At 40.8% G+C, this 72,089-nt stretch overlaps 1 protein-coding gene across 1 annotated transcript; it reads right to left on the bottom strand.

Annotated features, from left to right (window-relative positions):
• Positions 1-15,254: 15,254 nt before the first annotated feature.
• Positions 15,255-71,240, bottom strand: LOC139923490 (apoptosis-stimulating of p53 protein 1). Its single transcript, XM_071914267.2, has 24 exons — positions 71,124-71,240; positions 65,633-65,780; positions 62,218-62,325; positions 60,119-60,180; positions 43,523-43,618; positions 42,200-42,256; positions 40,078-40,198; positions 39,882-39,961; positions 39,299-39,487; positions 38,765-38,905; positions 38,190-38,385; positions 36,880-37,008; positions 30,890-30,957; positions 30,260-30,476; positions 29,924-30,157; positions 29,176-29,406; positions 28,020-28,170; positions 27,879-27,916; positions 24,805-25,148; positions 23,806-23,943; positions 21,100-21,233; positions 20,122-20,288; positions 19,297-19,496; positions 15,255-17,358 (listed from the first exon to the last, which is right to left on the bottom strand). The coding sequence occupies exons 1-24, from the start codon at positions 71,238-71,240 to the stop codon at positions 17,317-17,319; spliced, it is 3,408 nt and encodes a 1,135-aa protein (XP_071770368.1). The 3' UTR covers positions 15,255-17,316.
• Between the last annotated feature and the right edge of the window lie 849 nt (positions 71,241-72,089).

Below are 72,089 nucleotides of genomic sequence, written 5' to 3'. Positions count from 1 at the left end.
CTTGTGCAACCATTTGAAAAACTTAGTTGCACCAGTGCCACAAGTAGGAGATGTTAGGTACCTTGCTATGTATGTATTATTGTGTTCAATCCATATTGTGTTCCAATTAAATACGGTACAGATTTTACATACATTTATATACCTCTGATACTTTTGCTTTCTGTGCATCTTACACCATTATGAATAAAATTGCCCTTTTGATGTGATTGATGTTCATATTACCAGAAATCTTATAGATTCTTCCCTCCTGTATTTCAGGTTCTTGGGGTACAAGGCAGGGCAAGAGACAGATGTCACACAGCCAACTATAGCATCCTTTACCCAGAATGTGCAGGTCTACAGTCTATATTCGCCGAGGCAACAAGCCATCAATGAAGCCATTATCCAGGATTTGATAATTGGGTGTTGTCTGCCTCTGTCAATTGTGGACAATGGACATTTTAGACACTTTCTTGAGATTATGGACAGTAAGTACACACCAATCTCTATATTAACAACCTGGGTCAAAATATTCCTAATGCACAGTTTCATTTTTATGCCGACGATACTGTCATTTACTGCTGTGGTGCCACCCTTTCTCAATCACTTGAGTATTTGCAGTCTGCTTTTGGTATTGTAGAGTCACGGTTGTTTGATCTGAAACTTGTGTTGAATGCTGCAAAAACTAAACTGATGTTGTTTTCTAATGCCAGGAAGACATTAGCTTCTCTTCCTAACATTGTAACCTTACAGGGCCGTCAGATTGAATTAGTGTCTCAATACAAGTATCTAGGTATTTTAATTGATGATCGTTTAACTTTTAAACTTCACATTGAAAACTTAGTAAAGAAACTAAAGCTTAAGCTAGGTTTTTATTTTAGAAAAAAATCCTGCTTTTCTTATGCTGCCAGGAAAAAATTGGTTGAGGCTACGTTCCTTCCCTTGCTTGACTATGGTGATCTGTTGTACATGCACGCCTCTGCCCAATGCTTGCATTGGCTGGATACTGTGTACCACAGCGCTCTGAGGTTTGTCACAGGCTGCAAAGCTCTCACTCACCATTGCACTCTATATGCCAGAGTTCAGTGGCCTTCATTGGCCTTGCACAGACTTACTCATTGGTACATATTTATTTATAAGTCCATCCTTGGTCTGCTCCCCTCTTACCTCTGTGGGTATATCTCACTCAAAACTAGTAATTATTGTTTGCGCTCAAATGACACCCTCTTACTGTCCGTCCCTAAGGTTCGCACTGAACTTGGCAAACGGGCCTTTATGTTCTCCGCCCCTGCAGCCTGGAACCACTTGCAGACAGATTTGCAGCTAGATGAGCTGATCCCGATTAGGGCATTCAAAAATGTAGTGAAGGGTTTGGAGGCAAATTCAATTGGAATTTGTAATTGCTTCCTTAGCTAGACCCGTTTCCTCCTGTCTGTCTTTCAGGCACATGACTCTGTGAGTTACTACTGTATGTTTTGTTTTATGTGCTTTTAATCCTTGCTTGTATGTTGTTTGAAAATCTGTATTGCTGCTATCTTGGCCAGGGCTCCCTCGAAAAAGAGATCTTGTAATCTCAATGGGACTCACCTGGTTAAATAAAGGTTAAATAAAAAAATAAATAAAAAAAAGAAGAACAATTTCTGAGAAACGGATACCTGTGCTGGTGAGCAAGGTCAAGCAAACTATTCTGGAGGAGTTAGAGACCCAGTCGTCTGTGTCATTAACAACTGACTTCTGGTCCGATCGCAGGCTATGCTCCTTCCTTGGAGTAACTGCCCATGTGTGCTGCAAATCAAAGGGTTCCTATGCACTTGAGTCCTACCTGCTAGACTTCAGGCGTTTTACAGGAAGACACACTGGAGAGCGAATTGCTTGTGCCTTTGAAGAGATCATGGAAGAATATGGTATCCGTCAGAAGATAAGCTATATCATAACAGACAATGCTGCCAATATGAAATGCGCTTTCAAGGTTCAAATGCCACAGCAGCATTCTGATGACAGTGAGAGTGAGGAAGAGAATCTAGATGATGAACACTTGTGGGAGGACACGAATTCAGAGGAAGACACAGAATAACCCTGGTTAACAGGTGAACGTCTTTCCTGTTTTGCCCACTCTTTGCAGTCAGTTGTGAACGATGGCATGAAGAAGGTTAGGACCATCTCCCTCGCTATCGCCAAAACATCACGGTTCACAACACTGTTACATAGCAGCTCACAATTCAAAGACAAGTTTGAGGCCATGTTTGGCACTGATAAGACTGTTCCAGCAGCAAACACCACTCGCTGGAACAGCACCTATAAAAACGTACAGGCCCTAACAGCTCTGGACCACAAAGCCCTCACCGAAATCTGCAGCAAGGACTATGAGAATGTGGTTTTTAGTGCTTGTGAGTGGAACCAGCCGAAGGAACTGAGTGCAATTCTTGCACCATTCTCTGAGGCAACAGACCTGACAGAAGGAGAGAAATCAGTTACCATTAGTATGGTGGTTCCAACTGTCCTGGACCTGAATACACACCTCCTCAAGATGGAAGAGACCCGCATGCAGTGTCGGCCATTAGTCAGGGCCCTCCGATAGTCTCTAGTGAAAAGATTCTCTGGAATCTTTGTGACAACAAACATGGCCAAGGAGAGTGGAAGAGAGGAACTTTTTAACCACAATGTGTACTTTTTGGCTACCATGCTGGATCCACAGTTTGGCCTCAGCTTGGTGGATCTAGACGTTACCAATGGGGGAAGTGCAACATCACAACATCAGTTCAGAGATTAACTGAAGAAGACACTCACAGGTTAGTATACATTTTTATCCAGTTATCTTTTCCATTTAAAAAAAAATATACACTCACTGGCCAAAATAATTGGAACACCAGTTTTCCATAAAACATAAGAGCTGTCACATGTTTGTTAAGCAAAACCTGCACCCCTGTTCTTAATCTGATTATCTACACTGTTGTTTGACTTCCAATTCATGTTCAACTTTTAGATTGTGACTCTGGAGAGTATACTCACTTAGTACTGGCAAAGGCAGCATTTGATTCAGAAATTATTTGATAATTATACGATTACCAGTCAATTGTCATGCTCATCAAAAGAGCATGACAATTGATGCAACTGTTGCTCACTCCACTTACCCACTCTTCAACAACCAAAGACTTTCTGTATTAGCTGTATTAACAATCTAACCCTTTAAATCTAACCTAACCATTTTTTGTTTGTTTTTGTGTTTTTCAGATTGATCTCGGAGGTGGAGAACATCATGGAGAGTCGAGGAGATACAACTGACTCAGGGGCCACTGATGTGGATCCAGCCAATGACTCGCCACCAGTCAAATTCCCACGCCTTCTGTCCCACTACAAGGCCCACAATAAGCGCAGCTCAGGCAAGGATTCAAGTATTGTAACACAGATTAGCAAATACTTTGATGCCATCCAGGACTCTGACATTGACAATGCACTTGTCTTCTGGGCCAAATACCACGACAGATTCCCACAACTCCACATATTGGCACTGAAGGTGCTGTCAGTCCCTGCCTCCTCGGCACCAGTGGAGAGGGTTTTCAGTCAAGGAGGCATTATAATGAGACCCCACCGAGCACGTTTAGGTCACAGAATGTTGCAATCTCTCATGTTTCTAAAATGCAACCAAACTCTAATTTAAACTCATTTCCCATTTTGCCATGTTTGTTGTGAAGAATAATTTCCAGCTGTAGAGTAATATTACCAAGGTTAGAGTTATACTGCCTCGCCAGTTTTGGCATGCATCATATTGAAAAATGACAAAAAAAATTCAAATCTAGTAAATCTGTATTTTGGTACACCTTTCAAGTGTACATATGTTCTTCATACATTGATTGTGACAGCAGTTATTGGTTGCTACTTTTGAAGGCACCATATGTCAACTTATTTTCCATTGTGAAATTATTTTCTACTGCAGGCCAACAGGCTTTACATTTCAAATACATATTTTTTTCAATATAACCACTATACACTAATGCTTCTGTTGATTAACAGCATACTCCCGCATACAGATCATACACTGTATCATCATACAGGTTATTACATACTGTATAATTTACCAATCAGTGGCTGATGTGACAATTTGGGGGAGTCATAATTTAGCAGCAGTAAGGTGTTTTAACACTTCTGTTTCATTCTGCCCACTGTGTTGAGCCTTTCCGAAGGTCAGCGAAATGGAATTGCAGTGTTTCAGATCAAAGGATTGCCTTCTGTCACTGAGTATATACTGTACATCCATTTGTATTTTACTAAAATTCCTAAATAATGCTTTCTTTCATTGGGAATTTTAGCAGAGGAATGGTGTAAATGTCGAGCCATCACTATGATTACAGTCATGGTCTTGAAAAGGGTCTTGCATTGGTCTGGGTCTTGACTCGGTCTCGCCCCCCCTCGGTCTTGGTCTTGACTCGGTCTCGCCCCCCTCAAAGTCTTGGTCTTGACTCGGACTTGCCCCCCCTCGGTCTTGGTCTTGACTCGGTCTCGCCCCCCTCAAAGTCTTTGTCTTGACTCGGATTTGATACGCTCTGGTCTTGGTCTTGACTCGGTCTCGGTTTAGGTGGTCTTGACTACAACACTACGTACGAATACTATAACGGTAAACGATATTTGCAGTTACATGTTAGGTTGTGTTAACTCACATACATGTGTTCTTTGTTTGGTAGTGCTCGAAGTGGGCCGGTACACACAGGTACACAGTACCGGCACTTTTACATTTTACTCTTTGGCGTACCCTGACTTTTTCTTGCACACCGGCACTTCTCAAACGCTGCCGGTACTCTTTTCTGCCCTCTACCAATCAGGATCTCTGGCCGATCTCTGGATTCGTGGCCCTAAATAAACTACATTACCCAGGGGGCACAGCATGACGGAAACTGGATCACCTGTTCCGCTCTCCTGCTCTCCTACCTGCTTTTCCCTGTTGGCAGCTAGTAGAGCGTCAGTAACGTCTCAAGAATGAGGGAATAAGAACCGAACCACTCCTAAAAGTTAAACATTTATTGAAACAAATGTTTCTTGTTGTATTGGATGGGTTCCGAATTGAAGAGGAGATCCTAGCGATTCTTAATGGGCCTTAAAGTGATGGTCCAGGTATGTAGCCTATGTTTACCTTGCCTGATATCAGACAGAATTGTCAACTCGTTACACTCCATTTCCATCTTCAGTCTGACATTGCCTCCACTCTAACCGATTTCCGTGGGGGAGGGGGATTCGATTTTCCCTAACCAATCACTAGAGACCAACGTCATTTTAAGTCGACACTGATGCGTAGCCATGACAACACCAGAGACGGTTCAGAAAGTATAAAGCATCTTTGACAACACGGAGCGAAGTAAAAACAAAGTATTAGTATAGTATTAGTATCGATTTAGAGCAGCCTCGATAGCAGCGTTTATCTTGTCTATAGCGGTCGCCATTGTTGTTATTACTCCTCCTTGATTCTGGCGCACAGCTTGACAACGCTTGACAACAGCTTGACAACGGCGTTAGTCCCGCCCGTGGCGCTGATTGGCTAATCGTTAGTCCCCCCCCCCGGTGCTCATTGGGCCGATCATTTTTCAACCGAGAAAGCGCTGTTTCATGTCACGATGCCAGACCAGAAGCAGTCAACTCGGTGGAGTCTGGACCCAGGCAAACGTTTGCCAGTTAGTAGCCTACAAACCTGCCAGAGTTTTAAATGCACTTTGGCGCAATGTCCTCTCTCTAAGAGAGAGAGAATGGAACGGCTAATCAACGGTTCAGTACTTTATGAAACTGTCACCATCAAGTGAACTCTCTGGGCGGTGGACAAACTTTCCTAACATGTAAATGAGAGAGATGCTGATGAAACAGCAGTCAAAGGACCTGACAATAAATTAATAAAGTGTTCGTCCTCCCAAAAATGTCTAGTGCTTGCTGAATTTATGCTACCATCAAATATTCAATCAGATAATATAACCTAACTGTCTACTGTTTCTTTAGAATAGCCTATTTGGTTAATCTAAGACAGCAGTATATCTCTTGACTGAATTCATTGCCCCCTGCATACTCTTTTATTTTTTTTCTGTCTAACTCCCTCTTCTATCCGTGTCTGTTTGTTGTGTGAGTCCATAGGCAACATGGAGTGTCAGTTTAATAGCAAGAGACCACGTCTCCTCTGATAGATGTGGAGTCTCCTTGTCTTCATCGCCCCCAGCTACTTAGAGTTCTCCATTGCAGGCCTGAAGACTTCATTGCATCACACACCAAAGCTATAGATGGTCAATTATTTTTGACTCTAATAATTGAAATGGTTGTCCCCTTGATGAAATAAATGTATGTTTTGAACATCAGCAATATCTCCTAGCATCTTTAATTCACTGTAGAAATTCAAAATGTAATACTTAATGATTTGCTGATACCGGCCGATACCCACGCCAACATGTGAATAAGGGGAGTACCGGCACTTATTTTTTTCCACGTAAAAGCACTGTTGTTTGGGAGTGTGTATGTTATGTTCTCAGATGCTTTTACCTTGAAGGGGAGCTGGGTTGTTTGTTTTGACTTGCGATGGCTAACGGTAACATCAGCTGCAGTAGTAGCATTTACAGTCGCCATGGCAACGGCGCACCAAGGCAGATGCCAGTTGTAAATATAGGTTAATCAGTTTTATGAATGAAAGTGCAGAAATACATGACTTATTATTTGTAAAAAGGTTAGTACATTACAGAATGATAATTTTTGAATATTTTATGCTTGGAATAAATAGGCTAGTGTGATTAAGAACTGTTATATGAATCTAATGTAGCTTAATTATAATTTTCTATTGATGTTGATTATTTTGATTATTATTTTGAATCACAGTGTTTTGTAAATAATTGATTAATCAGTCGGCGATTACCAGTAGAGGCAACTGTATCTACCAGCCGACTCACTTTTGTATTTCTTATAATTTTTCAGAATAAATATCTTCTTTTAAAATATGCCACTGAATCCAGTCCACGATTCATGAGTGCAACACAAACAATAAAGTCTGTCACTGTTTTTTCCCTCAAGTGATTGCAAATATTGTGTCCTAGTGCTAGGGAAAAATGGGCCTACTATATTTATTGTCATTTTCTTTTTCTTTATTTTATTTGGGCTACGTGCAATATTCAAAGGATAAAAGGGCTGTGTGCAATACTTGGTTCACTGTAGGCACTGAGAAAAGGACCTTAACCGTTGTGTGAAACTTGGTTTGCCGCGTTAATGCCACCAATCATTCTTGTGTGTGTGTAGTGATATCCTATGGTGTCCTGCTTTAGGCCTTCCTCATTGAGTAGGGTTGCTGTGCTTCACATATCTTATAGCCCTCCTAGACCTTGGTGTTATTGTAGGCTATCAGTGCCTGATTGGCCCAGGTCTCCTTGACCCTCAGCCCTTAACTGTTGCACAGTCCCATTTTCCTAGCCCTAACTATTAGTGCTCATACCTTTTTGTCTATATTGCCCTTTGTTTTGTGAATTTAAATATGTTGTGAATAAAATGTGATTTATTTTATCATGCGTCAGCCTCAGGTCCCGTTCATTCTGGACAGTCACCTGTTTGGGAAACCTGGTATTTTGGATAGACTGGTGGTCGATTAGGTTAACCTTAGGACCAGCCTGTCACATTTTTTTAACTCTGTCACACTTATTTGGCCTTTTCCCAATCCGCTTTTAAATACCGCCCAATGTCTTTAATAAGTGAAGACAATGAAACTGTGTGAGAGAGCTCCATCTAACAGCACAAACACTCGGTGTCCCGACAAAAAAAACATCAACCGCAGTGCGGTACTCACTTTAAGTAGGTAGATAAGCCCTGCGTGGCATCACAGACGCTGCAGTGTAGCGCTGAGTATGAGGTGTGATAGGTGACATAGAACTGGATTACTTAGCTAACTGAGAGGAGAACAGACTTGTCTACGTTCGCCAGCGCCTGGTGAAAAAATCCTTAAATTTTGATTGTGTTGATGGAGAATACAGGCGATGTCACGGCGACGTCAGACGTCACGGCAACGTATCAGAGGTGCGCTCAATGTGCATGGTGGTGTGGCGGCGACGGAGCTGAGAAATTGATATTTTTTACTTTGCGCCCGGATAACGTACGTGTGGATTAGAACATGGATAATGTGCACGTCTGGATAAGCACATGGATAAGGTATGTGTGGATAAGCACATGGATAAGGTACGTTTGGATAAGCAGATGGATAACGTCCGTCTCGCCTCCATTAGCATAGCATAGCATTAGCATAGCATAGCATTATATTAGCCTATTAACTAACAGCTAACATTGTATGCGGACTCCCATTCTGCCCCAAGTAAGGGTTTAAGATGGTAATGAGCATAACGAAGCCTGGAGGAAGCATTACAAATCCGTCTCCCTAGGTCTAGGACTATGATCATGGAAGGCTTTAGTATAACACCCCTGCATGTCGGCAAACACAGCTAATTAGATTTTTATTGCAAAGTTATTATTTCCAGTATTTTTCTTGATGAACTAGATATGTACAGTAGAAAGTGAGCAGAGACATTTGGGAGTGGGGGATTCACTTCATTTATGGTCAAATTGCTTGTAGTTGCTGTTGTGGTTAATATTTTCTAGTAACCTAGTTTAGGTTATGTAGTGTTAACATTATTTCATTTATGGTATTTTGTAGATGGCCTTGAGTGTCCTACAATGGGGCATTAGTGTTGTTCGTTGACATATATTTGTTACCTCTATTAATGCCATGGACATTTTGTGGGTCTAGAAACTTCATCACTCAGCCTGGCCTGGATGTGCACACTTAAGTTATCTCATGGCAATGCCATCACAATCATAGAGGGCAGGATTGTGTTATGAATATCTGTCGGTCTGTACTGGACTAGTTCCATTGCCAGTTTTCGTCCAGCCTATGAATGCATAAGCAATATTTAATCCTCCTGCCATATTATTTACCTTTGTTATTTGGTTTTATTACTCTCTTTTTCCAATAAACAGAACTCTGACTGATTTTAACCGATCACCTGCAGCGGGCTACTTGTCCGACCCAGCAAATTCTGAATAGAAGAGAATTTCCTAAAATCAACCATCTCAACATTTCCCGACTATCAAAAGCACAACTCCCACACTGACTAGCAAGAAGGTGCTCACCCCCTTAACTCAGACTTTTAAGGTGTTACCATCTGGTCTACGTTTTAGCCCCCCTATGGCCATGAATACAAATACAAGATAGAAGAACTCCTTAATCCCAGCCATCAGGGCCCTAAATGCTACTGGTTGAGGAGATAAATGCTGCTAGTAGTTAGTAGTAGTGATGATGATGATTAGGGCCAGGGAAAAATATAGAAAAAAATCCATATCAAATCATTTCATTTGAATCAAATCGAATCTTAAAATCCCAAGATCGATCTTTCAATCTATTCCGTTTTTCAGTGGATGTGTGAAGATTTTCACTTAACATCATTTCTAGCACACCTACCGTCCTGCAGATGTCTCTAGTTTGCCTTGCGCTGAGTTTCTGCTGAACTACTACGGAAACTCAGTTCACCAAATTTAACCTTTTGACATGATGATGATGATGATGCAGTGACAATCATGTTTTGGTGTAGGACAAATAGAATCTGACTTGACTGACTACATATCCGAGTGCACCGTTCACAGCCTACACTCTAATGTTGCATCTTCTTCTCCCTTGCTCATTATCTCTCCTGCTGTGGTGTGGCTGGGATATGTAGTCATTTTTGATTGTTTTTGATTAAGTAGGGAAATGTTTGAACCAGGGGCTTAAAATGAGCAAGCCCAGAGCATCAGCTATTTTTGTTTTGTTTTTTAATAATCAACCCCCCTACCATTCACGCTGTCTGTCTGTCATGGCAGGTGATTCAACATGAGATGAGTCATGAGTCTAATGAGTTTAGGCCCAAATAGAAATACAATATGCATAAAACTCATACGTCTTTGGTGTGTTTGTGTGTCTTTCTCTGCATGTGGATGGAGGAGAGTGTAAGTGAGAGAAAGAGGCAAGGGAGCAGTTGCTGCCATGATGAACTGTATAAAAGTAAGGTGTGTGTGTGTGTATGCTGAACTCTATTCCAAAAAAGGCAGTGAAGATTTAAGGTTACTGGTATTGTCTCTTGGCTCAAGGCCAAGCCATAGTAGTAATTATGCATAATGCATGCTGTATTTCTAAGTCTGAAAAAATGTCTTTTTGGAGGTCCACAGTGAAATCTATCTGCTTACTGTTACCTAAGGTGACTGTTCTGTTTCCTTAGATGACTGTTCCAATCCCTCAGAGTGCATCCACGCCAAATAGCCAGTTCCTGGCATGTCTTTATTCCCACTCTCCTATTCGATTCCATTCAACAAATATTCTAAATTATCTGACGTGTTGTCATTGGTGTAAGCCTGAAATAGTGAATCTATGTAATACATTTTTTTGGTTTGACTAATGTCATCTACATTAAGAATTAAACCTTCTTCTCAGGATTCACATCCATAGAAAAGGACCGCACACTCCTCCAAAAACTTTGCCTTCAATCTCTGGACCTAAAGGTTTCTCTATGGAGTTATTCCCGAGTGTAGCTAGGTGCTGGCCATACACAGGAGGATATACCTGGAGCCAAACGAACTGCAGTCTGTCATCAGTGATCCAGGACACAGTGAGGACATCCACCTTCATTTCTCAGCTTATCCCCCAGCAGGAGAAGCTGGATGGTGCTGAAAGTGCTTGAGAAATCAAAGAACAGGATTCTCACATGTTCCCAGCTTTCTCCAGATGGGCGTAGGCCCTGTGGAGCAGGAAGATGATGGCATCATCCACCCCCACATGCGCCTGGGAGCAAACTGCAGCGGGTCCTTATATATACTGAACAAAAATATAAACGCAACACTTTTGTTTTTGCTCCCATTTTTCATGAGTTGAAATAAAAGATCTAAGACTTTTTCTATGCACACAAAAGGCTCAGTTCAGTGTATATATATTGTCCTCCATCTACAAGTCAAACTCTGCAGCATTCAAAATTCATAAGGGGCAAATAAATCACAGATGATTGGGGCTTCTGATCTGTTCAGTCTGTCTTAATGTTGTTCCAATAGACCTATATTGGGGATTTATTCTTTACCCTTTTACTGTTGTGGATTAGTCATGGGATTTGACTTGCATAATGTCTAGGATCCACTTTGTGTGTTCTGCCTGTTTTTCTTTTCATTTTTATGTTCGGATTTAGTTTTGTCACATCAATTAAAAGAAGATATTGGTTCAAATTGTGTTGTATTATTGCACTTACTGAAATGCAAAAGCCAATTGAATTTTAGATAGCCTGCTGTATAACAGGCTTAGAGCATTGATTACTGACTTCTTGAAGACGTTTAATGACTGGTTGGATGTTATGAGATATTATGATGTAGGCCCAGGCCACAATAATGCAGCAATTTTCTGACCATTTAAACCAGATTAGAAGATGGACAAATATTTTGTGATTGGGAGATGCTGAAAATATTTTACAACATACTGTGTCTTTTCAATATCTTCAGCACTACTAGAAATGTTTGTGCTTGATGGCCTAATCCTTTCAAAGGTGTAGTTTAGCTGTGATAAAGACTAATTACAGCCTTTGATAGCTTGTTACTACCTCCAACCAATACCTGGTAGCAACCTATGCTACAATATCATCCATTTTCTAACAATTTTGAGCACTCAAATATATGGCTGTGTCAAATAACAGCTCAGAAAATCCCCTTCAATGTGCCTAGACAAACTATACACTCTGAATGTCCCAAGTTAGTTTCTGGGTGTAAAGTTTGTGAGGCTGTTGTGCCATGACTACTCACATTACACATGAAAGACTCACTGTTGGCAAGCCGTAGAGGTGTAACATTATTTCTATTAGTCTAACAAAACTATATTTACATGGAGGCTAGCTTGCTATAACCAAAGCAACCATGTAGCTATAACATTGCTGGGTTATTTGGTGATAACTGGCAAAATAAAGTTACTGCAGACGACACGTTGCAGACGTCACGTAGCTTCTCCCGTGGCTTCTCCCGTTAGCCTGGTAAGACCATCCTGATCACGTGACCTCACATTCTGTTTCACTCCACGGATCAGTCTGGACTTCCAGCCGCCCACATCGATTTCAGTGGGCGGGAGTACTTGCCTTGACAGACAAACTCCTTCAGCCAATCAGCGAATCCAAATTCAAATCCAGTCGGAAGAACGGCGAAAACGTCTTTTCCGCTGAGAAACTCCGCTAGTGCATACTCTTGTTCTTGTTTAATTGTTGTTATTGAGTCTATTTCTGCAATAACTGCACTTGTTTACTCTACAAACGTTAACGTTACCGCTCGTTGCTTCGGGAGACGCCATTACTGTTTTGCCAGCGGCGGCCTGTATTTCACGTCATCAACTACGACGCAGTCCCTGATTGGCCCGGTTACATTGTAATTTCAAGAAATCAATGTGGGTGGCTGGAAGTCCAGACTGATCCATGGAGCGAAACAGAATGTGAGGTCACGTGATCAGGATGGTCTTACCAGGCTATTCTCCCGTAGCTTCTCACGCCCATTCTCTGACGAGAGGGGTGACGATGAGAGTGTCACGCTTCTTCTCTAACGTCATTGGTCACGGCGTCAGTTCACGGTAAGGTAAGCGACGATCGACACGATTGGCTGCTTAGTTAGCAAAGTGTTGTCAGCTATCACACCCCAAGACTGGATTACAGACCCCGATGCACTACCTCCACTCACATACCCGGACAAACTATCTCGTTTTTGGACTTAGTGCATACACTTTGCGTGAGTTTAAAAGTTACAAATCCCTAGAAGCTCATGAACAGTTTTGCAGGGGCTGGGTGCAAGATTTGCTAATTCACAAGCCGGCAAACTGCGAGAGCAAAAAAACGTGGGTTTTTCTACTTTCAGTGGGCAGATATGTTTAGTATTTGGTTATGTCGAGTAGATATGGATGGAGACATGATTTTACAGGTTAGTCCTACAGTGTGTGCATAAAAAGAAGAGTGTTTTCGTGTTTTTTCCATGTAGGAAAGGCGAAAAAACGTATTCCATTGTCCAGTTTTCTCCCTGAATGATGGTGTGACCTACTATGGCAGTTCTTGATGCAGCAGCTCTGACCTACCATGGCGACGTTTTTCAGAATCACAACAGAAAATCAAAACATAGCCTCCAACTCACCAACAGAAAGGCAGCGGGATCTTCACAACATGGCGTGTAAACAAAATGATGATGTCAGTTACCCAAAATTCAACACGGCGTGACGTCAGCTTCACATTCCCTATTGGCATAGCCTCCAAAACGTTATTTTGAATTACATTCAACTTTCTGTTTCTCAGGGAACGATCTATAGGCCTGGTTATCTCAGTCATCCATAATCTGATGTCATTTTCATTCTATAACTCTCCCAATGTTATACTGCTTGTTGACATTTTCCCTTGCCCTCTTATCTAGACTGTGTTGTGTTTTTCCCTTTTGTGTTGTTTCCTGTGGTACTGTTTAGTTGTAGATGCAACGGTAGAAATAAATGTGTTTGACACTAATGTAACTTGTTCTGTGTTTGTTTGCTCACAATATCAATCCCTAAACTGGAAAAGATCTGTGCTGCCCTTTTATACATAATTTTTCTGTAGTATTAATAATCATAAAATCATAACAATAATAGTTATAACTATAATAACAACTTGACCTCTTGTGTTTGGCCAACTGAGAGGGCTTTTCCCTTGTGTTATTATCCGTCCCTTCATAGAAATTGGTTCGCTGGAGGAATAATTGTCTATTTGGGATATGTCTAATAACTCATAATTTCCCTTATAAAATAATATAATCTTTGAGCTATGATTTTCCTACAACAGCATTAAATCAATAAATCAATAAAAATTATTGTGTATTAACAATGTTTGTGGTATTTGTTTTCAATGTGATGTGTGCTATCAAAACAACACATTGTTATTAGTATTGTTAGGAATTTACATTAAATGAAAGTACAATTTCCAAAATATTATTTTCACAGTATACTATATTCATAAACATTTAGACTTTAGCAAGACGCCATATAGGCTATAGGCCGAAAATAGAAAAAAAGAAAGATCTAACCACAAAGTCTATACCAGACAGCTTTGAAAGAAAAATGTCTACTACCTTGAAAAAGTCAATTTTAACCTTAAATTGTGCATGCCATAATTGTTCCTAAATGCTCATCAAATCCTGATACTTAGCATTAAATGTTCCTGCCATAAAGCAATCTTTATCAGGAAACAACATGCAGCACAATACAATACAGGGTATCTGAAAAGGCTGGCATCACAGGGAAACCACAAACTACATAAGAGTCAAAACGGTATAACTGAAGTGAGACTTGAACTCACGCCTCTATTCAGAGACCAGACACCCTGGCTTAGACCACTCTGCCAGGGTGCCACAATCCCCATGATTCCAGACTTTTCGATTTTCAGTCCATATTTCATCTATTGTATTTTGATACGATTTGTTGGTCCATATGTAATACCAATTTTTAGACAATTATTAAGCTTTTATTTTGAAAGCAAATACGCCTATCTTCCGTTATTACCATTACTCTGGTTAACTGTGGTGGCTTGACACATGCAGCGTATTTTATCTAAAAGCTATTAGACCACTGTCAGCCTGTTTTAGCTCAAGTTCTCTTTTTCAAAGTCTTTCAAACATTTAAGCCTCACTGTACAGCATGCTAATAGTGTGAATTTAATCCAAAAGCAATTTACGTATCAAATTAACTTGCCTGCTGTCAATGTGGAGACTTGAATGACCTGTGAACTCCTGTTCCCCCTCTTAAAGTCCACAGTTATTACCATCTGTGAAGGAGTGTGTGTGCGTGCGTGCGTGTGTGTGTGTGTGTGTCCGCTGACTGCATTGTCTTCTGTTTCCTTGCTTTATCATGATATATTCGGCTTCATTCTGTTCTATTTTCATGTGTTTTATGTGTTTTCTATATTCTGTCCTATTCTATTTTTGTCTTTTTCTTTTCTATTCTATTCTATTCTACCCATTTCAGTTCAATCCAGCTTTCATCCGTTCTCTTCTGCTTTATTCTTTCATCCTTTTTCTGTTATATTTATCTCTAAACTTATAGGCTTTTTAACCCTACTTAAAAAGGCAGAATCTCTCTTCTGCCTTTTTCTATTCTATTCTATTCTATTCTAACCTAATTGTCTTTATGCTCGTCTATTCTGCTTTACTCTGCTCTTCTCCCATCAACACATACAACAGGATGAATACCTTCAACAAACAGTCACAGGTTTGATTTCCTACAGTTCCACAGACTACAGTGTCTTTATTATTATTATTGTACATTTTCAGCTGTATAGTTACAGGTTGCATATACACAAAATAATGGTTAAGCGCTCCTCAGAACCATGTGTCATTCTCACATGGGACACAACACTTATTGCTTCATATTTTACACAGCATGTGTTAAAAGAAATGACGCTTTGTTCCGAGTGCAGCAGTGGTGTCAACCATCCTGTACACTAGGTGGCAGCAGTGAGTCTCACCAGCATCAACACAACCCAGATAAACAAGAGCATCGTGCCCTTTTCAATAATAATAATAATAATAATAATGATAATAATAAATAGAAAGACAATGTTTTTAATGAAACAAAAGTGGGGGGAATAATACTTTTTTTACACTACTACTTAAAAGTAAAATATGAACCAAAAAAACAAAGAATCACCAGAGATTCATTAGACGACTCGACTGGATAGAAGAGAAACAATGGAGTTCTTTACACACTGGACATTCTTAGCCCAGGTTTAGCATTCACTTTAGGCTTATTTAACCCCTTTTCACACTAAACCAATTAGGGTTAGGGTTAGACCATTTGTACCCACTTAGGATATGACATATGGAGAGTACCACACCTTGTCATACCCAATTGATGCCCATGAAAAGACTGAAGGTAGATGGAAAACACACCATGTATATCTTATCCAGTCAGATGATTCAGAGCAGTGGATTATTGGTCTCATTAGTCCAGGAATCAACTAGTCAACAGTTCAGTACAACTCTGTATGTGACGCTTCACTCAGCCAAAGGCAAATGTTCTTGAACTCCCTGGGCTAGGTGTTGTGTGAAAAGGGGTAAAGAGGAGTCAAGGTTTCATGCAGAGATCACATTCTCCATTCCTCCTCTTGTCTCTAAACCCAGTTACTTTGGTACTTTGGTTTCACAAATAAATACACCAGTCACATTCTGCTTTTCCTTCCTCTCCCCTCCTTTCTCCTCTCTTCCCAGCAAACATTATGACGTTGAACAGATGTTGATATGACGGCCTGCACCAACATTGAAAACCTGTGTGAATCTAGCGCCAAAATGAAGGTTGCAACAATGTCTATAGTTGCCCATAGTGGCTTCCTGCATCGTTTTGAGAAATCAGGACTTAAATACCTTTCATGTATCAGTTCAGTTTCCAAAACAGTTTCCAAAGCTGTTTTAATAGGATTTTTAACATGCCATAACATCATATTGTGAAAATTTTGAGTTTGTGAACTTCATTTGACGTTGAACTTTGAAGTTCAACGTCAAATGCTTGCTGGGTTCCTTTCCTAAGGCTCTCATCAGCACTTCCAGCATCCTTCTTTCCTGTCTAACATAACTAATACATTCTCCATCAACAACCACAGTATCAACAAAATCTGACTTGGTTAAACACACATTCAACATTGCCCTGTCTAAACTTCTCTCTCTCCAACTTCACTTTCACATTGCCTCTGATTGATACTTTTACCCGATCTGGCCAGTAAATTCGCTCCATTTCAGATCAGCTCATTACAAAGTGGATCTCCCCTGGGTGGAAAAGTGTTTTCTGTCAACATGTTCTGTTAATGATCACTGAGAAAGAGCGTGTCTTTTTGTTATACAGTAATCTGTTTTCGGGTTCCGAGCTGGGTGAACTGAAGTGGAACTTGAAGCTGCATACAAATGGTAAGTCTTCTTCGTTTTTTTTAGTTAGTTTATGTCATGCATCTGAACTCCTGTTGTCAAGCAGCCGTTGCTCAAAATAGGATTCAGGCAATTTCCCCCAACTATCTCCGATGTAGTTCAGTGGAAATATATAATGATTTCATCATCAGATGGCCATGTGGTTCCAGCATTACATACAAACCAACCCAAAAAAGATGTTGCTCCCTCAGAAAACAATGCAAGTTCCATCTTCGTTTCCCTCTCTTTGTCTCCTGACTTGCCCTCCTCCTTCTCTTGCCTCGATCTCTTTCTCCTCTGACTTTCTCAGCTAACGTGTCCGCCCACATGCTGCTCTTCTTCTCTCCGTGCACGTGCACCCTGCGAGTGTGCACATGGCTACCGGCCTGGGCTCTACGCCAGCGAGCGTTGTCTGGGTTTGATCCTTGGATACAGCTAGAGAGAGAGAGAGAGAGAGAGAGAGAGAGAGAGAGAGAGTGAGAGAAAGAGAGGGCAGGGTCACTACATCATGTTAACATTGTTCTCAAGGTGCCCGAACAAGGCAGGCCGTGAAGGCAGATTGTAAGACACTCTATAAGAATAAATCTGCCAGATAGGATGTTGCCTCCGATGTGAGATTCAGAATCACAAGCACAATCACTTTATTCACCAAGTACAATGAATGTGCAGGAATCTGCCTTGGTGGCATTGGTGCAAGAAGATATCAAGAATTCATATAGCAACAAAGTACATACTGACACCCTTGGTAACGGGACAACTGGACCTCATATTTAGGGTACAGTGCGGGACATACATTACATAGCAGACATATCACCCGGCAAATCTAGATCCAGCATTCAATCACTATTTATATTGAGGCAGCATGGTATGCAGTATGGTTGCAGCTGTAGAGGGGCATCATTAGTGTCTAGCATTGGAGCAATTTATCAGGAGATACCAGTTGTGTGACCAAGTCAACTTTGCTCAAGTCCCAAGTCAGTCTCAAGTCTTGAGGCACAAGTCCCAAGTCTAAATGTAGATTAGCAAGTCAAGTGCAAGTCAAGTCCTTGTCATTAATGTCAATTCTCAAGTCTAAATGTAGAACAGCAAGTCAAGTCAGAACAAATCAAGAGTCCAGTATCAATTTAATATCTTAAAGAAAACATAATATCGAGGACTTTTCAATGCAATATGTTTTTAATAGTATAAAACGTTGGTAAGTGCATCATGAGTTTGATTTCTATAATAAGTTTCAATAAATTCAATCATTCCATACAAATTCAGAAAACACAATTTAAATTCAGTCGTCTGGTGGAACAAATCTCATCTCTTTCAATCTATGTCATTTACACAAACACAAGATCTTTTGTCAAGACTTTAGAAACCTTTTCAAGTCATCAAAGTACAAGTCAAAGTCAAGTCCCAAGTCACCAGAACCCAAGTCAAGTCTCAAGCAATTAAAATTGTGACTCGAGTCCCCACTTCTGGGAGATACACTAGTAGTAGTAGTAGTAGTAGTAGTATACAGTTATACTGAGTAAGATGAAAAGTAAGAAATAAGGTCTGGGCAGTAAGAAGCATGGAGATGCTGTTTCCTGAGGCTTAAGTGGCAAAGTGGACAAGAAACTTAACTGCTGTTAATGTGATAAATGTGTCGCTGATCGCCTCTGGAGGTGGTTTGGGTGATTGAAGCTTCTATGCATTTCGGGTGCATTTACATTTGGATTTGATGAGTTTTTTTCTCTGTCAGATTACAATCCGATCACGCAGAGTGCGTGTTAATGCCAGGTGCAAAAGAAACCTATGCGGAATGATCAAATCCAAGAACTCCAAGTCGATACTTGTGTTGTGAACGTTCTTCTCAAGTTGTCTTGGAAAGAAAGAATTTCTCAAGAACACAAGAACAGAGAACATCATCACAGTTTGAGATGAACTGCTTGATGTCACGCCATCAATATGAACTTCTCACGAACATGAAAACAGAGAAGCATGTTTCTAGTTTGAGCTGTCTGAGCTGTTCATTTTCCCGGCTGATTCAACTGACTGTACTACAGACTCTAGACAAAACTATAGATAATATAGATAGATTGTTGCGCTATTTGATGTGATGCGTCGTTGTAGCAATGAATCTTGGGGCTTTCCTTTCTTTCTCATGGGCCAAGTCACCATTCAATGCATCCTCAGGGATCTTCATCCGTCCTCTGTACTTGAGATTCTTTCGTTTTGGAATCGTAATTGGGCCATAGATATTAACATCAAACACCAAATGGACGCCACCAGAACGTAAAAGAGTGTACATTGAGAAAAACTCCATGTGTCTTCCTCTTTCCTTCTTATTTATAAGGATGCGTTCATGACAAGGTGTGTGTGTTTTGTTGTTGTGTGTTTTCTCACCCCCAGCAGGTTTCGGGGTACGTATCCCTCGCGGTCGTTAAGCCGCGCCCACCACCACTCCGTCTCGGTGTCATCGCGGCGACGCAGCACGGTGAGGGCGTCGCCCTCGCTGAAGGACAGCTCATCGGCTTGCTGGGAAGTGTAGTCCCACAGAGCATAGACCGAGCCTTTATTCATCACACCCAACTTCTCCTGTACACCTGGGAGCGAGAGAGAAGGGTTTTAATATCAGTTTATCTATCAGAATCAATATAATGTTTTAAATCACTTAAATCTCTTCTTCTTTTTTTTATAGACTTGCTTTTATGTGATATCATGTAACTTGTGTCATGTAACTTTCATGTGATGTCATGTATTACTATTGTATTGTTTTTACCTTATATTCTTATCCCTTTTATTTTGTGGTGCCTTCTTGTTTTTGTTCATTGAAATTTATTTTGAGTTTGCTTTAATTTAAATCACTACGTAAACTCTAAAAAAAAATGTAAAAAGTGCTACACAAATTAAGTTTATATTATTATTAGTAGTAGTACTACTAGTAGTCTAAATGATGTTTCAGAGGCTTTTCCACCCTGACAAAACTCTGGGAAAATAGTTATTTTCCGTATTTTTTTAGGCATGAATATGATTAAATTTACAAATACTGAAAACTGGCACAAACTATCGTCTATCAGCAAGTTTAGACCAAAAATACCAATATCAGCCTCCCAAAGCCCATACTGGTTGAACACTAGTTGAGAGGACTCATCCCTTCCCGTAGGCCTGGATTTGGTTTGTGGCTGGTTTTAATTTGCTGTCTGTCTGTATAACCATCCATCCACACACCATAGAGGAACTGAGAACACTGTGTGTAGCCCTCCTCCATTTCTTCACATTTGTCTGCCGCTGTTTCAACGTCGCTAATGGTGGTGGCGAAGATGGCCGCCCCCGACTCCACCAACATCTTACAGAGGTGGACACTGTTACATGAGGCCGCGCAGTGGAGAGGAGTCCTGGACGAGGGGGACAGTAAAAGAAACAAAGATAAAGAGTAAAGAATTATTCCTCTGGTAGCTCAGGTTATTCACCATTGATAAACAGAAAGAATAGAGACTTTGCAGTTGTGTCACAAATCTCCTAGAAACCACGTCTGGCTCCGTCATAGAGGTCCAGTGGAGAATTGGCTATATGCAAATAATGACTAAATATGTAGGTCTAACAACCAGGCTAGAAAAAGAGAGATATCTGAAAAAGAGTTATAAGTGAATAGTCTGATCAGTTGACACAGCAAACTGTCATGTCTTTAGCTCTAGTCTCTACTCCAAGACAGTCTGAGTTGTAGCTGGGTCAGTTCAGTAACCTTAACAAACAGTTTGTTTTTGGCTTTCTTAGCTAGCGCACTAGCCCGCGGGCTAATTTAGCAAAGCAATTAATCTTAATGTTAACACAACTACTAGTCACTACTAGCTACGAGCCAAATATGTTAGCTGTTGTGCAAATCATATGTGTTAGCAAGACACTGATAGTTGAGTATGGTTAGCTATCTAACAAGATGACATTAACTAAATACAAAATGTATCAATGATTAAATCAATTCCCAGTCAAACACAGCACAGGTTACTTTTGATTATGGGTCTTCACTGGCCTCATTAATTTGTAATCATTTTTTAATAATTTCTTCATTCATTTAATCATTCAGCTCTAGACCTCAAATGTTTACTTGCAGATAGATAGATAGATAGATAGATAGTAGTTAGATAGATAGATAGATTGATAGATAGATAGATAGATAGATAGATAGATAGATAGGTTGAAGGTACTGACCATCCGTCACTGTCTGCTGCATTGACGTTCACTCCAAAGTCCAGCAGGAACTTCACAATGTGATGATGGCCGGCACAGACGGCATTATGAAGAGGTGTTATGCCTTCATCATTAGGAGTACTGGGATTTTCAACCTGAGAGGAGACGATGAGAAAAGTAGAGATAGACTCAATATGGTGATCCTATATCAAGTTGATTTTACTATTGGCGGCAGCCAATAGTGAAATTATGCAGGACACGGACCTCTTCGTTCTTGAGAAGGAGAAGCAATGTGATGCCCATGGTATAATTTGCTGCCTTATTAACCAAAGTTGCCAGGAATTTGTCTTAGTTTGGTCAAGATACAAACATGACAAGACATTCAATAATTGTCAATGAACAATATAACATTAGGTAAAACACAGTATATCAATGCCATCTGTATCTGTATCTTTCTAGGTGATAAAGAAAATCTTTTTTTTTTTTTAAAGATTATTTTTTTGGCATTTTCACCTTTATTAGACAGGACAGGTAGGGAGAGAGAGGGGATGACATGCGGCAAGGGGCCACGGGTCGGATTTGAACCCGGGCCGGCCGCAGGAAGGACTGAGCCTTTGTGGTATGCACTCTACCAGGTGAGCTACCAGGGAGCCCCATAAATAAAATCTTTGAATCTTTTTATAGTGCAACATCTGATACTATAACTACGAGATGTTAATGAAATGTTACTCCATATACTCCATATACTTTTCCAATCTATTATCTGTCTTCCCATATAACTTTGAGTATTTTGTTGCATCTTTTTGTACACATATGACACAAAACCTACACCTGAATGGAGAGTTCTCATCATTTCTACCATTGGGTGTATTTGAGAGGTTCATTCCATGGCACGCCGTATGTGCATATAGCAGTGCGTATTTGCAGATATATAAAAAAAAAAAGATGACCCAAGCAAATTAAAATCATGTTTCAAATCTTGGAAGGACCTTAAACCTTCATCATTCATCATGTCTGATAGGGTATGAATCCCTTGATTTTTCCACTGTGGGAAGTAAATTGGTTTCCCTCCAATATTCAAAAGGTTGTTCTTATATATCAGAATGTCAAAGTGGCAGTCGATTCCCCCCCCCCCCGACTTTCTGTCATGCTGTAAAATATAGCTGTTGTTCTAATTCTAGGGAACTGTCCTCTCCAGATAATTTTGGAAACACAACCTTGAAGCTTGTCCCAAAATCCAGGTGGAGGTGTTAGAGGGAGCATACTAATAAGAAAATGTACTCTTGGCAGGGTATTCATTTTCATGGATTGGATTATAATTCTGGATAAATATCTATTCCCAGATATCCCAACAGGGACTTCTGTGTTCCTATCCAGATCTGTCATCGCTCTATTCAGAGGTAATAATGATGATTTGGTCAAGTTTTATAACCAGATATTGAACTAAATTTCGTAAATATGTCAAAAACAGAGGCAACCCTGGCGTTCTCCAAAAACAGTCATACAAAGCTACTTTATAGTTTATAGGGTTCATGAATGATGAATGGGGTAGATATTGGCGTTATAAAAAAATTGAAATGGTTCAGTGTTGTCTACCACCAACGCAGTTTGTCTGATTGCATGCATATTGTAGAATTGATCAATACTACACTGTGTATTGGAAGCACTTAACCCGGCCCTTTTCCTAGGTTTTGATGAAAGGTTTAAGTATGTGTTTCAGAGGGTTTTCCACCCCCTAAAAAAGAAAATTCAGGGTATAAGCCTGAATTTTTTGGTATGAAAATAGTCAAATATAAAGACATTGAATATTGACACTAAATATTGGCTATCGACAGCTACAATCCAATCCAAAAATATCAGTATCAGCCTTCAAAAACCCCAAAAAACACTATGGAAATGCAAAGTGTCAAATGCCTGATTTCACCGCAATACTTAGGATAGTGCAATGTTTCTGCACAGCCTGAGCAGCTGGGAAGTTATTCAGGCTCTTATTGCCTCAGGGTGAGTGCTACTGTCAAACCCGGCTTGTTCTGAACTTGACGCATCTGAATGTTTTCCCTGAGGGCATCAAATAGAGAGTTAGCTTGTTATGGGAGTCAGTAGCCACATCGTCAGGGATGGATGGGAGTTCACGTGCACCGGTTGTAGATGCTGAACGTGTAACTCTATCAAACTCTCTGTTCCCATGAGCTGCAGCATTGCTGTGCCACACAGTGATAGAGAGTGTGTGAGTATGTCCTCAATCAAGGCTCTGCAAAACCAATACCTCCTCTCCCCTGAGAGTAGGGCTAAGGATCAAAAAACGATACCAGCCAGTACCGTCCTGAAAGCTTCATAAAATGAAAACTCTAATTTTCTTCTAGTTTATGAGCATTTTGACTGAGGAAATTGAGACTGTGGTCTGATCCTATAAAAACCTAGGAGGCACGTATGAATGTTGCACAGGAAATAATTTACAGAGAAAAGTATCAAAAAAGCACCATTTTAGAACCAGTATCAAGTTTGTAGTATCAAAATGAAATAGTTTCCAGCAACACAGTCAAGACTTGATAGACAGCCAAAACTTTGAGATCTATTTTTACAGAAGAGTCTCTTTCCTTCAGAATATTGTTGGAATCCCCAAGGTCAGTGAGGAGGAAATTATTGTTCAGGAGAATTTTAAATGGTCCAGAAATGATTTAGAATGTCATTATGCCAACAATGTACCACAATAATGTAGTGGTTTACCTCGTATATGATTCTCTGCACCAGGTCAAACTCTCCTTCTAGTGATGCGTCCAGTAGCAGAGCTAGAGGGTTAAACTTGACTCTCAGACCGTGGCCTGTACGCTCCGACAACGGCTTCTTCAGGTTGGTTCGCTTAGCCTGGAGCACAGAGGGAGAGGAATGGGAACATGATGACAACGCAGAAAAGGAAGGCCAAGTACTTTAATTAAGTACGTTCTGCTTGAGCTAACACATTCTAGCTTTTCAGCAAAATGTGTCGTTTGGGCTGACTTATGACTGGAGGCCTTTAGACGTATAAACCATCGGATTGTAATCGGATAGAGCAAAAATCCATAAAATACAGTTGTAAATGCACTCAAGGCGCATTGAAGATCCGATCACCCAAACCACCTTAGCAGCACATTAGCAGCAAAGTGTAAATGCAATGTGTCTCTAGTCCACATATAACAGAAATGGACATAAACTTTTGCGCACAAATCCAGCCAGGAAACGCACACAAATAAAAAATAACACGTCAGGCAGCTCGGATAGTAACATCAAAAATGGATTGTTAGAATAGAACAAGCGAGAAGTGGTGTTTACCGTCAATTTTAAATTATGTAAATATTACGAGAGGAAGTGACAAACACAGAAATCTCTGTTTCCGCAAATGAAAGACAAATCTGAGTTTAATGTGTATACTAGAGATGCATTTAAATTTCAGGTGTAAAAGGGGGGCGGCTGTGGCTCAGGAGGTAGAGCGGGTCGTTCACTAATCAGAAGGTCGGTGGTTCGATCCCCGGCTCCTCTAGCCCGCATGTCGAAGTGTCCTTGGGCAAGATACTGAACCCCAAATTGCTCCCGATGGTTGTGCCAGCACCCTGCGTGGTAGCTTGCCGCCATCGGTGTATGAATGTGTGTGTGAATGGGTGAATGTAGGCATTATTGTAAAGCGCTTTGAGTGGTCGGTAGACTAGAAAAGCGCTATATAAATGCAGTAAAAAAAAAAAAGTAATCCACCTTAGGCTGGGCAGGTGGCATGGGGGAGGGGGGTGAAGGAGAGGGGGAGGCGTGGCCGGGACTAGAACCCCTCTGGTTGTTGTTATTCTGGTCCTCCGGCCTATCAGGTACAGGGGGCGGACTGGGCTGGGTCGATGGAGAGACCCTATCGGCCGTCGTCGTCTCTCTGGCTGTTTCTACGGCAACAGGAGGGGACAAGCGGCGGGAGTTCGAGTTCAGGTTTTGACTTTCAGCTTCCACGGCTGTCATACTGCCGTGCTTGTCGCCCGGTTCTACATTCCCATTGGCTGAATGGATGTTGTCCATGTCTCCCAAAAGGCAGCCAGGCTGGTAGAAAGGGTTGCCTGGAGGAAAGAGTAAAATAGCCATTATCTAACTAAGTAGTCCCATTGGGAGACGCACACAGATTATATCCAATCAGAAGTCAATAAAAAATCAAGACAGATAGAGACAAGCAGAATGTGTAACATACTAATTTTCCAGGAAATCATACATTATAAAAAGCGATAAACCCACTATGGCAATAATAGCCAAGAGGGCATTTTTCCCTGTTATTATGGAGACTTTGGGTACAGATTACATGTTGTGGACACGAATAACGTGAAGATACGTTCCTCCATTCCTCCACCATGAAAGGATTATGTGACAATAGCACAAATTAGACTGTAGAGCTACGTACCATTTCAGTTTCAAAACAGTAAACTTGAGTATATTGTGGTTTTAAACATGTTATTTTAAAAGTAGAAAGTACTCTGATGCTGCACTCACGTCATATCGGATTTTCTGTAAATACGTAGTGCCAAACTGGTAAAAAAGCGTTCACGTCAACCTCCTAGTTGTAAGTAGGATATTTGGGAATTTTTTGCGGGCTCCAATATTTCCCACATGGCATCACAAATTGCAGGAGTGTGTAAACACAAGCAGTAAACATAGCAGGGAATTTACCAATGTCAGCAGTCCAAGGTACAAAAATCAGAATTATCAGTTATATTCACACTAATACAATTAAAGGTACTTACGAACAGAGAGCAATCGGCTGCAATGGTAAGTTCATAAAAACAAATGATTTTGAATATGAGTTTTCCAATGAATTAAACCCGTGAATGCTTCCAAGTTGAAGCAACAAAATCCTGCTTTCACTTCTTCCGACATGACTTGAACGCAGCAGAAGACCGGCAGACAGCAGAGTAAACAAAGAAGTGTGTGAGCAACGCTAAAAAGAATCAAATGGACTATTAAAAGTGAAATGCTATGATAATTGTTCAATCACAGCTATTTAAAGACATGTATAACTGCAGTCTGAGTGTTGCTGTGTTGAAAGGGTGTGTTTTATTTGCTTTTTGGGTTTGACTGTTTGAGCTGCGGTTGGCCTCTTTGGATTGATTTGGACGGCAGCGCTCCCTGCAAACTGAGAGGTATGTAGTAATTGACAAAATTTGGATCAGTATTGATTGGAATGATGGCAGACAAGGGCATAACTTTGGTTTGAGAAGTGGGGGGGACACAATAAAACGGGGTACTCCCCCAGAAAAAAAATAGCGATTTGAATCCCATTTCCTGCATTTCTACATACATTTAGGGACTACGGTAACCAATACAAAATCCGGGAAATAATTAAGTTGGTCATCATGCTAAATTCTGCCAGAATAGTACTAAATATGCATAAGAAAAACTGTCTTACTTTCTGTATTGTTTAACACACAACTTTACTGAACTTCACATGTTGAGTTATTCAATTATGGATATATATATATTTTGAAGAATAGGACTGACAGATCTATGGTACATTATTGTGGCACTATCGATAGATAATGTGTCATTTGCAACTTCAATCACAACAAACATATACAAAATGTATCAAAGAATATGAAACTTTTTTTTAGAAGTTTTTTAGAAGTCACACACTGTCAATACTATACTATACTGCTCAGAAAGTCGCTAGAAGTCGCCAGATGATGTCATGCGATAATTTGCATATCAATATATAATGCTGCACTTGTAATGCACGCCGCGGCGTAGCCCGTTTTAATGTAAGTGCTGACTCCGTCCACCCGGGCCAGTTTCGATGTACGCCGGTAACAATTACAAGTGGACCCTATCCTACAGTCCCTGCTCTCAGCGGCGGGAGGGGGGCTACACTGCGTGTGGGAAGCGCTGTGATCATCAGACCTCTCTGGATTAGACAAGCAAGTAGAGCAAACCGGCATCAGCCGAACCAATTTATTGCCAAATGCTTTGGGATTCAACACATTAACATTGCTTCCCATGATCAGAAAAAGTCGCCAGATTTGTCGCTAGTTGCTTTTGAGAAATAAAGGGACCCCCCCAGGGGGTCTGAAACGTCGCTAAGTCTAGTGACAAAGTCGCCAAGTTGGCAACGCTGGTCCACAGACGCCAAAATGTACTATAGAACCGTGCAGGCAGGCTGTCCGTGTCCGTTACTCGTCCGTGGCAATTTTTTGGAGTATATCAGGGCCTTACAATCAGCAGCTCAATTCACATTCTCACGGTAGCGTATTAAGCATGATTTTTGCGGTTAAAAAAGTGGGGGGGACACAAACAGGATTTTGAAAAGAGGGGGGGACATGTCCCCCCCCATCCCCAGAGGAAATTACGCCCCAGATGGCAGAAACTATGAAAAAAAGGTCCAGGTTGAAAATAACTGGATTATCTTTTAAGGTTAGGGTTTAGTCATGGTTAAATAAGAAAAACTTTTGCTGAAAATGAATATTTCCCATCCTCGACCTCCACATCCTTACTTTCCACAGCACTTTTTCAATGAGAAACTACTGCCTGTTTCTAGTCGCGTCTCCGATCTGATCCTTTCATGGTGGGGAAACGTATTTCTCTCACTTTTCGTGTATGAAACACATTATTTGCATTTTAAGACATCATGGTCATTTCATTAAATTTTGTGAGAGCAGATTGAATTAACAGTCAATCAGAATAAAGGGACAAGTAGAATGTGTAACACTTCCATAGGCCTCCTGACACCACCTGACCAACACTGATCAGTTGTCCAACCTGAGACCAGCATCTCTATGTGGCCCCTTCATCATGTCCCAGTGCCTTACCTGTCCCTCCTTCCATGCCACCAGCCAGTGTGTTGAACCTGCAGACCACAACAGAAATCAATCAACTTTGCTGTGGCAACGTTGATTCATAAAAAAACGGTGTGATTTTTGTCTTTATGGTGGAGTAAAACAAGCACAGACCTCTGGTACAGTAGTTTCTGGATGTTTGGCCCCTGGGGGCCCTCAGGTTCAGTGATAGAGCTGCGTTTCTTCAGGGGTCGTGGGGCATTGCTGAGGCGTCGACGGAGCACCTCCAGGTCGGCATCATTCTGGTAACGTAGCGGGGAGTGGGCTTTGGAGGGGAGACGTTGGAAATCACAATATCTTAAAGGGTCTACGTGTAATTTCTGGTCCAATGCTGACCTCTGTCGTTCAGCAATGTCATTACAACAACAAATCAAGGCTTGGCCCCTCCTCTGCCCTCCTCACATGCCTCGATTATATACAAGGCGAATTTACCAGAACACCATACCGGTTAGTAATAAAGTCGCAAGTTATATTTTCCGATGTATATTTTTTGGCAATAAGCAAGGCAGAAACAAATTGCCAGAGTTCTGAATGGAACATGGCCTGATTTTCTCTCTAAAAGCTGCGCAGAGGCGATAACAAAATAATGAATTAGAAACTGTGTAGGAGATTTTTCTAGCAAGGTTAGTTAACATATTCAGTAATAGCGTAACTGTTATTTACAAGCCACTTATTGTTGCTAGTGGTTCGCTAGAAGGCTAACTAGTCAAGATAGCTGCACAGCTTGTGGAGGACTGTGAGTGTGAGCCAAGTCTTTTGGGTTTTATTGGTTGCCATATATCACTCAAACTAGGCTAGGCAGCGTCATTATGTTGCTAAGCACCTTCGCCTGATGTACAACAACATGGCAAACGGAAATATTGATGCCCATCATTTGGACCAAGCAGCGGATGCAGCTGTAAGCAAACTTGACCTTGTTTTGAAAGCCGAGCAGATCGCCTATATTACTTTTAAAATGATTTTTTACATGTGGTAAAGTACCATTTCAAGTTCTGCTCACATAGTCTATATAAACTATTACAAATACAATCAGCTGTAACATTCGCATCTGTTCACATTTTCTCTCTCTTGACAATGACAAATGAGAAAGCTCCAATCACAACAACATCCGCCTCCTCAATAGTGATGCTATCGCTGTAGGCAACGTCAAAGGAAGCCAAAGAGTTAAGAGTTTTCTTAGGACCAGACAGCCAGCATCTACCATCAGGAAACACAATACACAGATTCATGACAGCACGCTGGTGAGTTTGATCTATCTTCTGGTACCTACCAACTGGGGTGAGCTTGGTGGGACTGAGGGGGCGAGGGATATTGTCCACACTGGGGGGAGGGAGGAGTTGCCCCTCTCCGCTCTCTCCTCCTCTTCCTCCTCCAACCATTTCTTTATCCACAACATCCTCTCCTCCTCCTCCTCCTCTTCCTCCTCCTCCTCCTCCCCCCTGGAGGAAAGGTACAGGGGATGGAGAGGTGGAGGAGGTGGGGAGGATGGGTTTACCATAGACTGGGGAGAGACGGGGGCGCGGGGAAAGGGAGAGATAGAGACAATTTTTCACTTGTGGTAATATTAACAATAAACCTACAGCATTCTTAACCTAAATGCAGTATCTCTTATGGTGTAACCTATGCTTCATGTATTCATGAAGGCGTGGAGCCATTGAAAAGCAACATGTTCCAAACAATTTCGTTTTTTGAAGGCCAATAATGATACTAATATTTTTGATAGAATTTGCCAAAAGCTGACATTTTGTGCTTTCAGTACTTTTAAATTTGACCATTTTCATGTAAAGAAAAAATCCTAAAATTACACATATTCAGTGTTTCCTCAGAATTGTATTCTTGTTATGTTGGAAAAGCCTTTGAAACAAATAAATAAATAATGTTTTTAATTATGTTTATTTATTTTACGACTATGATGTATGCTTTAATTTGATTCTTAAACTACTTGGTAAACTCTGGTTTAAAAAAGTGCTATACAAATGAAGTTTATTCTTTACTGCTTACTATTACTGCTTAATTACCTGCTTTGACAGTAGTCCTATTGCTGAGGGATCCATAGTTTTTGGATTGGGGATGCTGGAGGTACATGCTGTAGATGGAGCTGCTGTTCATGGTGGCGGGGCCCTTCCTGGGGGACTGGGGCCTGGAGGGATGGTCCGGGACGTAGGGACGAACGGCCACCGCTGGGGGGGGATCCGGTCGCTCCGTCTGGGGGGTTTGAGGCAGAGGAGACAGCTGGGTCGTGCTGGTAGAGCCTGAGAGCAGAGAGACAGGAAAAGAGTTAATCTCCAAAACACCGTACCTGTATTTCCATGTTCACATTCAATATCCTTACAAAAACAACACAAAAAAAACACAAGACGTACTTTGGTTAGGAGTCGGAGGGACAGAGATACGTTGCTGTATTTGTTGCGAAGATGATGACGATGATGAAGAGGATGAGGTGGCATTGGCAGTGCCAGATCGGGACCAGCCCAGTGTACCAGGGGCAGAGCGGGGCAGGGAGCTGGTAGCACAGTGATGCCCCGCCGCCTGGTGGGCGGCGCTGGGGTAGGTACCATAGCCACTGGGATGCTAAAGAAAGAGAGACATAGATAAAGAGAGAGAGAGAGACAGAGAGTTATAATCTGAGGATGAATGGTGGATTTGTAAATCGGAAGTATGAATGAACATCCTTATTTTTGCATGACAGCCTGCATGACTAATTTGGGGGGATTTTCCTGTTTTTTCTTGAGTTGGAAGCTTACACAGTCTTTTACTACATTGGTTCTCAAAGTGGGGTCCGGGGACACCCAGGGGTCCAGTTCAATTTCACTATAATGTAATTCACAAGACATTATCCCAATTAAACAATGTATAAGAATGACTATTCTAATTATAGCTTTCACTCACCACGAGTATAAACCTAACCCTAACCCTAACCCTTAATTCCAAAAAGGTTTCTGGAGATAGAAGGGTATTAGTCTAATATGTGTAATGGTCAATACCTGTTCTGGACTGGTGGTCCTCCACTCCGACATACTCTTACAGATGGTCGGCCATGACGCTTCATTAGCTAAACATAGGGAGAGAGAGTAAGAGGCGATAGATTCAGGTTCAATGATTAATAGAGGGACAAAGGTTATGAGGTTAGAGGAAGAAAGCCAAAATGAGAAAAAAGAGAAGGAGAAATGACAACCAAGTAGCATGTATTTTAGAGCAGGTGAAAGGTGAGAGTATCGTAAGTATTTTGGCCGTTCATTTGTAGTATACAGATTTCAAATTAACTGACTAGAATATATGAGTCAAGACAAATGGCAAAATACCTGCATTTACATTTTGAACTTTAAGAAGACAAAACAGTCAAAGGTACAAGGCTGTGTACATAACATGGAGTACAAGTTCCTTTAAAGTCACAATGAAACCGCATTTTGAGAGCATCTTGCTTCCTTGATGCAATGTATTTCCTGTTGAAACAGGATGTTGGGGTGGGGAGGGATCATTCAAAAGTGTAAACCAATGGGATATCAGAAAGTTTGATTTTCAGTTTGATTTGATAGGACAGGCAGAGGGGCGGGATTGTTCAAAAATCTGTGATGGTTTTATTTGTTGGAGTTTTCATGTATGCCTCCTGGTACACGATGATGTCACCACTAAAGATTTTCTATTTTCCAGGAGGTAAAAGTATTGAGATTTTGATATAAAAATACAATAGAATTAAATAGTTGTCATTTTTTGGCATAAATTGTCAAAATAAAATGAGCTAAAAAGGTGAAAAAGTTATTTTTCATTTCAGTGTGACACTAAGAGGGCACAGATGTATCACTAGGATGGAAATGTCAGAATCTGATGGTGAAAACGTTTTGTGTCAATACGCAGGCTGAATCATTCATAATTCATCAATGACAATTGCAGTCACGTAATGAAACGTTTTCCTACCCAGCACACTTACTAACCCTTCTTGATACCGTTCTGCAACTATCACTAATAGGTTTCAGCGTTGGGTGGTTGGTTAACATAGAAAAGAAAAAACTCTTGGGCTTTACTCTTGAACCATGTACCATGGGACCTTCAGGCTCTAGAGAGGCTGTCTGCAGCACTGCTCATTCCAAAACCACAACCAACAGGAAGCTGCTGCCTTGGAGGCTTAAAACACAATTGATCTTCATCTACATAAGCTGTCTGAGTGCATTGTCCAAATGCTAAGAGCTCAGAAAATGACCCACTGGATATGAAGACTATGCGTTTTAACCCAGCCACTGTCTCCACAGAGATGGTGTTACATAACCAATTGGCCCTGTTCAATGCAATCCCAATGTCACAGTATCGGTCAGTCACTAAGTCCTGATCCACTGTAGCCTATTAACTAGTGACAATCCTGGAGGCCAGTGGCTCAGCAACAAATAGTGTTATACAGTTTCACAGTTGTTTAACAACCACATACTAACATAATTCAATACAGACGGAAGACAACAGAAAATAGCCTTATCACCTGCAGCTGGAGATACATATTAGTTTATAATAATGAACGCAAATACTGCTAACACGCCATTATTAGCCATAGTAGAGTAATGGGTTTTGAAGGCTGATACTGATACCAATATTTTTGGATTTAAGCTGCCAACAGCTGATTTTGTGCTGATATTCAATATCTTTACATTTGATAATTTTCATGCTCAAAAAATCCAACAAAAACCAAGGATTCAGCGTTTTGCCCAGAATTTCATTCTTGTCAGTGTGAAAAAGCCTCTGAAACAGCATTTAGACCATCATGGGACACTAAAACTCCATTGAAAGCCACACTAATGCAGTTCTTTTAGGTGGATTAGCAGCTCCTTAAGGCAGGGTGAGGCAGGATTCATTGCAGTTTTACAAACAGATATATCAGTCTAACCCTAAACCATAGTACCACCAAAAGAACCTTTTCCCCATGTGGTAACTTGTGCCTAGCGAAGACAGATAGTGGACTAAAATTCAGTGTCCAGTGTCAAGGTCACTTGGCCAAGCTCTTGGCACCATCACCATGTCACAGTTCTGGCACCATAACGGTCTAATACTGATTAACTACTGAACACACCACCAGAGAGGCCGGTGGCCTATTAGAAAGTGAGGCTACAGTCAGTCAGGCAGCCTGTTAACCGCTGCTGTGACCTGCTGACCTCAGGAAATAAACAGTCACAACAGGAAATAAACAGTCAGCTCTGTGCTAAGTGGAAACTTGGCTCTCCGCCTGAGACCTGAGAATAGAAGCAGTCAGTCAGTGTTGTGGTTAATAAGCGAGTGCTGCTTACAGCACTAGCATCACCACAGTTACTAAGTCCTGGTACAGAAGACTTTTAAAGGGGAGGTTCAGGATTTTTATTCATCAGTACTCAAGCCTCCTCTTTGAGTTCAACTGATATGGGTTTTTGAAGGCCGATACCGATGTTTTTGGATTGAAGCTGCCAATAGTGAGTATTCAATATCTTGGAATTTGACCATGTTCATTCCAGCAATTACAAACATTCATTGATTCCCCAGAATGTTACCTTGGCAGGGTGGAAGAGCCTCTGAAACAGCATTTAAAGGTCCCATATTCTACACTTTCCAGTGTTTTATTTTATGTCTTGAGGTCCATTCAAAGCTGTTTGTGTGGTGTCATGTACCAAAAACACTCTCAATCAATTTTTATACATTCATTTTCCAGAATCTCTCTGAGCCTTACCAAGAACAGGCTGTTTCTGTTGCTGTGCCTTTAAGGCTCATTAATATTAATGACCCCTCTGTTCTGATTGGCTAACCGTTTCAAGAGTGAAACGTGAGACACCACAGAACCAGCAGCTGCAGACAGTGAGGCAGGGAAAACTCTCCGGTAATAAACAATGACAACCGCTCAACCACTTTGAAAAAAACACTTGTTCATTTAGAGGCTCGCTTTTCTAATATGGATTGTGTGGATTTAGTTGGCGACCGTGCGTTTTGATACTTTCACCATGTTTAGATAGCACATCCAACTCCTTTATAATCAAAGAGGCAAGGAAAATCCTGTTTTACACCATATGGGACCTTTAAACCACAAGACACTAAAACTCCCCATTGAAACTAATCATAATAATAGGAAGAAAAATATCAAAACATATTCACTATACTTGTGTGGGATCTGACCAAAATGCCTCATTAGAATCAATTCAGGGCTTCCCATAGACAACCAGTGTAGTATTGATCAATTCTACAATAAATATGTAATCAAACATACTGCATCATATCCATCATATCAGACGTGGACCACACTGACTGGACCAGATCTGATTTTTAATAAAAAGACAATATCAGCAGACCGATATATCAGTATAACCCTTCTCTTAAAAAGGAGTATTAGGAGTTTTGAAGCCTTTCTTATTGATCATTAACCAAGCCCCCTCTAGGGACATTCAAAAAGAGAGCTTTTGTTTCTGAGAAATTGGCTCCTGCATCCTGTTACCATTTGCTAGCAAATGCTAGTCCAAGTCAGGGGAATATGAGACCATTTCTATCACACACAACTTAAAAAAATAAAAAATAAAAAAAAATAAAAAAAAAATTCTTCACTACTATACTAAAGCTTATGGAAGTAAATGATGGTTTGTAAATTTTGTGTGTGAAAAATAATTGTATTTCCTGTTGAATTTTATTTCCATGTACAGATACTAGTATTCATATATTGAATGATATTACAGTGGTAAAATTTGCTGGAGAGCCTTAATCATCTCTCTGTATTGAACAACACAGTAACAATGGCTGATATGACCTCAATCACACACACATACACACACACACACACACACACACACACACACACACACACACACAGTTACCTGACTTCAGACTTCCTCTCATTCAGAAGTCTTTGTGCCTGCCCTGTAGACTATTTGTAGACATGATTTGGAACAATGTATTTTCCGCATTACATAAATGGGGACAATGAATAGAGCTGTGGCATTTGCTTTGGCACTCAAGAAAACAATAGAACATTAACAGTCCTGGTTCAAGACTCCACTGATACCCAATAGTTAAATAATCAAAGATCAAATGTGTACAAATATACTACTATTTCTACAGTGGGTTATGTTGACAAGGGTGATGCTAGTTATATGAATGGAGGGTGAAGCTCAGATGCTAAGCCAGTGTGATTATTAGCTGGATTTACTAATGTTCATAATCTAATGAATGTTAGGTCTATGGAATATTGTACTATTGCAGGGATTCTAAGGGTGCGATCACACCTACAGTCTGTTTTCTCTGGTCTGAACCATAGTGGAAAAGTTGACTTTGTTGCATTTTCCTATTTGGTTCCTTCAGGTTCACAATTACAAACAAACCAGGGCTTGTAAACAAAAGTCACATGACTCACAAGTAGCTTGTTTAGTTTGGTCACCCGTGATCCCACCAGGTTAGAGATTTTGGTGGTGGTTTTGGTCCAGTTATTTAGCTAAGCATAATGGACTTGTCTGCTCTCTTTGCCATAATTTACCTTCTCTGGTGTTCATACCAGGTAAGAACACATTAAGAAATAGCTGAATGTGAGCATTATCTGCCCAAACAAACCAAACTAAAGGAGTAAACACTCCAGAGTTTGAATACATGTGTGAACGTGCCCTTAAACTGTTTCAGTTTAACCCAAACTGTAGAAAATGTAGTCTCTCACCTTGGAATCCAGGCTCATTACAACAAACTAGTACCATAAACAGGCCTGCTGCACATTTCAGTGCAGATCGAGCAGTTAAAGAATCCGGTCCTGGGCCCTGTTCCATAAAGCGAGTTTACCAAATAAGCCAGGCTTCTTTCGGTTAGTCTGACTCATCTGCAGTTGATTCGGTTCCATAAAGCAAGTTCAACATAGTTCAAGCTCAGTTAATATGGCAACTTATGCTGGGAAACTAACCTGGTCCGGGGCAGGCTAACTGTCAGGCTAAGCCTGAGTTGTTGCTTAACCAGAGTTCCTGTAACACTGACCCGACGGGAAAGCCATGATTTTACCACTGACTTTCGGGCATATTATTTTACTGTATTAACCACTACCAGTCGAAAAATTAAAGTTAATAGAAAATCAACTTAAATAAATAATAAATAATAAATTAAATAAATTATACAATGATAAGATATAGACCTACGTGTTTAATTATATGGTGATATCAAACGTTTAGGCTTATGTTACATAAAATATGTCTCAATCTAAATTACCCCAATAGAATGACAATAGCTACATAAATAGTTAACAGTACAATTGCAAAAAATTATATTGACCAGAAATGTAGTATCTAAATCCATATGCCTCTATCCTCTATTTGCCCGATAGGAAACCATGTTTAAAAATGTATTGGTTAATGTATTGGTTAATACATTTAAAACAATGTCAAAAAGTAAACTTAGATGTGTTTAGTGGGTGTATGGTTTTTCAATCAATACAGTAAAGGTCTATAAATAAGGACCTCAACCCATGTGTCGTTCTTTGTCAGTCATGGCGTGTCCTTTCATTGATGAGTACTAGGTGGCATGGATTCAGACGCTGTTCCCCCCTCTATTCCCTCAATGACTGGCCTCCCCCTGTTCAGCTCCAAGGCCAGCTCCTCTGCAGGAGTTAAGTGTGCTGGTGGTGCCCCCCCCACCCCCGGTGCCAGCAACATCACTCTTCTTTTTTGCAGCTGCAATTAATAAACATAATGAGATTGGACAGTTCTAGCATCAAGCTGATTATGCTTAAGTGCTTATATAGACTATAGGCATACTTACCATTCTGAACAATATTTTTATATTTAGTTTTCACTTGCTGCCACGTTCTTTTCTCCCCACTCAAGTTGTTGCTGTTTAAAATTGAGCTTTATGGAACCGCTTTAGCCCCGACTGATTTGTTAGGTTCATTCAAGTCAGGTTTTGGATTTTAATCCCCACTTTTCTTAGCGCGCTTTATGGAACAGGGCCCTGGTAATCTATCATGGAACTAGTAGTGAGGGAGTTTTTCTAGCACCTCCTAGGGACTCACTGTTGTTACTGTCTCCCCACTGGGGGGACTGAGGCCCCTCCCCCTTCTCAGTGGGCTCCGCTAGGATGATGTCTAAATCTGACACTTTCCATTGGCTGGGAGGCTTCCTGACACCACTCCCGTCCTCCTCTGCATGGCCACACCCACAACAACAACAGTAACAGCCACGGAAACAACAATACAGTGTCAACACCAATAACAATAACATCAACAATAACATCAACAATAACATCATCAATAACAACGTCAGCAACACAAATCATAATAACAAGAACAATCACAACAACAACCACAACATCAACAACAACAATCACAACAGCAACAGCAACAATATCAACATAAACATGAACAAAAGCAACAACGCAACAACCACAACGTCGACATGAAAAACATCAACAACAACAACACAAATGACATTGAGATAAAATCGACAACAAAAACCACAACAACAACAACAGATAAGGGGAGGAGAAGAAGAGGAGGAAACAGACAGGAAAAGGAAATGGAAGGACAGAAAGTTAGGAAATGTACATATTGGACAGTGCAGCTAGAAGTATTGAAGTAAAAGAAAACAGAATGATAAAAACTCTTGAATGCAGTTGTAAAATCTCAATTTCTCTGAAACAAGCAAAAAAACACCATGGGTTGACATCATTTCACTTGTTTCAGTGGATATTTGTGCAACTCCCAGTGCCAATATCTTGAAGCAAGTGGGAAGACCTACCATGTTTCAAGATTTTTATCATGTTTCAAGAAAATTCTTGAATAATGTTAAAATGATCTTGCCCCATTTTTTACAGTATGTAAAAGCTAGTGATGGGTCCTTTGCAATCTTTTGAAAGTAAATCAAATCAAACAAAGAATTGAGCTATTACTACTGAATGTGAAGAATTGTTTTATGACAAACAGAACAGTTAGCCTTGGTCTGATGAGCTTGTACAAAGTCCTAATAAAAAGTTGAGGCAAATTAAGCAACCTAATGAGGCATTCTCACTGCTACATTTTTGCAAAGATAGCTCAGTAGCAATTGTCAAATTGTCAAAAACTGAAATGCTGTTGAACAAAGCGCCATTTGGGAGCTGAGGATTTAACTGAACAGAGCCAAAACATCTGGCTCTCCTAAAAGAGTGGAAAATCTCATCACTATCAAGAGCAATTCCAGCGCTGCAAAAATGACACGCCTTCAAAATCTTGAAACAATAAACAATAAACCAACCCTATCTCAATACACAATAAATTCACATGCTAATCTCATCGTTAATTCCACTGTATCCCCTATCTATCCCAGCGTGCCGAAGGCTTCTACCAACCTGAGAGGGAGCGGATGTGGCTGAGGGGGGTGGGTTTGGGCGGCGGGTCGGAAGGCAGGGGGTACCCCGCCTCCTGTCTCCCCCCTGCTGGGACCTGGATGTAGGGGCAGACAGCCGCCACACGCCCCGAAACGCCGCCGCCGGGGTGATGGGAGGTCTGGGGGGAGGGCGGGCCTCCTCCGTTCATACGACTCAACTAGAGCGGTGCAAACAGAGAGAAAGAGACAGTCACAAGCTATGTTGTCATCCGACTGTCAAGCACATTTTAAGCAAACAGTTGCAAAAATGTAATGCAAATTAGGTGCATTATCATCTGCTGGGTTGAAGTGATTAAATAGGTTTCCTGGGGAGTGATTGGAAATGTCTTGAAATGCCAATGTTGTTCCAAAACGTACAGGCCAGAAAAGGAGTTTGAAAGCCAGGAATCTCAGCATCTGGCCAAGTAATCGTTGAGTCATCAGTATTGATCAAAAACCCTGTCAAACCCAGATGTATTGTGGTCATTTGGTGCTATGGGTGACTGTGTGTGTGTGTGTGTGTGTGTGTGTGTGTGTGTGTGTGTGTGTGTGTCGTACCTCTGCTCTCTTCTTGTGCAGCCGTTCTCTCAGGTCTCCGATGCGTTTGTCCATCACCGTCACCTGGGTGTTCCTCTTGTTCAGCAGCTCCTTGTTCTGGGCCAACTTGCTGCTCTGCTCCAGGTTATGACGGTTACGAGCCTGGGATAAAGACAGGCATGAGGAGAGATGGAAGGATGGAGGGAGAGACAGAGAGACAGAGAAGGAGGGAGAGGGAGAAAGATGAAGGGACAACGTAAGTCTGAAATCCTTGTTCTGGGTGAGTTTGCTCCAAGTTATGGTGGTAACCAGCCTGAAAACAGGAAAAGAAGCGTGGGAGGTCTGTGCGGTCTGTTTTTGTTGCTGCGGTCCGTGTAATGCTTATCAGTATTCTAATTCAAAACTGCAAATTGAAAAAATTCCTACAAAGTAGCTTTGCACCACTTGATTTCTACATAAAACAACAGCCTGAAGTTGTATTTACAACCTCTGAAGTCTGAGCTTATGAGGAGCACCTGAAGGCAGCATATTCTCCGGTGTGTATCTAACATTTACCTGCAGCTCCTGGTACAGTTTCCTCAGTTCCACAGCTGCAGGGCCAGAAAGGGGTGATCCCTCCTGGCCAGTGGGTGCACCCTGGGATCCAGTGGGTCCTCCCTGGGACCTGGTGGGTGCTCCCTGCTGCGCTGCTGCAGGCTGCAGTTGAAGGCGTCCTCTCCTCAGATCCTCCAACTGCTGGGTCAACTGGTAAAACGCAACGCGAAATGCATTTAGAAGTGAAACAGACTCTTTACATTAGTACAGCCTCCTTCCCTTCATGTCAGGCTAAATGGCTTTTTCAGCTAAATTTTGTCATTTGGTCACACAACATCTAAGTAGAGTTTTGGTAAGATTGCATTAATTTGCAGACATAGCTCACCAAACGATCGGTTTAGAGGGGACATGAAGGTCCTGAATGCGGCTGTGATGTGATTTTTTTTAAATATGGCTTCCAGGTAGATTTCTGCCAATTTGTGCTTGATTTTTACTCTCCATTATAAAACTATACAAGTACAAATCTGGACTCACTTAGGCTATAAGGTATGGTGAATGCCCACACCTTGATATACCCAATTGATGCCCACACCCTCTACGTTACCTGGTCGACTCTGATCACCGCAGACTGCAGCTCTGCCTGCTTCTCCTGAAACAGACTGCTAACATGGTTTATCTCTGCAGCTAGAGAGAGAGAGAGAGGGACAGGGGTTTTTCATACATAATCGTTTTTTCATAATAGTCGCCCATTAGTCATCATCACAATTACATATATCTCTGGAGTGTGCTTATAGGCTTACAGAGGTTTCCGTTGATCAGTTTGCTGTAGTCAACTTGTCCTCTCATGGCTCGGATCTTCTTCAGCTTGGCTTCCTGACTCTCCACTCGCTCCTTCAGTCGCTGCAGCTTCTCAGCTTCAGACTGAACAGAACAGAAGAGTGAGGGAGAAAAAAGACACAAGCATTTCCACCTGAAAGTCACATTTTTGGTGAACTTTTGAAATGTCGCAAAAAATAAAATGAGAATTAAGTCTTTCTCCCTAAGCTGGGTTGAAGCAAATAAACAGGCAACCTTATATTTTCAAGATCACTTTGCCATACTTAACTGATGTCCATTCATGTAGCAGCTGACTGGGGTTAATGAGTTGTAACAGTGATAGTCTGGACACTGGAGGCATGAACGCATCACTTCACCACTGATTCGAAAGAGATAGCTATGAAGATAATCATTTGCTGCCCTTTAATGATAGAAAAACATTAACAAATCATGTTTGTCCCTGAATGGCCCTCTGTCTGTTGATTAACGAATAGATCAACAAGTCCTCCAACCCATACGACCACATAGGTTGTTTGTTCCTACCCTCTAATACGACCCACAGGAGCGTTTCCAACGTGATCTCACAAAAATACGTGAAATGAAAACGACCCACAGGAGCGTTTCCAACGAACGTGATCTCACAAAAATACGTGAAATGAAACGACCCACAGGAGCGTTTCCAACGTGATCTCACAAAAATACGTGAAATGAAAACAACTTGGGTTATGGTTATGGTTAGGCAACTAAAACAACTTGGTTAAGGTTAGGAAAATGGTTTGGTCAGGGTTAAATTTGGAATCGATGGGAATCGAACCCCGGTCGCCGACATCGAAGGCAAACGTATACGCCCGTCCGCCGTGTTATTTCAATGTTGAGAGAGAAACGTGACACCGTTATACACCTACTATCTATCTAGATGTTTTACAGACTGCCACATACTTTGGTTAGATTAGCTGTTTCATATAAAACCGTAACAACTCAAATAACCCTTGTTGAAATATCAGAGGAAAGGTTCTGAAAAAGTTATTTTTATACTGCTGATGTGTAACATTTCATACATTCTTAAATGGTTCTTTTAAGGTCCAATGTAGAACCATTAGACCATACTGTGTTAGGGCTTTCAGGTGACATAACACACCCTCTGGTGACCATGTTGGAGGTCCTCAGCTCTTCAACAACAGTGCCAGAGACAGCTGGTTACACTTCTAAACTTACAACTTGGCCGTCTCAACAGAATTGAATGACATGGTTAATTTCTGTGCTGATTTTGACTAGGAACCATTTTATCACTGATACATCTGATTGATTTTGTGTTGATAATGTTAGCTTGTTAGCTAGCTAACCATCTCTGTAATTAACACATATGACTAGCGCACTATTTAATATGTCTAGTAGAAGTCATTGACTGTAAACAATAGCGTTAGTAGTGACTTGTAATTGACATTAACATTAGTTGCTTCGCTAAATAGCCTGCTGACTAGTTAGCTAGCTAACAATTTGTTCAGGTTAACTGAGCTGACTCTTCTCAAGCTACAACTTTTGCAGTAGAGACTAGAGTACGGTGACCAGACGTCCCGGTTTGTCCGGGATTGTCCCGGTTTCAAGATGGGTGTCCCAAGTCCTGACAAATATCTGTAAAACACTAAAATGATGAAAACGCCTATGGTGCGTGCATAAGCGCATACATGTGCGCATGTATGAACGTGCGGTACACTTAAGGGTCCCGGTTTGGGGGTTTGAAAATGTGGTCACCCTAGACTAGACCTAAAGACAAGACAGTTTACTGTGTCACAGTAACCTACATTTGGAAACAAATCTTCAATCAAATAAGAACTCTTACTTACTAATAAATGTACACCCACACCACTGCAATCTTATTCAGGTGTCTCTCTTTTTCTAGCCTAGTTATATATTTAGCCATTATTTGCACACAGCCAATTCTCCAATGGACCTCCATGATGGTGCCAACTGTGGTTGCTAGGAGATTTCTGACAAACCTACAAAGCTTCTATGGTTCTTTCTGCTATGGTTCCAGCTAGAAGCTGGTACTGTGTAGAACCCTTTTTGTAAAGAGTGTAAATAGAAAGACAGACAGATGGATCCTACCTGTGTCTGTCCCTGGTTAGATCTGCCTCCCTGTTGAAGATACCTCAGTCTCTGCTCCTATAGGAAAAGAAAGGAGAGGATACAATTTCAGGTATCATTGTGGAACTCAGACTACACACACACACACACACACACACACACACACACACCACTGGCTTCTAAACGATTTGCATAGCTACATGTTCTCAATTTTGGAACTGTAATACATTACTAGAGATATTGATGATTATGTACTATTGTATGGGTATGCATTTTCAATCAAAATAAATTAGCATCTCAATATGGTTTGAATGCATAAATTATGTATTGTTGGTTTGTTTTCATTGTTTTGATCAACAGCCATACCAATGAAGTTACTGAATTGAACTGAGGGAGAGAGAGAGAGAGAGAGAGCGAGAGAGAGAGAGAGAGAGAGGAAAACAAGGCCTGCCGTGTGATGCTGACTGAGGCAGTTTACACCTCTCTCGCTGTCTGTATTGTGCTGGCACGTACTACAGCTGACCTGTCACACACACACACACACACACACACACACAGAGGAAGAAGGAAATGGAATGTTGGCAAGAAGCAGCCCATCATTCACTAGACAGACAGACACGCACACACACACACACACACAAATAAGGCACATTACATAACACTAGCTTGTTTTACTACATGGTAGAGTAATAGAAATGCAGAGGTGCAAGTAGTGGTGATGTTTTGGACTACGTTTTCCAGTAAAGACAGGAAGTCCTCAGTCCATGTTGAGAGGATGGAAAGTAGGGAAACTGTCCCTATGTGCCTTAAGGAGCTGCTCACCCACCCTGTCTTTCCTGGAATAAACACTTTTGCTTCAACTTCCCAGCAGCTGCGGCTCACAGATCACCTCATTTCCTGTCAACTGAAAGGTCACTTCCTGTTGTGTGAATGGGGACGGCTGGGTGACCACGGTCTCACTCTTTCTCACACACACTGTCATCACACACATAAAGCGGAGGTGATTGGTGGACGCAGATGTGAAGTCTATTGGCTCAAATGGAGCTGTGATATCTTGACAGTCCTTAACCCCTGACCTGGATCACATGTCCTGTTTCCATGGTACCGAGACCTACAAGCCATGATCCCATAACTCACACACACACACACACACACACGCACACACACATTCCCCACAAGCCTTACACCGTAGCTCGTAGGGGCCCTTTAACCGAATTATTCCGACAGACTCATATAGATAACCTTACACTAACTGACAGGCAATCCATCCAACCAGTGTGTGTATGTATGTGTGTGTGTGTGTGTGTGTGTGTGAGTGTGTATGCGTGTGTGCGCACAAATTACCTTGGCGACCAACATCTGTTGCTGAGCCTCTATTTGTTGCTGTTGTCTTGTGGCCATTTCCTGGAGCTCAGAGAGGGTCAGCTCTACACGGGGAACCTATACACACACACACACACACACACACACTGAGAATTATTCAGAGCAACCTTGTGTATATTAACCATCTATATATCCATTGCCTCAAATCATGTTACCTTTACAAGTACTATTACCTTTAAAACACTGATATACAGTATAATTACTCATTATGTAGATGCATTTTCATATTATTCATTTGTTAGACTGGGTTTGGATAACTGAGGTTAGGACCAAGACTTATGTTGTTATTGACAAGCAGATGAAAACCCAAACAGGGATAGGCGATAAATACTGGACTAGAATGCATAGTTGTATGGAGAAAACCTTTGCCTACTCTCTCTCTCTCACACACACACACACACACACACACACGCACACACACACACAGCTCTAACACACACACTCCGTTTTACTCACACATTACATAGCAAAAGCAATTTCAAAGACCCTTTTATCCAAACCACCTTACAGTACATTTTAACATGGGTCGCCCCATTGGGAATCAAGCCCCTAACCTTGACTGTCCTTTATGCAAAGAGCTATAAAGCTTCACACACATTCATACACATTTACTTACATAGGTGCACGCACACGCGCACACGCACACACACACACACACACACAGATATACGCACAGTCACTTTCATCCCTTTCATCAAACAAATACAACAGGCTTTGAAGATGAAAGAGACAGAAATAAACACTACTATCTACTTTGACAATGCAGAGGAACCTCTCAACTAAATCAAATAGTTTCAGTAAAGCAAAAATTTTTTTAAACATAACGTTGAACATACAATTTTACTGTTTACTGGATTTAAGTTATTCCATGTTTTTAAAGCACTTTGAGTTGCATCATGGTATGAAATTGTATTTGACTTGACTTGACTTGCCTGGTCTTGACTTGGCTGGCCTTGACTTGACTTGACTAGACTAGACTTGACTTGACTTGCCTGGCCTTAACTGGTCTTGACTGGACTTGACTAGACTTAACTTGACTTGCCTTGACTGGTCTTGACTGGTCTTGACTGGCCTTGACTTGACTGGTCTTGTCTTGAGTTAACTTGACTTGACTTAACCTGACTTGACTTCAATGGTCTTATCTTGACTAGACTTCCGCGCTCAGTTCTCATTGCCTATTGCTGGTCTCTGTTCGGATTTAATTTGTCGACCAGCTCACACTACAGGAGGATATCAATATTTGTCCAGATTCGAGTGGTAAAACATGTTTGAAATAATATTGATGGTCCCGACTGAATCAAGAGGCAAGAGATAAAGTCCTGAACCATCACACACTACCAGGTGATCTGTACGACAGGCCAAAGCTAACACCAACTCACTCCAATCTTGAAAATCAGTGGTGATGACAAGTCGTTGCTGGAATCACACTAAAAATCATGTAGTGTGCCCCCCGCCTATCATATTGGGTGTTTTGAAGGTCTTATTCTGGTTCACTGAGAAATTACCTCACATTTTAGGTCACAGCGCAGCTTCAATGTGCTAAAGACTTATTAGGCTAGCAGCTGGTGGCCTTGGCAAAGTGACAGCATTATAGTATTGGCTTAGATAAACAGCCAGGATCCTATCAGCCCTGGTCATTTGACAGCACTGTGACAACGACATAACCATCACCTGAAAAAAGAAAAACACACAGCGCATGTTTTCCACATTCCACTGGCGGAAATGTGTTTTATCAAACCAAGCGCATGCCAGTACACTGTGTTATGTGGCTGTGTTTGTAGATGTTCTTCAGGACAAACATTTCTATGAATGTTTGTGTGTGTGTGGTGGTATGTATGTGCATGTGTGTGTGTGTGTGTGTGAGGAAATGCCTTTAGCGGTCTACAGCGGAAGGTTTCAGTCCAGCCACATCCTGCTATTGTGTATGTTCACTCATGGGCGCACACACACACACACACACACACACACACACACACACACGTACTCACACGGTGCAGGGTCTTTCATAATAATTTCCAGAATACAGTGAAGCCAGGGAATGTAAAAGAGAAATAAGTGACTCTCTTCTGTGTCCGTAGTCAATAAGCCAGCCTTGGCTAAAATTCATTAGCTGACATTTTAAAGATCCAATCTGAATTTATTTGATCGTCTAAATATTGGGTGTATTCACATCTTGCAGATGGGAAATAAATTGTCCTCACTTTCTTAACCCATCATAACATAATCACAACACAAATGCAGGTATGCTTTACTGCAATGCAGCTCTCCACTATATCAAATTAAGATGAAATGCCAGGGCAGAATAGAATAGAATAGAATAGAATACTTATTACAGAGATATGTCTAAAATTAATTGCCTTTTAGAGCAGACAGCAAGAAAATTGTTAAATGCCTGACAAAAATGTGTGAATGACTCAGTATGATGTAAAACATATATAGCATATATAGCTTATTGCATAATATATTCATTCACAACATACCAGGCCTACTTAAACAGTTTTAGCCTGGGACCCAAGCTGAGTAAAACATAGTTTCTCACACTGGGATTAAAACATACTAGCACTCTGCTAATCTGGAAATCTACCAGAAACAAGCCTGCAATCCATTTTGGGTCTCCATCCAGAGTTTAAAAAACCTGGGAAACCAGTAGCCCCATTATTTTAATTGACGCTAATTTATGACTGTCACCTAGAGAAAAATGATCTGCCATTTTATGAGTCATTATGAGACTGATGATTATGGATGTTATACATACATCACAGGGAAGTCATGCAAAGAGTAAAAGCTGCTGTGAGGATGCAGTTTTTTCTCACACTGTTGAAGCTATTGTAGCATTCTCTTGCTTTACTCTTAGGTGTTACTATTTTATTACTATGTTATGTTTGGCCAATATCTTATTGTATTTTAATCTCACCATGCCAAGGTTAGTGGTTTGCTTCCCACTGGGGACACCCATACTGAAAAAGTATCCTGTAATTTGTTTGTTTTGGATAAAAGCACCCATAAATTGCCACGTTATCTTAGGTCTTAGATAGCCTACAGCAAATGGATTATTAGACTACCATTGGTTTAACAGTAATAGTGTTTTTTTTTAATTCTCCCTATTTGATCATCTAAATAAATTTTGATATTTCCATAAATCATCATAACACAAAAACAGTCCTGTATTACTTCACTATCTGCAAACCCTACCGACATAAACAAACCTTTCACAGCCTCAACATCCACATAAAAGTTATGTTTAGCTGTCACATACTGCCAATCCACACAATTAAAAATATCAACAAAGCCAGTAGCATGGTGACAGTGGTTCAACAAGAGAACACCACACTGCAATTACAGACTGGGGCTTGAAGTTCTACCCCTGTATTACAGCAGGAACTTAACATTGGCTCAACATTTGGGTGATGATGTTTCATTTGTTTGTATGAGTTAAAACCCTAGCTGCTGCATTTTGCACAAGCTGGAGATGTGAAAGAGACTTTTGGTTGATGCCAGAATAAAGAGTCTAAATGTGAGGAGATAAAAGCATGATTGACTTTCTCCAGATTACTAAATGAGGTCAAATAACACTGTTTCTGGTTAATTTTCATTTTGCAAACAAAATTGTGACATCTGATACTTTATATCACTGAGCCATCTCTTGAGAGTGACTTAGCCATTCAAATCACTGGGTTTCAGGGATATACAGTATGTGTTTCTGCGTGCCAATGGAAAGAACTATTGACTTTACGGATGATATGGCCAAGTGGGAGCATGTAAATGAAAAACAGAATGGGGCCTAAAATGTAGCCTTGAGGAACTCCAGAGCTAATGTGTTTTGAAGAAGAGGAGGAGTGTCCTACAGTGATAGAGGAAATCCTATGGAAAACTGGCGTTGTGCTATCTCTGTCGCTTAGCTGTCAGCGGGGAGGCTACTCAAGGATTTTTGGACCGATTGGGGTTAATCGCGCTATATTGCTGTTGGTAAGTCGTCACATTTTATTCATTTAAGGTTAGTCTTGTAACATTACAACCCACTCACACTGTGTGGCAGCCGGTGTGACACACTTTACGGCCATAATGGCCAAACTTCCTTTGTCACCATAGAAACTAACCATAGACACCATTTTTTGGTGTACTAGCCAAAATACTATAGAAAACAGTAGAAAGGCTGTTCGATACATTCAAATTCTGTGGCTGTTTCCTTTACACCAACCCGGGATTTGAGGGGTTCAAGTAAAATTGCATGGTCTACAGTGTCAAAGGCTGCACTAAGATCTAAAACGATTAAAATCAAACTTTCCCCCAAATCTGCTGCTAAAAGAATTAGTTACTTCAAAGAGGGCGCTCTCTCTCTAAACTCTGTGAAAGTCTGACTAGGGTTCAGGGATAAGGGTTTGAACAACAGCTTGGACTTTGTTTAAGATGCAGTTTCTGCTAGAGATGAGAGAGGAATGGGTTCAAAACAGTTAAAAACAAGTCGGACGGAGGGATCTTAAGCTTTATGTACGCAACCAACCTCATGTGCTCACTTGGATTATGACAATTCTTAGATATGAAATCAGTGAAAAAAATTAAAGCCATTAGCCACTAAATGACATAGAGAATGGAAGCCCTAGCCAATTTTAGTAGCATGCTATCTGTTATATATAAATGATATCGATATGCAACATCATTGCCTGCAGGCTGCCTCATATGATTCTCAAGAGCTTTGTGCTTTAATCAGGACCAATTTATTCATCCCGTTCCATATATTTTATGGTTGTGGTCATTTCATATCTTACACTTGGGCTGCGGTTGAATAGTCTTTTTTGCTTAGGAAGGTTCCTAACTGAGTGAAATGACCCGGAAGTATCTAAGTGGCAGCCATGATAAGAGCTGTTCGAATTCTCTAAATGCTAAGGAAAGGTGCTTCAATGCTTCCTTACTTAGCTCCTTTAGCATAGGAAACACTGGACGATCCTTTACGAAAGGAAAGGAGATAATGCCGTCCCACAATTCCTTGCAGCAGCAACATTTAAAGCGACGCACCATTCGGCCGTTAAAACAAACGATCATGACCGACAAGGGACGCAGATCATCATGCAAGTTACCGTTGCTTATTAAGCATTTTCCATCTCATGCCATAACTTGCTAATATGCTTATATGTTTTGAACTTTCAACAATATGTTAAACTCATAGAGGCGAACTATGAACGTTACGCTGCTGTTGTAAAATGATCAAAGTGAAGTTAACATTGTAGCGTAACCTATGCTCAGTTTGCATTAATTATTTCTTCATTCTGAGCGTTGTTGTATTGCCAGCCTTTAGGAATATCATTAATTAATTTTACTTCAGTCACAGATGCTGAAACCCTTGCCTTAATAAAGGCCTGTATCAGCCATAACAACTTCAAAGCACAATCAAGTCAACATTTCAAGGTGTTTACTGAGTTGTGTGGTGGTTCTTAAGCTATTATATGCATAGGCTTATATGGGGCGAAGTATCTAAGATGCGCTTTTAGTAGTCCATCTCCGGAACATTGTAGTTTCACCACGGCAGACCCATGTCATTAACATCCGCCGTTGCATAATTACGCAGCCTAGTGTAAGTGCAGTCGGATTCTCTTAGCACCGCGGTTGTCTTTTCCTAAGTCCTTATGAATTCTCCTTCACATCTTTCCTTGACCTCATGACGTTTTCCAACGAGGTCAAGGAAAAGTGGTTAGGAATTTTTTTGACTATTCGACCGCAGCCTCATTTCATTGTAAATTATATCACGGCCTGGGGGAATACTCAGTTCTCATTGGCTGGAAGGTGTCCATTAATTTCGTTAAACATTCAGTATAACCAGTCATCTCTAATGTGCTAGCAAGATCTGAGCATCCCATCGTCACCTTACTCTCACATAAATATATATATTTTTAATTCATATTTTAAAATGGCTGGTCTCACATCATGCCTTATATCAGCTATAGCTGCCAGAGTCACTGTGACGCAATAGCTTAAAAAAAAGATGGGATATTTGTGACTGCAGTATATAGCATTTTACCTGGAGGTGGATCCAAGTCATTCTGTCCCTGCTTTGGTTGATATTCAGAGGTTGCTGTTTCATCATAATGTTGCTTTTCCTGCATGCTACCAAATGTTATTTCATACAATATGATGCATTGGATCTATTGGATTTCACAGCAGTTGACACTGTAATTGCATGTACACTACAGCAAACTACTCTATGACTACTCTATGATTATGATATGGTGCAGCTGTGCTACGGTATTATTACCTACAGAATTACCAGCAGATCCAACGTAATGCAGACTATATCATGCTTTAGACTATGACATTATGCAGATTACACTGGTTTTCCACTCTGTGCTGCCACATGTCATTAGCTGCCTGCTGACCCATGGGATTCTGCAGATCTTCACTTTGATTTGCAAAACAAACAATCTACAGATACACACTGGTCTTCTACTAATGTATAGTCCAGTACCATCACCTGGAAGCAAACCAGGCTATATGACCATCGCTATTGTCATGTGAAAACCTTGTAACTAGTGATGTAGTGGTAAATAAATAGGTGGATAAACTATGAACTCTGGGTAGTGATCATCATGAGGCACAGTCAATATACTGTAAACCAAAATCTGTTTTGTTGTTTTTTTCCTCAAGGGTCCTATCCTCATATAACTTATATCTAGGAATGGGACAATATAAAAAATTCAATATATCCCAATACAAAAATGTGACAATACGTATCGTGGAGCAGAAAAAGTAACTGTGATATTAGCTCCATTTTATTCTTCTGTAATCACAAATGAGACCGCTTGACCATCACAATTTCACAAGCTCTCCATACAAAATATATTACTTACACTTTGTAATGACATTTTTAAATTGCTGTTTACATTCTAGCAAGCCAATGCCATTGCTAGAAAGATTTGTGACTCAGAAAAAATACATAAATCTGCACAGTCATACTTTGTTGTCATTGAACTTTTATTTATTATATTGTATTGTGGTTGTATTGAATCGTGAACTCTATATCGTGTATTGAATTGTATCGTGAAATAAGCATACTACTTATTATGACATAATTTACATAATAAATATTTATGAAAAAGATGGGTAAACTGAGTTTAGGTGGGCGTACCCTCCACTGCATCCTGGCTCATAGCTCCAATTTTGGGGTATTTTCATGTTTTAACACCAACTGAAGGATTGTCCAGTTCTCTAGAGGCTGAGAAAAATTCTATGACCCCTGGAGCTTTATCAAAACCTCATTTTATAACCAGCCTCAAAATGCCTGGTCATCAACCTAAAAACCTGGAAAGTTGACTTTTTTTGGAGGTTTTCACTTGACAACGGCAACATGCATTCGATAGGTCATGCTGTTCGTGCAGCGAACAAGCTGTGCAGTATCTTACGGACTACACCAGTTTAAAGGTTTAAATCCGCAAGATTCTCAATTTTTTAATTTTTTTAAATTTTGTCTCCATCTTTGGAGCTCAGCGCTCATTGCTGTGGTGTTTCTGCACTGCACTTCCTAGAGATCACCTGTCAAACAGTGTGTCCAATACTGTGACATCTTTTTCCTTGGATTTTCTGTTGATGAAGTTTCAGTAGGTAGCGCTCTTTTCTTTGTCTGCTCAACCAGACAAATGATTCTAATGACAACATGCATTCTATAGTTCCTGAAAAGTTGACAATTTTCTATTTTGAGATACGAGGTTTTTTGCCCGACACTTAACAACAGTGACGTGTGTTCTAGAGGTGCAATATCTTGCAGACTACGCCGGTTTACAGTCCCCCATTGACATTAACATGCAGTTTCCACCGGGTTGCCCCATTGAGCTGTATTTACCTGCAGGCTGTCCCATGTGATCCTGCAGGAGCGGACTTTAATTTTGCTGCATTGTCCTTCAACAGTAAATTCCTGCACCAAATCCACCTCATTCCACTCCATCCTCACAGGCTTTCAGGGCAACAGCAGACGTTTATGATGTTAGATAGAAAAAATCAGCTAGAAAAGCCAGCGGGGAGAGAAAAGCCCGGAGGGGGAAAACGAGACCGATCCTTATCACAACTTTCCCTCTCGTTCGCCCCGGTGATCTGCCGTGATTTACGACGCTCGCTCGCTCTCTCTGTCTCTCTCTCTCTCGCTCATTCGGCCCACACTCCCTCCCCCTCTTTATCTTGCTCATACAAACTCTCTCTCTCTCTCTCCTCTGTTGGTGTATTCTCATATCGCGTGTGAACAGAGTGTAAAAGCCGGTAAGGTGACACCGCATTCAATTACTACAAATACACAAAGCCATCAACAAATAAAGCTACAAATTGGGGCAAAATGAGCATCACAAGGGTTAGAGAGATAGATCCCTCTCTCTATATGTCATCCCTCTTTCTTTCTATACCTCCATTTCTCTACATATTCTTCTATACCTCCTTCTATCGCTCTTGTTCTCTATACATTCCTCCATCAAGCTATACCTCCACCTCATCCCTCTCTTTCTTTACCTTCATCCATCTCTTTCTATACCTCATCCTCTATCCCTCTCTCTTTCTATACCCCTATCCCCCTTTCTTTCTATACCTCCTTCATCCCTCTCTTTCTATACCTCGATCCCTCTCTTTCTATACCTCCTTCATCCCTCACTACCTATACCTCATCCATCTCTCTTTCTAAACCTCCATCCCTCTCTTTCTATACCTCATCCATCCCTCTCTTTCTATACCTCCATCTCTCTTTATACCTCGATCCCTCTCTTTCTATACCTCATCCCTCTCTTTTTATACCTACTTCATCCCTCTCTTTCTGTACCTCCATCCCTCTCTTTCTATACCACCCTCCCTGGATCTCTCTCTCTCTCTCTCTCTCTATAACTCCATCCCTCTGTCCCTCTCTCTTTCTATACTTCCCTCCATCCCTCTCACTCTATCCTTCTATCCCTCTCTCTCTATACCTCCTTCATTCCTCTCTTTCTATACCTCATCCCTCTCTCTTTCTACAACTCCATCCCTCCATCCCTCTTTCTTAAACTGATTTTTTGCTGCAGCAGCATCCCCCTTTCTCTCTCTTTCTCCCTCATCCCCCTCTCTCTCTCTATCCCCCCCTCTCAGTAGGGAAATCACTGCACCACAGCATGATGAGGTAGTAGCTGTTCTCAATCAACCTCTCTCTCTCTCTCTCTCTCTGTCTCTCTCCCTCTCTCTCTGTCTCTCTCCAGATGTGTGTTATGAGGAAGATGATGAGGATGATGATGTTGGTGGATTAACGGCCATTGCCGCGTGTGTGCCGATCTCGTGGCACAAATTCCCGCCAGCCACATCCAGCAATGCGCACACACACACACACACACACACACACACACACACACCACAGTAACAGCTGACTCCTGCTGCGTCATATTTTCCTCTCTCACTCTCTGCAATACACACACACCCAAACACAATGTTTCGCTGTGGGTGTCTCGCTCCCTCTATCACACACACACACACACACAGTAACATGTGACTCTACTGCTCTACTCAGTGTGATACAGATACACATCTGTCTCACGCAGTAACACACACACACACACACACAGCCAGTAATGACAGCAGACTGAAATTCCTGCCACTGCTGCTGTTCTGAAAGCAAACATCAGTGGTATGAGCGTGCTGTGTGTGTGTGTGTGTGTGTGTGTGTAGTTTTTTTTGTTGACATTGTTCTATGTTAAGGAAGCCTATTTATTCACTTCAGCCAATCTAATGAAAACACACCTAATTAATATTTTACTTTTTGTGACATTTCAAAATTAGCTTACAATTCCCGTCACAGTTGGTTGGAAACATAATGTTTTAATTCAATAATCTAATGGCTCAAAATCGGGCAATTTGACCATAATTCACTGCTGCACCACCATCATGGAGCAAGCCTGATGAACCAGGATTGGCTCGCGTTAAACTATTACTTATGATAAGTGGAGCTGACTACAGGCTGGTGTTACATGACTTCTGATTGGTGGAGCTGACTACAGGCTACTGTTAAATGACTTCTGATTGGTGAACCTGACTGCAGGCTCTTCATTCTCATATCCAAAATGTCATCAGTGTGGCATGAGCAGGCCATGGTATGCAGAAAATTGACTTCAGGCAGCATGACAGGAATGAGCAACAGTGGCTGCATCTGTTTCTTCTGTATATCAGTGGGACTGATGCCATTCATTCAGCGTGAGAGCTAACAAGTAGAAAATGTTTCACTGCAGAGGTCTAACAGAATTAACTCTTGGCTTGATCTCACAGTAATATGTAGGACATTATACTAAAAGCAGTGCACCCTGGTTTCAGAAGCCATGTGGAAACATTTGAGTGAGAAAATTTGTTACAGATGAGATATATTACATATCAGAAAGGTCAGTGCTACAACTGGGAACCATTGAACATTCTTGGATATCAGTACCAATTCTGATAACTCAAATCCAATACCTGTTTTAGAATAATGCCTATTTTTATACCTCTACTCGTTGAATGGAAGCATATTTCACTAATTACTAGTTGTTGTTTCATTACTATAAATGAAACTTCACTAGAGTTTGTTATTGCCTGAAACTAAAGCGAGAGAAAATGCTGACATTATTGCTCTGCACTGCATTCGTCACTAATGAAACTGCTCATAGATTTTTGAATGTGGTGAATACATTTTCATATGCATCTTATGAGCACAAAAACAAAAACAAAATGTAGCACATTGAGCTTTACCAATCTGACAAAGATTTTTTCCTTCTATCAAGTAAATAAGCAAGTAATTTTTTTTAATAAAATAGTGTAATGCTTTTAATATGAAATGACGCTGCTTGGGATGCAAGACCAATTGCAGAGAACATTTATTTCAAACGTACTCTACATACCACTTTATGAATCAAAGTTTGTTGAAATAGAATTTTAATTCAATCCATTTAAAATGTAAATGGATAGTGGCATTCATTTGGTAATGACAGGGCATCCAGCATGTATTTGTTAATGGACAGGACAAGCTTCTCATGTTGCTGTTGCTACTTAAGTTTCACATATGTTGTGATCATAGCTATAATCTGAACCACATGGAGATATTTGACCTTTCTATGTGTGAGTATTACATTTCCCAACAGTGTATATGTCCTTTGGGTTATGCATACACACAGATACATACACACACACACACACACACACACACACTGTTCTGATAATAGGTCCCTCCAGTAATGAAACCCATCCCCTCCCATCTGCTGCGCCCCTCCAGTAAAAATATTCCTCCTAATCTACAATAACAGCCTTGTGACATTCCTGCAGCCTCCGGGTGGCCACAGAGGAAAACTCTATTATCAGAACCGCTTCAATGACCAACATTCATACAGCAGGGGGCTCTGGTGGTCAGAGAGACCGTCCTGAAACTGCACAGCTTTGAACCCCCCAACTGCAAGTGTGTTCATAAACAGTTGTGTGTCTTGACAAAGTATCCTTGAGCAAGGCATACTTGATGACCAGTTAGATTTAGGGAACACACTCTTGACGACCGGTTGGATTTAGGGTAAACACTGTTGACGACCAGTTGGATTTAGGAAACACACACTTGACGACCGGTTGGATTTAGAAAACACACACTTGACGACCGGTTGGATTTAGGGAACACACACTTTTGACAACCAGTTGGATTTAGGGAACACACACTTGACGACTGGTTGGATTTAGGGAACACACACTTGACAACCAGTTGGATTTAGGGAGCACACTCTTAGCGACCAGTTGGATTTAGGGAACACACACTTGATGACCGTTTGGATTTGGGGAACACACACTTGACAACCAGTTGGATTTAGGGAACACACACTTGATGACTAGTTGGATTTAGGGAACACACACTTGACAACCAGTTGAATTTAGGGAAAACACACTTGACAACCAGTTGGATTTAACAACCAGTTGAATTTAGGGAACACACACTTGACAACTGGTTGGATTTAGGGAAAACACACTTGACAACCAGTTGGATTTAGGGAAAACACACTTGACAACCAGTTGGATTTAACGACCAGTTGAATTTAGGGAACACACACTTGACGACTGGTTGGATTTAGGGAAAACACACTTGACAACCAGTTGGATTTAATGACCAGTTGAATTTAGGGAACACACACTTGACGACCAGTTAGATTTGGGGAACACACACTTGATGACCAGTTGGATTTTGGGAACAGACATTACTCAAGTTTTAATGCCACGCAACCCCCAAAAAATCTCCAAAACACAATAATGGTGATGTGCCAACTGGATCAGAAGGCAAGAGATTAAAGTCCTGAACCCTCACGAACTACAAGATCATCTGTACGATCGACACAAACTAGCACTGACAATCAGTCATGATGCGAAATTGTGGCTAGAATCAGGCTGAAAGTCATGTAGTGTGTCTGTAAAATGCAGGTTAGAAGTTAAAGGCCCCATGATACGGCATCATTACTTCCTTGATTTGATATATTTCCTGTTGAAACAGGATATTGGTGCAGGACATAATGCATTGAGGGCTCATTCAAAAGTGTACACCAATGGAATATCAGTCAAGAAGAGAAAGGCAATTTTATTTGATGGAAGGGGCGGAGGGGCGGGATTCTGTGATGTCTTTTATTGCCTGGAATTTAGATTTACTCCTGCTGGTGTAGCGTGAAGTCACCATTAAAGATGACACTGTTTTCCAGGAAGTAAAAAATGATCAGAGTTAATTTTATGGGGACTTTAACAAGGAGGAGCAGATCATTTCCAGGCTTTTGCGTAGCATGGAAAAAACATGAATATCATTGAGTTCTTAGAGTAGCCTAACCTTCATCAGGGAATTACCAGAGTGAACTGGTGTCATGCATTGTGTTTGAGGTCTGCCGACGTCCCTGAACCCGGACTATCATGTTACCTCATAAAGCATTTCTAGTGACGAGACACACAGCGAATATATTCATCTTAATCCACACCAACACAACCCCTGACATGGATGGATTGCCAAGAGCGCACACACACACACACACACATACACCTGACATCTCAATATATCCCATAGCAGTGCTCCCACACACAGCTGGATGGAGTAGAGTTACACACAGTTGGATCAACAGACTGTGAAATGTGTATGTGTGTGTGTGTGTGTGTGTGTGTGTGTGTGTGTGTTAACCCAGAACAAAGTGTGTGATATAGTCCAAGTGGTCAGGCCGAGGTTAGGGCGAGGTTTATAGGAGGTGGGCCTGTGGAGGGAAAGGAGGAAATGCTGGGAAAGGACTGGTGTCTGACTGGGGGGACTGGGAGGGGTGGAAGGACCCAACCTATACACACCAGGGGAAAACACACCTCCTGTTCACCGTCTTTGTCTTCTTAACACCAGTGTTGGGTGGTAATATTAGTAACATTGTTACTTTTCCCAGGAATAAGTAGTGTACCAAATTACAATTTCATTTTCAGCAATAACAGTACAGTTACTTTAGATATCTGCCTCAATAAATATCAGGTTGAAGTTGAATAATCCGAAAACCCCCCATCCACTGATTTGTTTTCCTCATAATTAGTAGCAGTCCTCTCAAATTAAAGCTAGCTTAGATGAGAAATGGTAGAGAAGTTGGCTTTCTTTGGGTGGAGGTATCATGATTCAATCGAATAAAAGTACAACAAGAACACTGGACATCAGCGCTGTTTTGTTTCCTGATCATTCACAGGCGACAGAGTTGATTTATCCTGATTTTTTTTAAGAGAAGATGGGGAGCAATTGCCAAATTTTGGGGTTGTAATAGAAAAGTAATGTACTATACTGAGTAATGCTTTACTTTTTTTACTAACTGAAATACAAACACTAAAATCATCACTCACACACCCACACACAACTCCATAAAGCCAATACTGTCTGCTGCTAATCAGTTTACATTCTGTGAAACAACAGCCGGTGTGTGTGTGTGTGTGTGTGTGTGTCTGAGCTGTTGGATATGATTATATAGAGCCAAGAGTCACACCCTGACACAAAGTCATACATCCACATTCTGACGTAAGGCTGACACACACACACACACACACACACACACACACAGAGACAAAACAACACTAACAAACCCAAACACACATGGCCAAAAGAAACCACACCTTGCCTGCACATAGCTTCCACACTGACCCAAACACACACCATGCTCTGATTCTGTGACACACTCACACACATACACACACACAGACACACACACAGACACACACACACACAGTGAGAAACACATGGGCAACATTCCCACCCTGACACAAAGACAAACTGCTTGACGAGCAGCAACAGTCAGCCAATGTGTGTGTGTGTGTGTGTGTATTTGTGTGTGTGTGTGTGTGTGTGTGTGTGTGTGTGTGTGTCTGTGTGTTTATGTGTGTGTGTGTGTGTGTGTTTGTGTGTGTGTGTGTGTGTGTGTGTGTGTGTGTATGTGGTGTGTGGGTGTGTTCATTTGGATCATGAACACAGTGAGAGGACGGCCTCTTCCTGAATCATCAGAGAACAAGAAAATCAAACAAACACACACAGACACAGACACACACGCACCACAAACACACACACACATATTTGCACAAACCTTCTTAAAAATAGTTCTGCCTCGTTGTCTGTTGCTCCTATTGTGAGCAGTCACTCGATGTGGTAGTATGACACACACACACACACACACACACACATAAACACACAGACACACACACACACACACACCTACACACACACACATCTCGAAAAGGAAAAAGAAACACACTTCCAGAACTCACCCTCTTGCTCCGGTCTTGCCCTGAACTCTTTGTTTTTTGCTTTAAACCAACAGAAACGGAGGAAAAACGGAGGGTAGAAGACGGATAAAAAGAGAAAGACTTGTAGACAAGTGTAATGGAGGGAGTGAGGTGAGAGGAGGAGGAGGAGGAGGAGGAGGAGGAAGAAGAAGAAGAGGAGGAGGAGGAGGAGCTGTTTGGCTAGCTAACAATCCTCTTAGCCTGGTTATGTCATGGGACCAAGCTAATCCTACCTTCACTGACTGACCGACACTCACACACACGCACACACACACACACACACTTTGGGTGACTGGCCGACCGGCTGACTAACCAGCAGACTGACCAACACACACACACACACACACACACACACACATACACACAAACACACCGGGTGACAGGCTAACCAAGGCCTAACCAACACGACAAAGCTAGCGTCTATCCCACGGTTAAACAGCTAACACTGTCCAAAATAGCTATTAGTGATTAAAGTAATAGCCTGCTAGCATGAGGTCAGCTTCTCTTTTCTCTTTTCACTGTATGACTCATTATTGTTTTTTTTACAACCGACGATAACAGGATGAATCAAGCTAGCAAAAATAAAAATGACAACGGTTAGCTCGATAATTAGCTAGAGACAGACAGGCTACTACTCTATTTACGTCTATTTACACCTCTGTGTATGTATCTGTGTATATGTGTTTATATATTTCTGTGTGTGTGTGTGTGTGTGTGTGTGTGTGTGTGTGTGTGTCACATGGTTCTTGCTGGTAGAGAACTATAATCATCACTGTCACTAATCCCCGGACTAATCCGCTAGACTACACACACACACACACACACACAGACACATTCATATACACAAACACACATGTACATGTACACACACACACACACACACACACACACTCACACACACGCATACACAAACACATTTTAAATGCTTTATTTGCATCCACTAAATTAAGTGATGTTAAATGAACCTGGTTTAAAGATATTTAAGGCTATAAACGGCATCGTCTGGCTGACTGAATTGCTAATTTGTAAGCTTCTAACACTATACCTGCAAACATGTTAAAGTATGCCAAATATTACAACCATCAGCTTACAAATATACAACCAAAGACCTCTTGTATACGCCGCTTTAAGGGCTGATACTGGGTCAGTTTGTCTGAGGCTTGGTAAAGTTCAGGGTTGAACCAATACGGCTTTTGAAGACCAATACCGATGTCCATAGCTGATATTTTGTTCCAATTTTCCATTTATTTAAATCATTTTCATGCCCAAATTCCCCCAAATTACATGTAGTGCAGCGTTTCCCCCCAGAATTTGACTCTTGTCAGGGTGGAAAAGCCTCAGAAACAGCATTTAGACCATATAGTACTGATCAATTCTAGCATAAACATGTAATCAATCAAAATGCATCATATTCATCATATTAGAAGTGGACAAAACTGACTGGACCAGATAAGATTTTTAAAAAAAGACCAACATCTGCCCGATATATTGATCTAACCTTAATAAACACTGCTGTTCATTGACAAAACCAGTATCAGAGGTGTTGGGAATATTGGGAAAATTAAAAAAAATCATTCCTTCAGTCCATGCAAATGTTTGTACAGACAGCAACCAGATCAACAATAGGATCATATCTTGCAGTATGCATTATAGTCACTCATAACATATGCAGTAGATCTTGGATATTAAACTGAATCAGGATGCAGAACACGCTCTGTCCTGCAGCCTCAGTCCAGCCCAGCCCATTGTGTGTGTGTGTGTGTGTGTGTGTGTGTGTGTGTGCGTGTGTGTGTGCATTCCCACCTTGTCATTAGCTAGCTCCGTTCCTTCAGTGGCTCGGCTCTGCTCCAAAGGCTGCTGACTGCCTGCATATCAATGAACAATGACAAAATATGAATAGAAATATTGAAATAAAATATTAAAGTGGACCAGAGTCAGTTGGGCCCTACGGATTCTCTCTCCTTTCTGTTGCACTGTTTACATGCTGCAAATTCATGCTTTTCTTCATATTCTCATATTGTTATCTAGTTTTCCCATTTACTACCATACAGCATATTTTCATATTTTTCATATTCATTATTTTGCCTCAGCATGTTCTACTGCTGTCATTTCACTTACATCACTGTAATTCTTATAATAATATTTTCATTCTTTTCATTCATAGTTCTACTTCATACATTCTAGCTTGCTTACTGTAACAGCGGTGAAATACAGAAGATGAGATGCTGCAATATGTTAAGTATATGTTAAGTTTCTAACACATGATTATTAAATATATTGCATTTCCTGTGAGAGAACGTTCTCAGTCTGGCAGTGCATCTTGTTGATCAGAAGAGGAATGCTGCATGGGCTTAGATGCTAGATCAGACAAATTTTTACTTATGGGTGTGAATGAAATGTGGATTATTCATATAGTGTCCCTCTCTCTCTATCTATATTTCTATCTAACTTTATCTCTCTCTCTCTCTCTCTCTCTCTCTCTCTCTCTGTGTCGTCTATAAATAGCATTGCGGTTTTAATGCTACTAAGACCAGACTGGTTCAGTCTGGTCTAATCCCAGACGACTACAAGTTCCGCCTCCAGTCAATGGAGCACTTAAAATAGTGCCTTATATTCAATAGGACAGTTAAAATAACACCTTATATTCAGTGAGTGAGTAAAACAGTACTTGCATTCAATAGAGCAGTTAAAATAGTACCTTACATTCAAATGTATTTAAAATTTATAAAATAGTCCCTGTATTTTATATTCAACCCAATTGCTTGTCTTATGGTTTTTCCTCAAATTTTACTGCTAAATACTTGCCTTACTAGCTTAAAACACTTTTAAAAAACATGCTTTTTTTTAGGGTGCGATCACACCTACAGTTTGTTTTCTTTGATCTGAACCATAGTGGAAAAGTTGACTTTGTTGCAGTTTTTGTATTTGGTTCCTTTAGGATCACACTGACCAATTACAAGCAAACCAGGGCTTGTAAAAAAAAAAAAAAAAAGGTATATGGACTCATAAGTAGCTTGTGTATTGGACAACTATGGAAAAGAAATTGTATTTGAATCTCACGAAGTTCTCATGCTCATATTGAACAGTTGCATTCAAAAAATTAACTTTTTGAATGAGTGAATTTAAAAATTTAATTTGTAAGGCACAAAATGAAATTGAATCGATTCAAATAGCTTTTTTGGCGGGATATTATCTTGCATTGCAGACCAAGCACAGCTCCCCCCCCCCCCCCCCCCCCTCCCTTCGTTCCTCTCAGTGTTGTCCTGTCCTTGTTACGTAACTCTAATCATCTTATCTGGCTAATTACTGACCTAGCCACTGACCTTAGCTCACCCCTCAGCCTCCTACACACCACTGGCTCTGTGTGTTTATGTGTCTCAGTGTTTTTTGTGTATATACCTTGATTCCCATCCCTGAGAAAAAAGCCATTGTGTGTGTGTGTGTGCGTGTGTGTGTGTGTGTGTGTGTGTGTGTGTGTGTATACGGCATCAATTGGGTATGTTAAGATGTGGCACTCACCATTATAGTTTAAGTGAGTCCAAACTTGATTTTATAGTTTTTATCATTATAATGGAGAGTATAGATCAAGCAAAATCACCAGAATTTTATTTGGAAGCCAAATATTGAGAGAAAAGAGAGAGAGAAAATCACATCAGGGAGCATTCAGGACCAATGTTCCCTCTAAGCTGATAGTTTGGTGACATATGTCTAATAATGTATCACATTGACAAAATAATAATATCTAGTCAGTCATTAGTCATTGCTCCACTTCGTCCCTATCAATTTAGTCTATTTATATAAGCAGGTTTGTAAGTTTTGGTGGAAAATGATATCAGGATTTAGGGACTTTACCCTGTACAGTATGTATATATGTTAGTGTCAGTGTGTTTGTTTTGCTGTACCTTGTGCCCGGGAGGGGTGGTGTCTGAGGTAGAAGCTGACCTCCGGCCTCCTGGCTCCCCACTGCTGGAGGAGATCCAGCAGCAACAACTCCTGAGGCAGAATGCGCTCTGACAGGAGAAGGAGGGACAGACAGAGTTAGCCAAAGGATCCCGCTCACTATGTGAGGCAATGGTGCTAAATGACAGAAAAGTACTACACAGTTAGTTCATCTAGACCAGTGGTGAACAGATCAACCAAAGAATGATTTCCCCTTTTCAGCTTGTTCAATTTGATTATCAGAGGAGTACAATAGGCTGAAAACTATTTAGTATTTTACATGAAGAAAAAGCAAAAATTTGAGAAAAATAGACACAAATTTGTATAGTAGAAATATGATTTTTTTTCCCTATCCCATAAAGCAGTGTTTCTCAACCTTTTTCACATCAAGAACCCCTAGTTTAGTCCACATTAGAGCCACGGACCCCCATTTGATGAGATTTTGTCTCACAAATCTGAGAATATTTTTATTGTTAGATATGATTTTGTCCAGAATTCCATGACTATCTGTATTGTAGGTAGAGAGATAACAGAGAAACTATGATCAAAACAGTCATTCTTCTACATTCTCTAATTGTGTTAACTTCTTGTAAATGAAATAATGCTGAAGTTTAACAATTCATCAATTTGCTGGGGACCCCCTGGAACCCCCTCAAGGACCCCTGATGGCCCCTAGACCCCACGTTGAGAACCACTGCCATAAAGCATGGAGAGACCATTAGTTAGTTATTGATATACAAATATGTGTAAATTTACGACAACAAATTCACTGCTTATCTAAAATAACTAGACAGTTGCATGTCATCTTCTCTCTCTATCTATCATCTTGTGCTGGCTGAACCTGTACCATCTTTTAAATCACTTTTTATAGACTTGCAACATAGAATTAACATAGAAATACAATTTGCAACATAGAATATAAACATTTTATAGACTCCCTTTTATGGTTTTATTTTATGTGTCTTGCCTTGTTTTTATGTTCCTTACTATGATTTCATTGCTTTTCATTGCATTGTTTTTTTTGCCGGGCCTCTGGGACCTGCCTAGAAGACTGAAAGTAGCTGACTGACTGACTGACTAACTGACTACCTGTGGTGGAAGTTCTCTGTAATAAAGAGACTTGGAGATGAGAAGTTGTCCTTCTGTTATCTTTATTGCTTGCAAGCAAGACGCAATGCCCATCCAACGAGTGTGTGAGACAAAGAGTGAAACAATGAGCTTTGTCCACCCTTCTTATAATCATGTAGTAGAAACAGCTGAGTCATGAGAAGTCCGGCACATTCTTATACTTGAAACATTCTATGATTAAGGTGCATCTGTGCAAGACAAAATCCAGTTCCAACCGGACACTCAAGGCCTTCTCTGGTCAGAACCTTTGTTTATCTCAAACTGGTGGAGAATGGAAAATTGAAGACAGAGACAGCATTCAACTGAGAAATGGTATCATGCTTGATACATGATGAATAGAATGGCCAGGTTCCGGAGATAAAAGATTTCCAGTGCAAACAAGGATCAATTCAACTAGCCACTGTCTTATCTGTCTCAGGTCAGGTCAAAGGCATGAGAGATGTGCTGAACAGCAGTTTGTAAATTTCCACACAGAGATGAGCTCTCATAATAATACAAAGAGTGTACAGTACAGATATTAAAGACATATAGAATAGTATAATAGTGTAATTTCCTCCACACTACCCATTGTTGAAAGTCACGTGAGATATGGCGTCAAGACCTACACAGTTATGGTGGTATATGTGATATCGCGTTGTTTCCACAGGGTCGTCATTTCACGCGAGGGATGGGCGTGCCCCTCTATCTACAGACTGAACTACAGACCAACAAATAAACATTTCCTGGCTGCACCTGATTGGACGAACGCTTTCAAAGTGGAAAAACATGGCGGCTCGTTTGGAAACTTGCTCTTATATTACGAAAATAGTTCACCGAAATGTGTTTCTGAAAACATTTCTGAAATCAGCCGTGCAGTTGTTGAGTCTGTCTTCATTTTACATCGACAACGGCTAGTTTAAAAGTTTGTACACGAGTTTTCGGGAGTTTCCAGAGGCGGCGAGTCGCGCTGGACGCCCCTGATTTGCATAAACTAGCCTAGACCTCAACAATATGCAAATGTGGAGCGGCCAACGTCACGCGCCGTCTCTCGAAACGCACCGCGGCGCTCCCAGAATGCATTGCTGGGTGTAAAGGACATCCACAGACACACACTGAAGACAATCCTATGATCTCAGATCGCTGATCAAGTACGTAAAATAAACGAGGTAAACAAATCATATTGGATTTATTTTCAGTGCTGATGTGTTTTTTCCTTACACTCTCCTGTAGACTGACTTGGTGGAATGCCACTGGAGAAAATTGAATGTTTTGGAATGTTTAAAGCCATTTTTCTCACTTTTTACTTTTAGACACATAACAGATTAAAAAACTCAAAATCAACATATCACAAATTTTCACCATGTGAAGGGTTTGTGCAGGCCACCACACTTATATACAATGCAGAGGGGCAGTACAGCACACATATGGTTTCTTATTCTTATTCTTATCTGTCCTGTTTCTCCCCACTGTACATTATCTAATAAAACAGAAATGCCACAGAATATCTTTATAAAGAAAAGTCAAAGAATACTATACCCAATAACAATATTCTCACAACAAAACAAAGCCATAAAACTCATCAATCCAATATAGATAACACACAGATAAAGAATATGGCCTATCGGTCTGTTACTCACACACACTCACACTCTCACACACACACACACACACACACACACACACGTGCGTCATGAGTTGCAGCCTTGAGGCATGGCCTCTCTTCACAGAGCAACACTTTAACACAATACCGTCCATAACACCACATTTAAAGTGCTGCCTTCCAGCGTGAACCACTAAGACTCTCCAGTATTAAAACCATTTATAGCCCATAGCCTGACCCCTCACACCACAATACGACCCATACACAGTGTGTTGTTATGTGGATCACTGCTTTAACAACCGTACATAAAAGAATCTAGGCCACAATTTAATGGGCACGGTAGCTTTGAGGGTGTGCATGTGATGGACTGGTCTATTTAATCGTACGTGGACTACAGGCAGTTTGGCCCGCTCTATTGATTTCTCAAGCTGCAGACATGATATAACTCCATCTTTCTTTATAATTAGCTTTAAAGCAGGCGATTTAGGCCAGAGTTACACTGTGATTATCCTGTGATAGAATTCCAGATTGCAATCATGTAAATACTCTAATGCTCACGAGACAGATTGTCACTGGTAATTACATTAGTATTGGATAGTGGCGTGTGTGTGTGTATGTGTGTGTGTGTGATAGATAGATAGATAGATAGATAGATAGATAGATAGACTCACCATGCCCACTCCATACTTCAGCTAGGTGACACTCCCCCTCGCCCGCCTCCTTACAGTACTCCACCACGTCAATCACTCTGGTTGCCGGGGTAACCGGGACCTCGGTGAGCATCTGCTGGCTGTCATTGAGGTAAACCGTCAGGATCACCTGCAACCGTGGGAACAAAAGGGTTAAATACTCTACAATAACCAGCAACTAGTACACCCAGATTCAGATAGATCAGTTTTAAAAGACATAAATATTACGAGAGGAGGTGGTCTGCAGCAATCTGTGTTTTGGCAAGGGAAAGAGAAAGCCAATTTCAATATGTATACAGAGATGGAGTTTCATGTCAGATGTAAATGTAATCCAGCTAGTTCTAGACACAATCAGGATACATTAACATTAATATTAATATTAACATTAACGTTAACATTAACATTAACATCAACATTAACAAGACACATGTTAATGTCAGGTGCAAAGGAGGCCAATGAGAACTCTGGTACTGCCTTAATCAACAGCTACTGATAATAGCACTATAAAAGAGGGATGTACCCATCCATCTGACTAAACAATGCATGGCCTGATTACAGCTTTAATTAGTCATCAATTGCTGGTCATCTACACACTCACACACACACACACACAAGGCTCTAGTCACAGCACAGAGTAATCTACTTATAACAAACATAGAAAGAAAAATTGAGACTGATAGAGATCTGCAAAATTTGAAAAACTTCACATCTACTCTATTAAAAGTCATTTTCAAAACACTTGTGTGTCTAATTTGGGTCCACACACATGTTGCATTCCAATACAAAATGCTGTTACTGTACGTTAACAGCATACTGTATAGTATAGTAAAGTATAGTATAGTATAGTATCGTATCGTATGTGTAGTAAAGTATAGTATAGGATAGGATAGGATATGATAGGAGAGTACAGTATAGTATATAGTACAATGTAGTATACACTATAGTACAGTATAGCATATAGTGCACTATAGTATAGCATAGCATAGTATATAATAGTATAGCATAGCATAGTATATAATACAATATGAGACCTCAGTGTATGAAGTATTAATATCCTTGAAAAAGTATTAGAAAAGTATTTAAATCTTAATCTAAGTATTTCAATTATTGGCTAGTTAGGAAAATGTTTCCCCCCAAACTGGAAATCATTTTGTTGTTAAATCCTCTGGAACCTGCAGCCAAAAGATTAAAATAGCAATCAGAAATGGACATCCTGTGATGTCACTGGTGATGTCATTTGTGATGTCATGTCAGACAGTCAGTCGGCGGTTGAAAGATAAATTTAGAGTAATCTGGGATAGGAGCACACACACACACACACACACACACACTTTTAATCTCAATGTCACCTTTTCTCCCTCACACACACACAGATACATATACAAACACATATACAAACACATTTTATACAGGGTAAATCGCCCAGGTCTATATCACACACACACACAAACACACACGCACACACACACAAAAACAAAACCTCACACACACACACATACACACACACACACACACACAATCGGGGTTTTGCTTGTCCACAGATCATTCAAAGTCTGTGACAAATCATGGTGGAGCTGTAATGTTTCAGTTTAACATGATTTCTTGCAAATGACTGTTGGCAGAAATGCATTTTATCCAATCGCATCGTTCCGAGTGGTTCCTTCATTTGAGTCAGATACATTCCCTAAAACAGCTATTTGCAGTTGCGTCACAAATCTCCCAGTAACCACAGCTGGCACTGTCACAGAAGCCCACTGGAGAATTGGCCGTTCCAAAATAATGGCTAAATATATAACACCCAGGCTAGAAACAGAGATATGGTGTGGGTGTAGATCCATTCAGTAACATTACAAGTGAATAGTCGGATAAGGAGCATTTGTTTCCAAATTTAGGTTAGGCTACTATGAACATGTAAACAGTCTTCAAAAGCCGCAAATCCTGTAAAGTGACGTCAGTAAACCTCACACAGTATGTTCATGTTTACCAAACCAGCTGGTCTGTGATGATTTATACGATATACGATAAGATACCAAAGGGACGAGAGAGGAAAAGATCTAATGTTGGTGAGTCCAGCTTTCTCTGGACGGAGCGCTGCTCACTGCTGTTTAGGAGACAGTTTGGATTTGTCACTTTCTGTGTGGAAGAGATTTTCCATCAGTGTCTACACCTGATACTGCAGTTTCATTTGGGCAAATAAGATGACTCTACAGAGTCTCAATGATGGATCTGGGACGCTCCTCTCTGTTGCAGCCTCATAGTGATTTAGACTCATAAGACGGCTGGATTTTTACATACAAATCTTGCCTGCTGCAACTTTAACCTGAACAAACTTTTTGGCTTTGTTGCTAGCTAACATGCCAGCAGGCAAATTTATCAAACCAACTGATGTTAACATGCAGCTACTAGCCACTAACGTTAGCTTCTACTCAATAGCCAGTGTGTAAATCAGATGTGTTAACATAGGACAGTGATAGTTAGAGAATCATATACTATGGTTAGCTAGCTAACAAGCTGAACAACACAAAATTAATCAGATTTATCAGTGATGAAATGATTAGTTCCCAGTGAAAAACAGCACAGGAAGAAATTGGCCTTCTGCTATTGGCTGGTCTCTGTGCCCTGTGATGTCACCCTCTATAGAGAACAACAGGTGGTGACATCACCTGGCACAAAGACCAGCTAATAGGAGAAGGCCAGTTCAGTACCCTAGGCTTCACCAAAGATTTGGGTTTGGGGTTTAGTTAAAAACACAACCAGTTGTTCACAACCACTGTTGCCCAAGAGCTGAGGACCTCCAATATTGCTGCCAGAGGGTGTGCTACTCCACCTGAGAGTCCTCTATTGATAGTCCAGGCCAAAAAGGCTAGAAAGAGGCCAAATTGTTCAGATTTGCCTAAAAGTACCATAATTGGTTAAGGCTGGGTATTGGCAAGGACCTCACGATACGATACATATCACGATACATGGGTCATGATACGATTGTATCATGATACATTGCGATACGATACATATTGCGATACATTGCAATACTCTACATAATTTACTGAAAATTTAAAAATAGAGCTGAAAATACAACTTGCTGTGTACCACCTGCAGGCCTGGAATTAAGTCATTTTTAGGGCAAGGCCACTTTGGCCTTTGATAAATACAAATATATTGGGACATCGCTGCCAAAATGTAGGGCACCAAGGCCAAAACCAATGGTTATTAAAATCCTTTTTTCAGTCCTTTTTCCTCAACAAAATAAATATCCTAATATAAAAATTAAGTGCTGCAGTGTGATACAGCACATATGTAAGATGGTTCAGACTGCAAAATTAGTTACATGTCCAGTAACACACGATAACGTAATTGTAACCCAGGTTATTTTCTGTAGCTACAAATTACACGTCCCCTAAACGCCTCATGCAGACTATCGGTAGACGCTACAATTTACCGATGTTCCCTAAACGCCTCATATGCAGGCTACTGCTACAGCGTTTTTGCTGCTCTCAACCCAGTTAATTTTGCTATATTCTTCATTACAGCGGCTAATTACCCGCTGTACATTTCAACTTACACTAGTTCTGCTCAAGCACTCATAGCTCTTCTTTTAGCGACTTTCTCGCTAATCCCACAGTTGTTTACACGCTTTTCAGATCTGCTAGTTACTTAGCTTAGCAGATAGCGATAGCTTAGCAGTTAGCGATGGCTTCTCTCTCTCCCTCTCAGTTTAATTAATAATTAGCTGTTAATGTTTACATTAACGTTACACATATATTTGGGTTAGTGCGAGAAATCCCGCGCTACTGTTTATGTCCAGCGTGATGACGGAGACTCTGGGAAACATGAGTTTGTTTATTTGCTGCGTCGCATGTAGTTTTAAATGAGGAAATCCGCAACTTTCTTTTAAGGGCACAACCTGGGCACAATGGCCAGTTCAAAACAGGGCATGCCAAACTGGCCGTGTGGATAGCTAATTTTAGAAGGGGCATTACGGCCACACTCCGGGGCATCCACGGCACTGGCCGTTTGGCCGTGGTATAAATTAATTCCTGCCCTGCACCTGGGTAGTCTAATATGTTCATCACATTATATTGATAACTCAGCGGACAAATTGAGTCAAAACTATTTAATTCAAAGGGATTTGAGGGAAATTTAAGGACATTTTAAATCAGTTTAAAACATGAATAATTTTTTTGAATGTATCGCTACGAGGGGCTGGAAAATCGATACAGTATCGTGGAAAAAAAAAAATATTGCAATACTCAGCTGTATCGATTTTTTTGCACAGCCCTATAATTGGTACACATGTACATTTTGATGCCCTTAACATTTTCAGAATGGGAGTGGCCATGGCGGCCATTTTTCTTTCCACCATTGCCAGGATTGAAATATCTACACTTAGGCCTGTGTTTTAGCCAAGGAATACATTAGTGCTACGAAAACATGAACTGTTCAGATCATCATGTAATTCCAATTCAATGATAATGTGCAAAGGATTACAAAGAAATGTCAATGGTATGAGAACACTGACATTTTCCCATATGCCTGAATGTAATGGAGAGTAAAATGGCAAATGTTCGGCTTGAATACCAGCAGTGAATTGTGAATTATTACAATACCGGAAAAACAAACATAATTGCCTTGTAAAAGGGTGTAAATTACAACAAAATAAAGTAGCCTATGTGAAACGTCAAATAAAATCATTTGTGTGTGTGTGTGTGTGTGGGCTTCCTAAAATGCCTCTGGTGCTGAATGGAGTGACTCCAGCTATTTTAGGCGTTAGACAGAAACAGGCGACTAGACGAAGGAGAGAGAGAGACAGAGAGAGAGAGAGAGACCTCAAACGGGACAGATGGTCCAGCTTTCCCTGTCTGTCTGTCACATCAACACATCAATGATCAAACCATCACATTTACTCTGAGGCCTTATTGTTCATTCAGTTTAACTTTAATTGTTAAACGACATTAAGTACTTACAGCAGATGCAATGAAACAAAAACCTGTTTGCCATATTGTATTAACTCTGTTCTGTAGCAATCTAACAGTGAACATGTATTGCATCTGGGTCAAACTTGCTGTGAACTGGAAGTGCAGTGATGTAATACAACATAAGAAACTAAAACCAACACTACAGCCAATCCCATTCACATCTTTTAGTGAAACTGCACAATTCATGACATTTGTCTTCATTTGACTTAATTTGCCGTACTTTCCAACTCTGCCTCCACTAAATATCACCCAGTGTAAAGAATCTGTCATCATATTTCTTTCATTCATATATTTATGCATCAAAATTAAACTTGATTAAAAAAGTAAACCTGTCATTACATGGTGAAAAAATCAAGACCTCTAATTGAACTGTATTTAAGACATTTTCATACTTTTTAAAGGGCTTAAATTGAGATAATTGAAGACTTTTTGAGACTTTTTAAGGACACCCTCTTCTCTCTCTCTCTCTCTCTCTCGCTCTGTCTGTGTCTCTCACTCACCGGTTGTTCAGTCTTCCCGGCTCTGAGCTTCTGCTTCAGTTTCCTGCCTTTATTCAGTTTGTGGCTCTTAGACAGAAAGACCAACCCCTCCAAAACCAGCCCAAAGAAACGCTTCATTGGAGAACCAGCAACCAAAAAAAAACAATGGACGGACGCGGAGGAAGAGGACTCTGTGTGTGTGTATGTGTGTGTGTGGATGTTTGTGTGTGAGAGAGATAGACAGAGAGGGAGAGAGAGAGACAAAGACAGATAAACAGAGGTGCCAGATAGGGAAAGTGGTGTGTTAGGTGTGTGTGTGTGTGTGTGTGTGTGTGTGTGTGTGTGTGAGGTGTGTGAGTGTCAGTGTGTGTGTGAGTGCCAGGCCAGGAAGTACAAGTGTAAGTGTGTGTGTGTCAGTGAGGGAGGAGGGGAGGGGAGTCAGCTTTCACTAAATATGAGGAGAGGGAGAGAGGGCAAGGAGGAGAGGAGAGGAGGATGGGAGGGGAGAGAGTGAATCCAGACTCTTTTCATGTTTAGAACAATTGATCGGTTTCCAGATATTGTCCTTTTATTGCAAATCAGATCGGCCAATCAGTGTGGTCCATGACGGAGGTTCCTCCCTGACCACAGCTAGTCAATATGCTTTGATTATTATTATAATTTATAATTCTTAAAGACAGTAATGTACCCCAGAATTTCCCCAAACATTGCATGTATCCTATTACTATTTGCTGCTGCAACGACCCAATTGGTGATTATTTAAATTTCATCTAATCTAGTATAGTCTAGTCTAGTCTAGTCTAATATAGTCTAGTCTAGTCTAGTCTAATCTAGCCTAATCTAACCTAATCGAATCTAATCGAATCTAATCTAATCTACTCTAATACACCATAACTAGCTCAAATACTTTTTCAAACAAATAATAAAATGTCCCTAAAAACTAATATTGCCTAACACCAAACATAGGTGTAAATATTTACAACTGAT

The sequence above is a fragment of the Centroberyx gerrardi genome, chromosome 17, assembly GCF_048128805.1.
Source record: "Centroberyx gerrardi isolate f3 chromosome 17, fCenGer3.hap1.cur.20231027, whole genome shotgun sequence".
NCBI lineage: Eukaryota > Metazoa > Chordata > Actinopteri > Beryciformes > Berycidae > Centroberyx > Centroberyx gerrardi.
This window is presented reverse-complemented; position numbering and strand designations above follow the sequence as displayed.

What these genes read in the sequence shown, in the direction of transcription:
- LOC139923490 (XM_071914267.2), bottom strand. Translation starts at nt 71,240, where the DNA reads ATGAAGCGTTTCTTTGGGCTGGTTTTGGAGGGGTTGGTCTTTCTGTCT. An exon ending in TGAAGTATGGAGTGGGCATG is followed by an intron (nt 62,326 to 65,632) that starts GTGAGTCTATCT and finishes TTCTCCTGTCAG; the next exon opens with AGCGCATTCTGCCTCAGGAG. An exon ending in TGGCATGGAAGGAGGGACAG is followed by an intron (nt 25,149 to 27,878) that starts GTAAGGCACTGG and finishes TCTTTCCTCCAG; the next exon opens with GCAACCCTTTCTACCAGCCT.